The sequence below is a fragment of the Canis lupus genome, chromosome 2 (assembly GCF_011100685.1).
Source record: "Canis lupus familiaris isolate Mischka breed German Shepherd chromosome 2, alternate assembly UU_Cfam_GSD_1.0, whole genome shotgun sequence".
Taxonomy (NCBI): domain Eukaryota; kingdom Metazoa; phylum Chordata; class Mammalia; order Carnivora; family Canidae; genus Canis; species Canis lupus.
The window spans coordinates 58,147,383-58,204,759 of NC_049223.1; the positions used below are offsets into that span (position 1 = coordinate 58,147,383).

The following is a 57,377-nucleotide window of genomic DNA, read 5'->3' on the forward strand; positions in this document are numbered from 1 at the left end:
GTGCCTAGCCTGGGCCTGTCGGGTTGAGCACACCCAGGCCTGGAGTTTAGGTGGCTTGTCCTCTGCTAATGATATAGCAAAAATACTGCTGATAAAAATTATAACCATTTATTGAGCACTTACTACTTGCTAAGCCTCTTTATAAAATAGGCCCCACGACTGTCCCTATTTTAGAGATGGGAAAACTAAGGCACAGAGAGCTTGAGTGGCTTGTCCCAGTCACCAAGCTAGCAAGTGGCAGGGCCATTGGAACCCAGGCAGTCTGGCTCCAGAGCCTGCAGCCCTCACTGCCTGGCAAAGGGCTATTTGCATCAAGAAATGAACACGGGGCAGAGGATCTCCCTGGGAGAAAAGGGATCCAGCTCCAGTTCCCTCACTATGCCATCCAAAGTCAATGTCACCCATCTGGTGGCCTGGAGCGGGGCCCTGAGAGCCTACCCCAGCCCGCAGCTCCGGGGCCAGATATGCCCAAGCCCCCACGAGCCAGAGCGGGCAGCTGCATCAGGAAAAGAAAGGGCCGTGTGAACAGTGTGAGAATTCTTCCTTCAATCACGCAGCAGGAGCAGTCCTGGAAGCAGGGCCTCTCCATCTGGTTTGTCATGTCCGCAGACCGGCGACAATATTTCCAGGCAGGATTTGTGAGCCGAAGGCTTCTGAGCACGGCCCAACAGCTCTCCCTGGTGTGTGGCCTGAGAATGCAGCTGGCTTCGGGAGCCCGCTCCCTCTGGTCTGGCAGGCAGGTCAGGAGCCAGGGGATTCTCTACAGCTACAGCCTGAGCTCGGGTTTAGACTCCATACCTTCCCGACCAGGGGAAATTCAAACCTGCCCAGTTATCAAATGGCCAGGTCACGGGCCCGGCTGGCTCAGGTGGAGGGGAAAGGGGCTCCTTTCCTCCTGTCCCCAGGAAGCCCGATAGCCCAATGCTGGTCTACATGGTCCATGGGGGTCTTGGGACCACTGGGGGAGGCGCCTCTGGGAAGGCCTTCCTGATCTTTAAGAAGGATGGGCTTGGATTTGGAGGCCATCAAAATTTGGGGGGGCTAAAAGGAGAAAGGCCTCAGGCATAGGTGGGTGAGGTCTCTGACACTGGGTGGGACTCAAAGCTCTGGGCTGGAGCCCCAGGCCAGGATGTGTGTGGTCTGACCCTCCCCAGAAGGAAGGAGATGGGGCCCAGCAGGAACTTCCAGGGGAGATGAGCAGAAACCCCTACCCCGCCCCCCAACCTGACACCTCCAGCAGGCAGTTGGAGGTAACAGCATCCACGAAGACATTCTTTCTCCCTGGTCTCATTCAGTTTTCACAAAGCTCTCGGGTAAGGCAGGACCGGAGCTGTCAGCCCCATGTCCCCATGTGGAAACCAGTCAGTGAGGATGACAGGCCCAAGGTCGTACAGTAAGACAGAGTCCAGCCTTGCAGTATGGGCTCCTGACTCCCAGGCCAGCCTCTGCCCACAAGCCTAACCAGGGCTAACCGGGCCCAGGCACCAGGGCAATGTTTGCTGGCCCCCAGTGGGGTTGGACCTGTCCTGGAGCAGAACGCCAGTGGAGGCAGGGCAATGCCCTGACCTCTGGGCCTGGGGAAGCCATGGAGGCTGAAAAGTCTCCCTGGAGGCCAGGGAGGGCTCTGCCATCCAGCAGCCTTGCCTGCCACTTTTTCTGGTAGAGGCCAGAGTCCTGGGCTGCAGGTAGCCAGAGAGGCCACGGGTTCTGGGCAAGGAGCCCCAGACTACTTCATGGTCTGGGAGGAGCTGAACGCCTCCATCTCAGCCTCGGCCTCCGCCTCCGCGTGGTACCTCTGGGAGCAAAACCACAGGAAGAGGAAGAAACCTGGAAGGCAGAAAGGAGTCAGCAGGAAGCTGGAAGCAGCAATGTGGGGCCTCACCCAGAATTCAGGGACCACCTCAGTGTGGGGGAGTTGGGCTTCCCCAAAACCCAGGAGTAATGCTCAGAGTCCCCCACCACCACCACCACTGTGGAAGCTAGAAGGGGCAGAGGCTGGAGGACCAGAAGTAGGTAGGCCAGAGGGTGCTTTTGTGCAAATCAGGAGGAAGGACAGGAGAAGCCCCAAACCAGCTCAAGGCGATGGGCTTGAGGCAAGGGGCTCGATTTCAGCCCCTGACTTGCCCCCTGGAGCAGTCAACATGTGGGGGGCACCACCCCCGGGGCTTCCTCCACGTTGCCCACGGGCCTTACCGTAGAGTGAGTTGAAGGTGGTGAAGAGGAAGAGCTGGGGCAACAGGAAGACACCGAAGGAGAAGAAAGCCAGGGCCCAGGTGGTGCCCAGCAGCATGGTGAGGCCCAGCACGGTGACGCTGTCCCGGCAGGCGCGGGGGCTCTGCACCTCCTCCCGGGCCCGCAGCTGGTGCAGCAGCCGCAGCGCCCAGACCAGCACCACCAGGTTGAAAACAGACGTGAGGCCACCGTAGCCCATGACCAAGATGTTGTGCACCCAGGGGTCCCGCACCCAGCATCTGCAGGGGAAGGGGAAGCGCCAGGGTGGGCGTGATCCCAAGGCCGGGGCGGGGGCACCGGGGGAGGGGGCCGGTCTCTGGCCCCTGGATGGGGTTTTGTCTTCCTGTCCAGACCGCTGGTTCCTGTCTGACCACAGGTGCCGTGGAGCTCTGGGCCTGGCTTCCCGGCCCACCTGCCACATTGGCCCCCTGCCTGATGCCCCCTCTTCCAGGCACACAGGGCTCTCTCATGCCTCCATGCCTTTCCCCACCAGAAAGCTCTTCCTCCCCTCCCTTCTCCATCCTATTTCTATCCCCTTCCATGGCCAGCCCCGCTGCCAATTTGTATGATACTCTAGCAAATCACTGGCCCAGGGCCCTCTTTCCTGGAAACTTCTCCTCCCACCCACCACGAGGTCAAAACCATCTCACCACCATCTCTGTGCAACGGGCTCCCTGCTCCAGGACCCCTCCCCACCTAGACGAAGCAGATGTGCCCCACTCTGAGCCATAGCTGTGGCACCTCAGGGTGGCCTGGTGGAGGGCCACTCCCCCCATGGGGACAAGGAGGAGAGTGGGTAGCAGGGAGATGCTACCAAGGGCTGAGAAAAGAGCAGAGGCCTGGCAGGGGCCCCAGCCCTGCTCCTAGAGCCTCCCTGAGGTCTTCACACCCTTTGCTTCCGCAGGACACCTGTAAGACAGGTGGTGACTCTTTACCTAGTCAGACACCATGTCACAGGCTTTCTGCGGATGAGCCCATTCAGTCCTCATGATGACCCTATGAGGCAGGTGCATAGTCATCCCTGACCTCCAGAGGAGGAAACTGAGGCTCAGGCTTAGAAACACACACTAGTAAGAGGCAAAGGTGGGACCTGAAGCCCCCTGCTCTGAGCCCAGAACCTGTGCCCCTGTCATAGGCACCTGCTCTGGCCCCCGCTATGGGCTCCTCCTGTGGCAGCCACAAGGGGCCTTGAACATTATTTGGGGGATTTTTTCAAGGGTCCATAATCTCCTGTGTGGTCTGGATGGTTCCTTTCCACTGCTGCCTAACAGTCCAGCAGGGGTGGCTCTATCACAACTTATAAACCGGTGTCCTGCTGGTAGGCACTGGAGTCACTTTCAAGGGTATGGTTACTGTCGTCTGTGTTCAGGAGCATATATAGATGCAGTAAGGGGTTTTTGAATGCAGGAGAATAAAAGTCACGGTATCCAGGATGAGAGGGAGGGGGGAAGGAAGGGGGACTCAGAGAAGTGGGTTCTTAGAGTGGGGTATGCTGTGACAGCCTGGCGACAGTGTGCTTCCTGTGCCCACGTCAGTACTCTGGTCCCCAACACATATTAGATAAAACTAGATGGTTAAGGAGCCCTACCTAAGTCACACAGCCTCTGAGAAAGCAGCCTGACCCTCACAGAGAGGAATGAACCCCAACCCGCTTCCACTCCATGCCCAGAGCCCTCACTTCCCAGAAGCTGGGAGGGGTGGTGGGGGGCCAGGCTCTGGAGCCAGCTGGCCCGTGGCCAAGTCCCAGCTCTGCCATTGACCACCTGGGTTTCCTTGGGCGGGGTTCTTCAGCTGCCTGTGCCTCAGTTTCCCTAACTGTAAACAGAGGCTGACAATAGGCCCTACTCCTCGCTGTGATGTTTAAACAGTGTAACACACAAGGCCTGCCAGGGAGTCAGCCCTCAGCCAGTCTGGAGCTTGCCAGGGAAGAAAGAAGGCCGGAGGGCCAACCACTGAAGATGGGTCTACGGGGCTTGTTAAGCTACTCTCTATGTTGGCTGTGAAAAACTTCGTAACAAGAAAAAGGTAAATGTCTTAGGGCACAGGAAGGGGCAGCAGAGTCTGTCCCCAGGTCCCACCAGCACCCTCCCAACACAGACACCTGGGCCGAGCCCTGTCCCTGGGATGTCCCAGCCCCCACAGCACTCTCTCTGACTAGGAGGGTCTGAGGGCTGGCTGTGCCATCAGGCATGGGTAGGAGGAACAGGAGCCTAAGCAAGAGCAAGGTGGGGGCCAAGCTCACTGAGCAGGATCTGAGCTCTGCCAGGAGCCGGAGGCCCATGAGCAGGCACCAGAGTTCATGCCAGGGCTCCCTAGGGGTAGCCAGCTTTGAACAAGAGCCTGCCTCCGCAGGAGGCCTTGGGGATCCAGCAGAGGAGGTATAGCAAAGCCCATAGGAAGCCACCCCTCCCTGAGCCACAGCCCCCTCCTTGCCCCACAGCCAGTGCCCTGCCTATAGGACACCGTGTTCAGAGCCCCTGGGCCCTCCTTCCAGAGCCAGGGAGCCTGCCACAGCCCTGAGGGCACTCACATGGAAACGTTCCGGAAGGCTGTGTCATTTCCCTGGCTGTTGGAGAGTGGGATTGTGTGAGGTCCATACACTGAGTGCTGAGTGACAAGAAGGAGCAGCACCAGGAGGGCCGGGACCCCTGAGAGATGAGACAGAGGCTTGGGATCTGTCAGGTGACCCCAGAGAAGGGCTGGTCCTAGGTCCCCAGGGCCATTAAAACAGAATTCCACTGAGCAGGCAGGGAGGGGAAGGGATGGTTCTGAGCCCCAGCCCCTGCCATACAGTCCAACTTCAGAGCACTTAACCTGGAGGTCTTAGAGGAGGCTGCTTTCCAAGGTGGCGTTATGAGGGCTCTAGGGTGGGATGGTAGTGGCAGTAGCAGTGGGGAGATGGAGCTAATGGGACAGAGATTAGAGAAATTCATGAGGGAACCAAGATAATAAAGAGGGGCTAGGATGGTGATAGAGGTACCCATGAAGGTGGCGCAGAGATTGTGGTGAAGATGAGGATGGTGGTGATGATGGAGGTGGTGGTGATGGTGATGGTGGAGTTGGAGGTAGAAGTTGGAGGTAGTGGTGGCATTGATGATGGTGTTGGAGTTCCTGTGGAGATGACAGTAGAGGCGATGGTGGTGTTGGAGGTAGACGAGGTGATGGTGGAAGTGTTGGAAGTGATGGTGATGGAGGTGCTGGAGATGGAGGAGATGAGGTGTTGGAGGTAGAATGGGCGACAAAAATAGAGGTGCAGAAAGTAGAGGTGAGCACTGACAGGGATGACGAGCAGCTCTCATGGCAGTGGCCACTACGATGAGGAAGAGGAGAAAGAGAGGGCGAGAGTGGGTAGACGCCCTGTCTGGCTGGACACCTCAGACCGCAGGAGGGGAGGGAGGCTCTGCTCACCCCAGCCCACCGCGCAGAGCTTGAGCAAGTATCGGTGGATGTAGATGTTGTAGACACGCCCAAGGAGGAGGTAGAGGTTGAAGCCTTCAATGGCCATCCAGGTGAGGCAGCTGAGCAGCGCAAAGTGCATGATGGCAGCCAGTGCTTTGCACGCCGCCGTCTCGGACGTGGAGGGCAGAGCCAGCGAAGGACTCAGCAGGAAGGTCACATTGAGGAGCAGCACGGAGGCATGCAGGTTCATGTGGATACGTGTTATGGAGTCACCCTGCTGCCTGCGGGTGGAAGCATGGCCTTCCATGGCCTGGAGACATCACAAGCAGTGCCACCCCCCAGGGCTCATGGACACATAATAATGGGTACTACTGAGGCTGGGGTGGGGATGGAGATCGACCAGCAGCCACCACAGCACAGCTGCTCTCCTACCTCCCAGCCTCCACCCCCTGGAGAAACCCACCCCACTCTGGGGGATCAATTAGATAAGAAGGAGGGGTGCTGAGCAGCAGTGGGTAGGCAGGCCCAGCACGGGGGCAGGGGAATACCTGGCTTGGAAGTGCAGCAGCAGAGTGAGTAGTGAGGCCACCATGGAGATGCTGCAGCCCACCAGGGAGATGTACGTGAGAGGGGCCAGCAGCTCTTCAGGAATCGGAGCTGGAGAGAGTTGCTGCAGGAAGGAAAGGAGAGATGGGGGACAAAAGCATGGGAATGCCTTCCCCACGGTGACAGGGACCTGCTAAGACCTCAGCTCCAAACACCCCTGCCCCACACAAACCCCACCATGGTCTTGGCTTGAAAAGAAAAAAAAAGAAAAAAAAAAAGCCCAGCGGACACAGTGGCTTTTGCCCCCCTCAACTCCCATCTCTCCTTTCTCTATGAGAAGCTTCCCTCTCTCACTGTCTATGCACATGGGCGATCCCACCATGTGTGAACAGGTGTTGAACAGGTGTACCAGGCCTGACTTATCAGAGCCCTTCCTTCTCCTGCCCAGTAATTGGTCGAGGGGTGGGAATGTGACACACTCCCAAGCAGTGGGACTCCATCCCAAGACTAGCTGGCTGACTTGGGTAAGAGAAGCTCCCCTTCTATTGGCCTAAATAAGCTAGCAGGATATGAGCCTGGATTTGCTAGCAGCCATATTATTATCCTGTAGGGAAATCCTGTCTGAAGGCTAGGCCAGCACAAAGCAAGCACAGTTGGGAGATAGAGACAGAGCCCTGTCTTGGTGATATTGAGCATCTGGATCAAGCCATGCCTGAAGCCTAACATAGCTTCTTCAGCAACATGAGTTCATAAGTTTCTCTTTTCCTCTCCTTAAGCCCATTTGGGTTGTATTTTCTGTCCCCTACACCAGTCTTTGCTTTGGTTGCTCCTCTTGCCTAGACATGGGGCCCTTTCTAGCTTTGACTCCCCTCACCCAGACTGGATGCACACGTACCATGAGAACAGCAAAGTAGCTGAGGTGATTGCAGCGGCAGAGCACCTGGGAAGGTGAGGGCTGCTCTGTGCGACAGCCCTCAGAACTCCAGGCCCCCCAGTAATCCTTGCTGGCTCCTTCCTTCCAGAAGACACAGGTTGCTGTGTAGCCTTCCTAAGGAGAGAGGCTGGAGTTGGGTGCATCCAAGAGGTGTGGGGGAGGGCTGCGGGTCAGAGTCTGGAAATTGCACCCTTGTCAACATTTTACCAGGCACTGGCTGGGCTTTGGCATCAGACAGATCCAGATTCCAGCCTTGCCCATACTATGGACTCTCAGAGCAACCCGGGCAAGGGACCGAGCTTCTCTGAGCCTCAGCTTATTCATCTGCAAAGTGGAATCATCTATACCCAAGTCCCAAGGATGCTATTAAATTCCAGGCACCGAGGGATCTTGAATGTCCAGCTCTGGCTGGACAGTAGGTGCTCTATAATCAAGTGTCCCCTTTCCTCTCCTCCTCATGGGGAACAAAGATGGTGCAGACCCATATCCCCCAGGAGGGACACTCATCCATAGACAACCCTGATGCCAAGTCTTGCGGATGGAGGGATGGGAGGAATCACACAGGCAGCGCCATGGAAAACCACTGAGGCGGACACCTGGGTGGCTCAGTGGTTGAGCCTCTGCCTTTGGTTCAGGGTGTGATCCCGGGGTCCTGGGATCCAGTCTCACACTGGGCTCCCCACAGGGAGCCTGCTTCTCCCTCAGTCTGTGTCTCTGCCTCTCTCTGTGTGTCTCTTATGAATAAATAAAATCTTAAAAGAAAAAAGAAAACCACTGAGGAAGGGGCAGAGAAGTCCCAGGGAGGGAAGGGACACCCAGAGCACGGAGGTTAGAGGACACAAGCGGATTCCAGGGGAAGCAAACTGCAGGGGCAGAGGGCAGAGCAAAGAAAGAAAAGGATGATGGAGAAATTGAGAGTGGGGAGCAGTCCCGAGGAGGCTGATGGGAAGTCAGGGAAGAGCCTACGGGCTCTGGGCTTTTCAGAAATGCCAGGGCCAGAAGGGCAGAGGCATCAAAGCTTACACCCACCCAGCAGCCCTTCTCCCTTTCTCCAGGATCAGCTTCTGCACCTCCCTTGAGGACCCATGCCTCCCCCCATGCCAGGTCAGATGAATCCAGCCCAGTGCCTGAGCCATGTGACTCAGGCCTGGCCAATCCACACGTTCCATCAACTTGGTTCAGGGATGGACACATGACCCAGTCAGACATTTAGGACTCTATTCTGAGCCCCTGGTTTGCACTGATGAGGAAGAGCCTGCTGGGAAGAGGGGAGGGAAGTCCAGCACGTAAGCTGCCATCTGGCCAGAGCAGAGAGCCAAGGCAGAAAACCACTGCTGAGAGATAACAAGAGGTCGAGCCAGGATGGCATTGTATCAGCCCCTGGATCCAGTCATGCCTGAAGCCAGACAGCTCTGGGCATTTCATTTACATGAGCCGCTCAATTCCTTTTTGTGCTTAAGCTGGCTTGACTTGGCTTCATATCACTTGCAATTCCTGGAGTCCTGCCTGGGGGCCCCCCCGGGTGGCTCAGTTGGTTAAGCTCCTGACTCCCCATCTCAGCTCAGGTCTCCATCTCAGGGTCCTGAGCTCAAGTCCCACGTTGGGCTCCACACTGGGTGTGGCACCTACTTAAAATGAAAAAGCAAATCCTGCCTAAGTAAAACCTTCTCTCTCTGACTTCTTTGACAGGAGTTTTCAAACTGTGATAGGTTCGAAATTGTTCATTTTCAAAATGCTTCCACAGATTTGGGTTTAGTCAAGCCAATGTTCAACAGGAGCGAGCCACAAGGGGCAGGGGTGAGGTGGAAACGGGGGTGCCCCCCACAAGTACCAGGCTCCGGTTGTGCCAAAAGCTGATGTTGACCGGGTCCCTGAGGTTGTTCACATGTCCACGCCCCAGCTGGGCCCCCAGGACGTAGTTATTGAGCAGAGATGAGTTGGTGTTCTGGAAGGACAGCAAGAGAAGGGCTGACTGCAGGGGACACAGGGAGACCCCGGCTGAGGGCTAAGAGCCCCCTTCACCAGCCCCTCCCCCGGACGAGAGCAAGCAGGCGTGCCTCACATGTCCAGCGTGGGCCAGCCTCCCAGCCTTCACACATGCTGCCCCCTCCATCCCTCACCTCTCTGCCAAGTGCTGAGTACATTCTAGCTCAGCCTAACCAACCACTGTCCTAACTCACTTTCAGAGCCAAAGTTAAAAGGCACCTTTGTCTACCTCCCACTCAGTTACAGCACACACATAGGTTTCTTCTAAGTGGGCCTTCCCACGATTTTCCTAAAACTGAGAAGGGGCCATGGACGGTCCCACCTGGTGCTGGTCCCTGCCCAGAGGCTAGCCAAGGGCACAGATGCCCACAGCGCCCCCAGGAAGGGGCCCCGCAAGACACTGACCTGGAAAAAGTGGTCTGTGAAGAAGTAGATGCAGATGAGCCGCAGCTCCCTGGGGCGGGTCCTACAGGCGTCCTGGGTCAGCTCCGCGGGGAACTGCATGGCGTGGGGGACCCAGGCCTGTGGAGGGCAGGGACAGGCTGAGCCCGGTGTCCTCTGCCTCCAGAGCCGGCCCCAGAGCTTTCACTGCCCCTCTGTCCTTGTGAAGCCTTCCCGGCCTTATCCCAGGCGGGTCATTCCTCCAAGCCTCCACCTGCAGAGCTCTCTCCTCGAAGGCTGCACCTCCTCTCAAACTGGCCGAGATCCAGCCCTCCCTCCAGGCTGCCCCTGCCTTGAATTATTCCCACCCAACTGGGGCCCCTGGGGATGGAGCTTCTCGGCCTTCAGCACCCAGGCATTCCAAGGACGCTGGATCTCCTGGCCTCTCCTACAGCTGCCTCCCCACCCACAGACCTGCAAAAGCAGGAAGAGGACACTGCCCTTGAAGGGCCACAGGGTACCCCCTTTATCCATCATTTGCATGAGGAACATTAGCCCCATTTTACAGAGGAGGCAACTTACCAGGCTATGAGGGCAGACCAGATTAGTTTCAGGGAAGGAGGACGGGGAGTCCAGACCTTAAGGCCTTGGACGATTTTTTGTGGGGGGAGAGGCACTGGCTGGGCCCCATCCCCTGACCACCTCTGACCTGGGGGACCCGCTTCATGGTAGTGCTGTTCAGCGAGAGGCCGGCAAAGTTGCAGCCCAGCTTGAAGATCAGCGCCTGGATGTTGGGCGTCTGCAAGGTCAGGTTGCTGCCCCCAAAGCTGGCGTTCAACAGGCTGCACTCCAGGTCCCGGATGAGGCTGAGGGCGAGAGAGTTGACCAGGGTTTGTGGTAGGGCTTGGGGCAGGAGGGGCCCCAGGTGGCCGAGAAGGGCGCCCCCCCCAACCAGCATGGGCCACTCCCGTCTCCAGACCTTTGCACACAGTGTCCCTGGCACATCTCACCTCTCCATCTGCCTCATTCGCATCTCCTCATTACCTCACATTCTGGTCCAGGCTTGTTGGCACCTCCTTCGGGAAGCCTTTTTTGGGTGTTCTCTGCCAGCTGAGTGAAATGCCCCATAGTCCCTGTGCTTCCCTGGCCACTCATTCAGAGCTGTGAGGCCATCAGATCACAGAGCCACCCTGGAGGACCCAATCTGAGCCTTGGAGCTCCTTTCCAGAACTATGTAGAGACCCAGAATCCCACATCCAGTTGCATGGCATCCATAGTTAAAGGGCCCTCAACCAGGCAGCAGATTTGATGAGGGCAGGGCTACGTTTATCCTGCATCTCTAGAGCCTGGTGCCAGGCACACCGTAGGTACTCAATAAATGCAGGTTGAATAGATGGATTAATGCTCTACCCTGGACAACCCTGAACTGTACAACCCTGGACCACTGATTCAAGGCACAAGCTGGGTATGGGAGGCACAGCTGACTCTAGGCAGACAAGGAGGACCGCCCAACTCACCCAGGAAGAGAAATTGAGCTGCGGCTCCTGACCATCCTCTCCAGCTTCTTCATCCAGTGCAGGGGTTCTTGGGATGCCTCTGCAGGGAGCAGGTCAGACTTCCACTTTGGCCTCCATCCCTGGGCCTCCCACCCCAGCCTTGGCCTTGCTACTGCCCCTGAATGCCTCAGGGCCCCCTTTCAAGCTCCCTTGGTTTGAGGCATCCCCCTTTCACATCACAGCCAGGGGCCCGGGCAAGGATGGCTCCCCAGCTCAGTGGCACCTTCTTACCCATGGTCTCACTCTGAGCAGTCATGAAGCATAAACAGAGGAAAAAGACCCCCCAGGGATCCATGTCCTGGACCTCGTCTCTTCCAAGAACCAGCTCCCACCCTAGAAAAGATGCATGCCTTTGTCATCTTTGACAATGATCTCTAACTTCTAGGTGTCTGGCATGTCCCAAGGGTAGGACATCTAGCATCTTTTTTTAATTTAAGATTTTATTTATTTACTCATGAGAGACACAAAGAGACAGAGGCAGAAGGAGAAGGAGGTTCCCTGTGGGGAGCCTGATGTGGGACTCAATCCCAGGACCCCGGGATCACGCCCTGAGCTGAAGGCAGACGCTCAACCACTGAGCCACCCGGTGTCCCTGACAGCTAGGGTCTTAATTGATCCTTGTTACTTCTGCATTTCACAGATGGGGAAACTGAGCTTCAGAGCACAAGTGGTCTTGCTCTGCCTGAGGCTCCCTGAGCCAGGTCTCTGTGACTCCAGAATCCCTGACCCTTTGTCCAGAAATGACTGTCATTAGCAGCTCTGCCTGAGTCACCCCCTCTCTCCCAAAATGGCCTCTCTGGGGGCTTCTCCACAGCCCTGACTCTACCCAGCAGGGGAACCTGCTTGGGAGCAAGCACCATGGAACCCTGTGCAGTTCTGTCATTAATTCACCATGTGACTTTGAGCAAGGGTCTGTCCCTCCCAGCCTTCATTTTCTGTGGTTTTGAAATAAATAAATAAACTTTTGCTTTAAACATAGCAAAATTATGTCAACATCCTGAAACTCCACTAAAATGAGAATGGGTAAATAAAATGGACACAAAGCCACAAAGACAGAACAAAGGGAAAGAAGACAACAGCAAGCAGGAGGCTCCAAAGCAGGTGGCCACATGGTAATAAACTTAGCAGACTATAAAAAGTTGAGCCCAAGTGCCTACATGGTGGGGAGAGATATGGTGTGAGGGGAGGAGGGAAAGGGATGGGGAGAAGCCTCACAACCCCAGAGAACACTTGAGAACTAGAAGCATCGAGAACCTCTGAAAGCAGGGCAAGGAGTGAAACCCCAAAATGAGGGATGGATGGTTGTGAGTCTTTTTTTTTTTTTTAAGAGAGAGAGAGCACGCGTGCACATGTGTAAGTTAGGGGCAGGAGGCAGGGGCAGAGGGAAACGGAGAGAGAGAATCCCAAGCAGTCTCCACGCTCAATGAAGAGTTCAACTCAGGACTCGATCCCACGACCTTGAGATCATGAGCTGAGCTGAAATCAAGAGTACAACGTTTAACCAACCAAACTACCCAGGCGCCCTGGTCATGAGTCTTTAAAATGACCAGCTGAGGCCCCAGATCCCCTCCGCCACCTGGAGACCACTGTCACCACCCTTCCACCCTCCACCCCACCCCAACATAAAGGTCATTCCCTGGAGACAGTGCCTGATAGAGAATCCGAGGGGAAGGATGGGATGCCATCCAGGCTTAGAAAAATGAAGCCATACCCCTTCCCCACTTCCACCTCCAGTCAGCTTCCCAAAGCCTATGGCAGCCAGGGGATGATGCTCTATGGCAGCAGAAAATTCTTCTCTAAAGAACTGGCTGTTCCAAGAAAGGTATCCTCTAGGGCAGTCCCGGTGGTGCAGCGGTTTGGCGCGCCTGCAGCCTGGGGTGTGATCCTGGAGACCTGGGATCTAGTTCTGCATCGGGCTCCCTGCATGGAGCCTGCTTCTCTCTCTCTGTCTCTATGAATGAATGAATGAATGAATGAATGAATGAATGAATAAATAAATAAATAAATAAATAAAAGAAAGGTAGCCTCTAGCTATGGATGTTTTGGTATTCCTTAATGAAATGGCCAGGACTAAACTTAGGTTAAAGCTTTACCAGTCATCATCCCTGATAAGCAGTTGTGCCTTAGCGCTACTCCCCCCAGTTGTTGGCTGGACAGCAGGACCAGGCTATATCCTGTCCAGAAGGCAGTGGAAAAAAAGAAGCTTCCAGGATGGAGGCCTCATCAAATAATAGGAGAAGGAGGAGACGCTGCAGATTAATTGGGTGAAGTGGGGATGCCTGGATGGCTCAGTGGTTGAGCATCTGCCTTTGGCTCAGGGCGTGATCCCGAGGTTCTAGGATCAAGTCCTGCATTGGGCTCCCTGCATGGAGCCTGCTTCTCCCTCTGCCTGTGTCTCTGCCTATTCTCACAAATAAATGAATAAACTCTTTAAAAAAAAAATGGGTGAAGTGTACACAAAATCTTCGTGTACTGTTTTTTTAAACCTTCTGTGAATTTATCATTGTTTTCAAAAGTAAAAGTTCAAAGTACAGTCCAATAGATTACCATTTCACTATGAAAAATTACAACACAGATAGTAACATAAAAGGGAGCAAAGTATATCCATTGCACAGAAAGCACAAGTTGAACATAACACACAGAATATAATCACATGTACGGAAATTTATGCTGATATACGTGTTGAAGGCTAGGAGGGTATCTGGAAGAATGGTTGCCAAAATGTTGATAAGGTTATGTGGAGAAGGATTACTTTCTTTTTTAGGTTTTCCATATAGTTCGAAATTTTTTTAAAGATTTTATTTATTTATTTGAGAAAGAGAGAGCACAAGCAGGGGGAGCAACAGAGGGGGAGAGAGAAGCAGGATCCCCACTGTGCAGGGAGCTCGATGTGGGGCTTGATCCCAGGACCCTGTGATCATGACCTGAGCTGAAGACAGACATTTAATTGCTTAATCAGCTGAGTCATCTAGGCACCCCACAGTTTGAATTTTCTACAACAAACACGTATTACATTCACAAGGTAATTGAAAACAGTTTTTTTTTGAAAACAAGTTTTTAATGCTTAGAATTTTTTTAATGTTCCAAATGACTAGCATTATGGAAAAAAATAGTGGTGGCATATTTTTTATGAAAAAAAAAAAACATGTTGCAAAGCAATGTAATCCAATCCTCGCAATAGTCACATTTCTTATATATGCAAGATCTGAAATATGAGGTCACTTCTGGGTGGTGAGATTCTGGGCCTACTTGTTTTAGGTGCCTTATTTCCTAATATTACCCCATATATTATAGTTATATGCTTCTCAATTTTTCTTTACTCTTCTCATAGTGGTTTTTGTTTCTTAAGTAGACTCCAGGCCCAGCATGGAGCCCAGCACAGGACTTGAATTCACAGCCCTGAAATCAAGACCGAGCTAGGATCAAGAATCAGATGCTTGACCAACTGAGCCACCCAGGGGCCCCTACTCTTCAGATAGTTTAAAATTTTACATCTTTCAAATCTAAACAATAAATAAGTCCACAAAGGCATAAAAATCGCAAAGTATCCCTCCCTCCTGTGTCACCCAACCACTCCCTTCCCAGCTAGTCACCCCAGGTAACTACAGCTATTAGTGTTTTGTGAATTTTCCCAAGTATCAAAGAAGTAAAGCATATATGACTTTCCTCATCTTATTTTATTTTTTAATTATTTAAAAAGATTATTTATTTATTTATTCATGAGAGAGGCAAAGACACAGGCAGAGGGAGAAGCAGGCTCCCTGCAGAAAGCTGATGTGAGACTCCATCCCAGGACCCCAAGACCATGCCCTGAGCCAAAGGCAGATACCCAACCACTGAGCCTCCCAGGCATTCCTCTCCTCATTTTATTAAAAAAAAAAAAAAAAAAAAAAAAAAAGTAGCACCCTCTCTACTGTTCTGCAATTCGTTTTTTCGCTTGAAAATACATCTTGGAGAGCTTTTCTTTTTCTTTGTAAGATTTTATTTTTTTATTCATGAGAGACACAGAGAAAGGCAGAGACACAGGCAGAGGGAGAAGCAGGCTCCATGCAGGGAGCCCGACCTGGGACTCAGTCCCGGGTCTCCAGGATCACGCCCTGGACTGAAGGCGGCGCTAAACTGCTGAGCCACCTGGGCTGCCCTTGGAGAGCTTTTCGTAGCAGTACCTGGAGCTTCCCCTTTTTCTTTTACAACTGCATAGTCTACGATTGGAGGGATAAGCCTTAACTTATTCAGCAGGTGCCTCAGAACTGTTGGTGGTGTGGGCTCTGGTCTTTGGTTCTTTATAACAGTACAGCTGTTCTGATGTTATTTCCCAAGTGTGCAAGTTCACGGTCTGCCCTTTTTTTTTCAATGCCTGATTCTTCCTTATCTTCTCGAAATTCTTTCCATAATAGGGAAATCAGCTCATTGTCTATTATGTGAATTGCAAATCTGTTTCCTAGTTTATCTTTTGCCTTTTAACATTACATATGGTCCTTTTGCCATGTAGAAGTCTTTTTTTATATGCATAATTTTTGTGTAACCAGAATTATCAGTATTTTTCTCTTTTGGCTTCTGGATTTTGAGTCATAGCCTTAAAAAGGCGTTCCAATTATGAAGGATTTCTCCTAAGTTTCTCGTAGTACTTTTGAGGTTTCATTGTTCACATTTGGGACCCCTTGTCCATTTGCATCGACCTGGAGTACAGCATGAGATGGGGATGCGATTTTTTTTCTGGGTGGTCCCAACCATTTGTCTTAACACTATTTATTAATATATGTGTTTATTTGAAAAGAGAATAGAAGGGCGCCTGGGTGGCTCAGTTGGTTAAGCATTCAACTCTTGGTTTTGGCCCAGGTCATGATCTCAGGATTGTGGGATTGAGCCAGGCTCCATGCTCAGTGGGGAGTCTGAGATTCTCTCTCTCTCTCTCTCTCAAACATGTAAATAAATCTTTAAACAAAAAAAAAAAAAAAAAAAAGAGGGCAGCCCCGGTGGCTCAGCGGTTTAGCGCTGCCTTCAGGCCAGGGCGCAATCCTGGAGTCCCAGGATCAAGTCACATGTCGGGCTCCCTGCATGGAGCCTGCTTCTCCCTCTGCCTGTGTCTCTGCCTCTGTGTGTGTGTGTGTGTGTCTCATGAATAAATAAATAAAATATTTTAGAAAGAAAGAGAGAGAGAGAGAGAGGGAAAAGGGAATAGAGATTTTGGTTGGAATCATGGAGTGCTGGGTTCTTACTCATTTGGCCACTTAGTTATTTATTAAGCTGTGTTACCTTGAGCAGTCCTCCCCCTCACTGTGTGAATAGGGAAACTGAGGCCCAGACAATAATGTGGATTTGACCTCCAGGGTCTGGACCGTAAGGCCAGGACCCCAGGGCCTTGGCTACCCTGCTCTGTGTTTACAGAGAGAAGACAGGTCTAACCCCACCACCAGCTGAAGTAATCAAGGCCAAAGCAGAAGTGACACCTCCTCCAAGTACCCCAAATAGCTACGGTTTCCACTCCCTTTCCCAGGGGCAAACCACAATCCTCACTTCTGCTTGAGACTTCCAGCACCCCTCTCCCTAGCCCTTCCGAGAGGCCACCGTGTATTGTCACCCCACATCCTCATCTCTCTCACCATCCACATTACAATTCATTATCTGGGGCTCCCTGGGAAACAGAATCCCTTACTTGATGTCCAAGATGGTTCCAGTTGATTGTGGGGAACCTGGGAACCACACAAGAGTTTGCCTGGGCTTACAGCAAGCCAGTCATCAAGCCGGAGATCAAACCCAGAGCTCCAGACTCCAAGGCAAGTGCCCTCCCCATGCAGGGCACTGCTGCCTCCCAAAGATAGTTGGGCAGCTGAGTCGCTCTACAGATGAAGAAAACTCTTATCTAGGCCAAAACAGATGAGGAAACACGCAGAGCCTTTGGTAGATGCAAATTTGATAACCAGTTCCAGTATTCATTGCCTGGGCTGTGACACTGGGCAATAAGTCCACTTCTCTGTGCTTCATTCAGGGTTTCTCATCCATTAAATGAGACCAAGGAGACCTATTTCCCAGGGAGAGAGACTCAGAGACATTTCCACAATCCTCACTGCAAATTCAGGGCTCTGACCCAAAGCCCCAGCCAGAGATATATCTAAGCATAAGACTTGGGACCCCCTGCCTTCCTCCCTGAGGCTGACCCTGCACCCCATCCCCCTGCTGCCCACGCATCTCCAACAGTACCAGGCCTGCTGAGTTGGTCACACTCCTGAACATGGCCCCATTGCCCCTTCCAAGCAGCTACTCCTGTCAACCACAGGCTGGAGCCCCCACCGCTGGCCTCACCCTGGCCTGGGTGAGGAATGGATCCCTGGTCTCTGCAGGAAAGCCCTGGAAAGTACCGTTCTCACCCCTATTTTACAGGCAGGGGAAGGGAGGCCCAATAGGGAGTCTGTGACCAAGCCAGCACCAGAGCCTAAGACAAACCATCCCAGGCTCCAGTCCAGGTCATTCTGAGAGCAATGGCACCTGCTCGCATCTGCCCAGTACAAACTTCAGCAGGCCCTCCCCCACGTCATCTGAGGTACAGGTTACCAGACTAACCCCATTTCACAGATAAAGACACTGACATCCAGAAAAGTCTAATAACTTGCCCTAGGCCAGCGTGGGGAGCTAGGATTTATACCCAGGGCCTAACCACTACTTATTTTAAATTGCTCTTTAAAAAATAAATAATTGGAAGGGCATCTGGGTGGCTCGGTAGGTTAAGCATCTGCCTTCAGCTGAAGTCATGAGGAGGTTTCCTGCTCAGCAGGGAGTCTGCTTCTTCCTGTCCTTCTCCCTCTCCCTCCACACTTCTCCCCCTGCTCATGTTCTCTCTCTCTCAAATACATAAGTAAAATCCTTTAAAGATAGATAGATAGATAGATAGATAGATAGATAGATAGATAGATAGATAGATAGACAGTCTTCCATATTCCCAGAGATTTGAAGTTGCCACCAGAGAGTGAAGGGGATAAGGGTGGTCCCCAGCTTGCTGCTCCCAGGATGTCACTGATCCTGGACCCACCAGGGCAGTGACATGCCTGATGCCTGCTGGGGAACTGGCAGAGAGGTGGAGGAGGGGGGAAGAGAGCCAGCTGACCTGTGGAGCCGCTGCCGTCCTGCTGCTGTACTGCTGCCACCGGTCTGTCTACGTGAAGAAAAGGAAGTTGGATGTGTGTGCCGGGGCCACCTCTCTGTGTCGCTCAGCCCCAGCCCTCCGCCCTCTCCTGCTCTCTGCTCTCTTCACCCCGCAGCTGCACGCCACAACACGCTCTCACTTCACTTCTTCTTTCCCCGTCAGCAGCCTTTTTGCTTCCTCTGAACTGGCAGCTGGGCCCAGGGCCCCTCTTGCTCTCATCCCACCCCACCCCCGCCCTATGCCTTCAGCACTTTCTGAGGATGGCTACACCTTGTAGAGGTAGCTGGCCTCAGTGGGGAGGGGAGGGAGGGCTGGCCCACAAGTCACCCCACAAGGTTTCAGAACTCATCTCTGCTGTCCACCGCTTCGGCTTCAGTTTCCCCACCTTCAGAAAAGAGAAGATGATCCTGGCCTGACCTGACAATCAATGGGGCTGACGTTGGTCACAACCTCAGGCCAGGGCTGGGTCCAACTGCCTGGGCTCAAATACCAGGCCTGTCATCTACCGGCCAGGGGACTTTGGGCAAGTGACTAAAACTCTCTGAACCTCAGCTTCCCCTCTAAAATGGAGATAAGGCGGACTCAGTTGGTGAAGCATCTGCCTTGGCTCAAGGCGTGATCCCGGGGTCCTGGGATCGAGTCCCACATCGGGCTCCCTGCAGGGAGCCTGCTTCTCTCTCTGCCTGTGTCTCTGCCTCTCTCTCTGGGTCTCTCATGAACAAATAAAATCTTTAAATAAACAAACAAACTAGATCTTTGAAAATAAATAAATCAATCAAATGGAGATGAGACAGTACCACCTCAGCGTAGTGTGACGCTTATGAGAGGTCACGCTGCAAAGTCACCGGAAGCGCTCCATAAAGGCTGCCCGTTTCACAGATGGGGAGTTTGAGGCCTGCAGAAGACAAGAGCCTAGCCCAGAGTTACCCGCGCAGAGCCCTCTGTAGAAAGGCCTCACTGCAGGCGCCTGGGTGGCTCAGTTGGTTAAGCATCTGCCTTCATCTCAGGTCATCATCCCAGCGTCCTGGAATCAACCCCATGTCAGGCTCCCTGCTCAGCGGGGAGCCTGCTCCTCCCTCCCATTGTGCTCTCTCTCTCAAATAAATAAATAAGAATCTTTGAAAAATAAAAAAGAAAGAAAGGCCTTCCTCCCTGGGAACAGAGCTCAGATGTGATGTGGACAGACTGTGGCTGGAAGGCTGGTCAGCCTGTCCTGCTCCAGCCACTTCTTCTGCAGAACCCCAAGGGGAAAGAGACATGTCGTGTGCTTCAGTGGGAAGCAGGGTGCCCTCTCTCACCCAGCCAGACTCCCTGGGAAAATTCCAACCTAGGAACGTACTTTCCTACCCCCAGGGTGAGAGGGGGAGACAGCAAAGTGGAGAAAGCAGGCAGCCCCCAACAGTCTCTCTTTCTCCCCACCTTGCAGCCCTGTGGGCACCGACCCACAACCCACAGGTAGCTCCAGCCTCTGTGGGAAGGGGGAAGAGAGCTGCACCTCGGAGGGCAGTGGGATTTTGGGGAAGCACAGGCCCATGTCCCCAGGCCTCCCACTGTAGCTGCAGTGCAATGGCTTTGCAGGGACACCTACCCCTCGGCTACACTCCAGCTGGATGACTTGGGCAAGCCTTTGCCTCTCTCTGCACTTAGGTTTTTTGGGGCCATGACCCAGATCATGACCTCCAAGCCCTTCCTTCTGAGGCCTCCTAGCTACCTCTAGATTTACAACACCAGCAGGCTTCCTCCTCTTGCTGTTTGCTAACCCAGGCAACTGCTCTCGGGGCCCAGGAGGAGGCCCCGCTCCCCCCAAAGCCCCTCTGTTTTCCACCTGGGATCTGTGCCAGCCTCACTATGCCCTGCCTCAGGTGGAATGCTGGTTTTAATCTACCCTGCTCTCCAGACCCTGGAAGTCACCGCCAAGACACTCCCCAGCTCAAAAGCCAGCAGTGGCTTCCTATTGCCTTCATGGTCTAGCCCCATCCAGCTTCTATGTCCACCCTGTTCTGGATGAGTTTGCCGTGTTCACACCCATCTTCCTGCTCTGTCCCAGCCACAACATACACATGTACTGGGCAGGACCCCAACTCTTCATCCTTCAAAGGCTCAGGGGCAGCTCTGGTCGTGCTTCCCCTTGGAAGGCTGCTCTACCTCCAACTCCCCTATAAAACATTCCAGATGCTTCAGCTTTAGAAGCACGCCAGTCCCTGTTCAGCGCCCCCAGGCAGGGAGGGAGGCAGCAAGCCACCTCCTGCTCCCCACTCTGGGATAGCCACACACCATCTCTAGTGAAGTGTCTCTCCCCATGGGGCTACTCACCCTGTGATCTGCAAGAGGACGATAAGTGGGACCCCCCAAACAGAACATACATAAATTTAGTCTCACCATGAAAAAAGTCATTTACTTTTCAGTGTTTTTCAATCCTGGCTGCATCCAGGAGAAGCCTTCGTTTAGGGCTAAATTTTCTCTAACTCTTCTCTACCATTGCCCCATATCCTTATTTTTTCATTCTTTGACCTTTTATTGGACACAGAAAACTAGATATCTGACTTTTAATGATTTTTATTGTGGCAAAATATACACAAAATCTACCATTTTAACAATTTTTTAAGTGTGCAATTCCATGGCATTAAGTACATCCACATTGCTATGCAGCCGTCACCACCATCCACTATCCAGAACGTTTCCACCTTCCCAAATTGGAACTCTATCCCCACTCAGTAGCAACCTTGCACACACCTTCCTGACAGCCCCTGGCCACCACCACTCTACTCTGTCTCTATGTTTTTTTTAAAAAAGATTTTATCTATTTATTCATGAGAGACACAGAGAGAGGGGCAGAGACACAGGCAGAGGGAGAAGCAGGCTCCACGCATGGAGCCCAACACGGGACTCAATCCCAGGACTCCAGGATCACACCCTGGGCTGAAGGCAGACGCTAAACTGCTGAGCCACCCAGGCACCCATGGGACATGTGGTTTTAGGAATAGTGGTGAAAATGGCAAGATTGAGTCAGATCTAGGCTCTCAGATCTTCTGGCTTTGTGACCCCAAGCCTGTCACTTGATTTTCACTTTTCTCACTATAAGATGGTGGGGTAGGGGTGACTTAAAGCTTAGATCATTCATATGAACTGCCAAGCCTATGGTCAGTATACCTCTTGGTTCCATGACCTCTTGGGATTTCACCATCTGCTGCAAGGGACAATCCTAGGACTACTTCCTTTGTTAAGAAAGAGGGCCTAACTGTGACATTCTACTTGGAGCTTAGGTTCACCACTGACTTGGCATCCTCAACCTTCTCCATCCCTACTGCTGCCTCCATCCAGAAAGAGCACCTGGGAAGGAACCAGGGGCTGGCTCTTGGCCCATTGCTGTCCTTAGCAACCAAAAGCCCCCCTGAGCATTTCCTCAGCTTTCCAACTGGGAGTCCTATCCTCTGACTACTCAATATCTGACTCTCACAGGCCCAAGGTTGCAGAGAAAGCAAAGACCAGCTTTGCAACACTTAGAGTAGTTCCCTCTCTGACATACCCTCACCCAAATCTGTCTCCCTCAAATAATATCAGCGGGTAACCATCCAAACATGAAGCAAATGAACTGACAGGCGAAACTGCAAATCTTGCAAAAAGTGTGGGGTTTCATGAAGTTGATGTGACACTATACCAATGAAGCCCTAGCTGACCACAAAGGAAGAGACACGACCAGTCCTTCAAAGAGAGTTGCTTGACTACCAAAGGATTCAGAGTGATCCTTGCCTGTGAAACTCTCCACTATACTTGCAAAAGTAACCCTCTTTCTGTAACAGAGCGGATTCTTCATTCTGATGTCTGCATGGTTGGGATCACAATCTAAACAGTGTTAATCATGAGTTAAAGCTAATTTTTCTTCACCACTTTCAGTTTCCTTTTCAAGGCAAAGTCCCAGTACGCTCTGGTTCCCCCTCACTATCTCTGTGAAGTCTGGGTTGTATTTTTAGAAGGATTCACCGCAGGGGCGCCTGGCTGGCTCAGCTGGTGGAGCAGGAGACTCTTCATCTCACAGTGCGTGTGCAGCCTACTTTAAAAGAAAAGAAAAAAAGGGGGGTGGGGGCGGGGGTGGGGAGGAATCTTTGCAGTCGCCTTCCAGGTACAGGATATGGTGTGGAAAGGTGTCCGACCCCATCTCCTGCCCAAACCGCAGCCACCTCATTCCCAAAGCAGAGGAAGCCCGCCCAGGGCGCCCTGGAGCGCCTTCCCGTACCGCCGGCACGGAGCTCAGCGGCACCTCGGGGAAAACCTCCGCCCCGCGGGCCAAGGGCCCACCAGCCTTCCCCACACGCGGGAGGTTACTTCGATGAGCCGTTTTGCGGCACGAAGGGGAAACTGAGGCCCGGTGAAGGGCAGAGACTTGCTGCTCCGCGGCTCCCCGGAGGAATGCAGGTAACAGTGAACGCTCGGCCGGCGCGCCCCGCGCCCCGCACCCCGCGCCCCGCAGGACGGCGGCGCCCACCCCTGCAGCAGGGCGCCTGGGGCGGCGCCGGCGCTCGGAAACCCGAGGCGGGAGGCCGGACCCCTCGAGGCCCCCAGACCCGGCCTCCAGGCGGGGCCGGGCCTCCGTCGGGTCCCGCTCGCTCTCCAGCGGGGCCCGCCGCCCCGCCCCGCCCCGCCCCGCCCCGGCCCGAGCCCGGCCGCTGCCCCCACCGCGGCAACTCGGCGGGCCCAGGTCACACGGCGCCGCCGCTCGCCCGGGCCCCCCGCCCCGGTCCCCGCCCCGCCGTCTCCCCCTCCCTCCCCTCCCCTCCCTCCCCTCCCCCCCGGGAGGGAGGAGGAGACTCGGCGGCCCTCCCTCGGCCCTCCCGGCGGCGGCCGCAGCCAGCCCCGTGCCCGCTCCGCCCAGCCGCGGCGGGTCGGACGTCCGGAGCCCGCGGGTGCCCGGCCGAGGTGAGCGGGGGCGGCAGGGCCGGGGGCGGCGGGCCGCGGCGCCCGGGGACTCCCCCAGCCCGCGAACCTTCCGCGGGAGGGAAGGGGTTAAGGCGGGGCGTGCTGGAGGAGAGGGGCGCAGCGTCCGCAGCAACCCCCAAACTCCGGGCAGAACTTCCTGGCCCCCTCCCGGGCTCCCGCCACCTCCCGGCCCCGGACGTCGGGTGCGGAGGGGCCGCGGGGCCGCGGGGGGAGGGCAGAGCCGCCTTCGGAATGCTGCGGGCCGGGCCGGGCCGGGCCGGGCCGGGAGGGGGCGCGGGCGGGGGCGGAATTGGGAACTCTCCCGGGACCCAACGTGGTCACCATGGCGAGTGTGGGACGGACGGGCGCCCGAGCCAATCGGAGCGCGGCGCCCCCGCCTCGGCCCGCGGCGGCCGCCAATGGGGGCCCTGCGGCGGGGTGGGCGGGACCGCGCCGCGCGGGGCCGGGAGCCCCCTCTGCCCCCGCCAGCCGCTAGAGGGAGCGGGGCGGCCGTGCCCGGCCCCGGCGGGTGGGGAGGCGGCGAGGAAGGGAGGGCCGGACGCGACTCTCGGCGTGGGAGGGCCGAAAGCGAATTTCTGGAAGGAGCCTGGGCCGCTACGAGCGGCGGGCCCGTGCGAGGAGAATGCAGCGGGCTGGAGCTGCCTCGGCGTTCCGACGGCGCCCGTGGAGGAGAGCTGCAGGCGCATCTCCCCGGGCTCCTGTTTCCGTATCTTAAGTGTGGGCTGTACAGACAGACAGGGCGGTCGGGTTGGTTCTAGTGGGTTCGGGTTGGCACAGGGTCTGCCCACTTGCTGGACGGAGCTTTTAGGGAGCTCGTTAGCGCCTCGCCCCCATGGTACAGGCAAGGAAACAGGCCCAGAAGGCGCAGGCAGAAAGGCGCAGACATCCCACAGCGTATCAGTGGCGGAGCCGGGGCGGGGGGCATGTGCGCTCTACCTGGGCGAAGAGTCCAAGGAGTCGCTGAGAGGCGGCCGCTGGCCCGCAGGCAGGCCGGCCCCCGCGCGCCGCCCTCAGTCTCTCCCCGACCAGCTGTGCCTGGCCGCTCGGCCTGAGGCCTGAGGCCCCCATCCGCAGACATCAGGCCCCTCAGGTAGACATAACCCTGGCGGGGAGGCAGCCGATCCCAGCACTCCAGCCCCACCTTGCTGCTGGTCCTCTGTGTGGAGGTGGACAAGTACCTGCTCCTCTGGGCGTTGGCCCATTGGAAAGAAAGGGGTTCTAAATGTGACCTAGGACATCTCTGTGGCTCCTAAGCCTGAGATGGAGATACCTGGGACAGGCCAGAGGTGCCTACCCCGAGGCTCACTCGGGTCTATCCTGCAGGCCCTCCTTACCTCCCTCCCTTCTCTCAGTCCTCTACTGGTGATCCAGTGGCTGGAGCCCAGGCAGCAGGTCCGAGGGACAGGTGCCCGCAGTCTGTGGGCTGACCAGCCTTGAACCCTGCACTTATCCAATCAGGCTGTCCTCTGCGGTTTCCTGCTGGGCTCTGCTCCCTTCCCACAGCCAGGCCTGTGGCCATGGGCAGCTCCAGAGCGCCACCTGAAATGTTCTGGAAGGACAGAGTGGGGCTCTGAGCTTGAGGGCAGAGGTGGGCCACTGGGCAATGCCCAAACCCCTCAGCTGGCCCCTGTCCAGGCTTCAGCATTGCTCACTTCTTTCGCTGGATATTGAGACTCATCTAAACATGCCAAGGACAAAACACAAAGTCGTCCTCCTGTGGGCCACTTAGGTAAGAGGCCTAATCCCTGACCTGGCCATGTAATGACTTCTGACTTTGACCTTGGCCACAGTTTCAGATACCTGCCTGGTTTGAAACCTGGCCCCAAAATGACTCCTTATCCTTAGGATAGTTCAACCCTCTTTCTCCACAAGGGGACCCCTAACAGTCCATCAGCCTAGAAAGCATTTATGCGCATCTGCTGTATGCTGGGCCCCATAATGACAGCCAGAGAGACCAAGATTTCCTCGTGCCATTACTGAAGAACAGGGAGGTGGCAGTGCTTTGGGAACACTAACATATTCTGTGTGAGGCCAGAGAAGGCTTCCCAGAGGAGGGTCTTGAAGGATTTGTAAGAGTTTGCTGATGGAGAAAGGAGGGGAGACCATCTACACAGTTCCACAAGCAGCAGGAGCCTCTCACTGGTCACTTTTCTGTGGACAAGGTGGATGAGGGCCTGGCCTGAAGCAAGTACGATATCAAAACATTTTAGTTCCTGCCCTAGAGTGAGCCCACAGCTGCCTGGGGCAATGAAGACAGCTATGGGGCTGGGGTCCAGGAGCTCTGAGTCCCACTAGGAGGGACTATCCCACTAAGGGGATGCAGGGTCACAGTTTTAGCTCTCTGCTGGCCCCACCAGCCAACTTTAAGCAAATCCTGTATCCAAGGGATCCCTGGGTGGCTCAGCAGTTTAGCGCCTGCCTTTGGATTGGGTCATGATCCTGGGGTCCCAGGATCGAGTCCCACATTGGGGTCCCTGCATGGAGCCTGCTTCTCCCTCTGCCTGTGTCTCTCCCTGTCTTTCTCTCTCTCTGTATCCTTCATGAATAAATAAATAAAATCTTTAAAAAAAAAAATCCTGTATCCAAGAAGCTGTGGGTGGCACAAGTCTGGGTTGGGGAAGCGTGCCCTGCAAAAGAAGAGGGCATCTGGCCAGATGTGGCTGTGACAGTTTGTAGGGCTGTGCTCCCCAGGGAGCACTTGGGGCCGAGGAGATCAAGGCATTTCCTGGAAGTGGTGGAACTGAGCCTGAAGGAGGGGTGAGGTTTTTTAGAGTCAGGTAGGGGGAACAGCCTGAGCAGAAACCCTGAGGATTAGCGCAGGAATAGACCCGTCTGGCTGGTAGGAGGCAGAAGGGAGGGTGGGCTGGGGCAGGCTCTCTGGGGCCTGTAGTGGCTGGTCCCTCCCCGACCTGCTCTTTGGGGGGGGGGGGGGGGGTGAAACCCTTGGGGAATCAGGAGGCCACCCCACACATAGAAAACACACACCCTATGGGAGGAAGTCACTGAGCTTGGTGGGGAGGGGACGGGCAGGACAGGGCAGCCAGAGCCTGTCTCTGTCACTGTGAGCTGAGCTTCTGTGTTACATGACTCTCACTGAGTGTGGCCGTTACTAGGGCTATGTGTGTGTGTGTGTGTGTGTGTGTGTGTGTGTGTGTCCATGTCCCTGAGGCTGTGTTATGTGAGTGGGGTGGGAGCAGGGGTGAGGGGAGGCGTTGCTAGGCAGGGTCTGGCTGCCCTGAGTCCACACAGAGTGCAGGATTCCCAGTGTGCTGGGGGAGCGTGCTTCTAGAGAAAACCAACCTTGGACATCCACCGCTTCCCACACGTGTGCACACACAGCCTCCAGGGGACCCTGGGCTTGCAAGAGGAAAGGCAGGAGGACTGTTGAGAGCTCCTCTTTCCCCCTTGTTCCCCTTCCTCCTCCCTCAGCCCCCAGGAGGGACTGGGCCAGGCTGCTGGGAAGGACAACAGGAGCTGAGTCTGGAGCCCACCCCTGCCTTTAGCATGGGCGCCTGGAAGCCATTAGGGGCCTGGGTGGCGCCGGCCCTGCCCCTGCATGACAGGCTGGAGATTCCTGGAAGGAGCCCGCCCCCATCCCGCTGAGCACCATGCCAGGCCTGGAGGCTTCCAGAGGCAGAGAGGATATGGCATCGGGCCCCCTCCCTGCCACCCTCTCAGTTTAGGGGCAGCCAGGAGGGCCCAGCGGACAGAGCCTGGAGGACCCTCCCACCAGTCCCCATGACCAGCGCAGCTGTGGTGGTCGCCAGGCTAGCACTGGGATTTCCTGGCTCCTCCCCTCCCCCTCAGGCTCTCACATTGTTTTTCTTTTCCAAGACCTTCTCGTGGAGCTGGGCCAGGAAAATGGGGAGAGGAGTGTGAGTGCCTGTATGTGTGTCTGTGTGTGGCCAAGTTCATCTCAGGGATGAGTATCTGCAGTCTCTCTGTGTGTATCCATCTGTCTGTTGGCATGTGTCTGTCGTCGGGCACATCTGTGACTCTGTATCTCCAGGTGAGCACCTCTGTGCATCCATATAGCTGTATGTGCATATAGGTCCATCTCCGAGGATATGTGTGTCTCCTCATGTCTTCGTATCTGTGTGTATGTGTGTGGGATTACCTGTGTGTCTGCAGGGTGTGCAGAGATGTCTGAATGCAGATGGCATCTGAGCCTGCCACCTCACTGCACAGACGGGGAGACTGAGTCAGAAGGCATGCAGCCTGCCAGCAAGTTAGTGGCATACAGGGAGCTAGAACCTAGATCTGTGTGGCCGTGTCTGGGTCTGTAACTTTGTCTGTGCAGGTGTTAGTGGCATTGAGACATACACGTTTGTATGTATGAAAACTATGGGTGGTGACAAAGTATCACCAAATACTCAAGTGTCCCCCACTTGGACTAGTAAAATGCAAATTCCCAGCCCCATGCCTACTGACCAGGAGTCTTAGTGGGGGAGAGGGGGAGGGAGGGCCCAGGAACTGCATTTTAAGCAAGTGTCAAAGTGAATCTGAAGGATCCCTTCCTTAATCAAGCCCACTGGTCTACCTCACCCCCACCCCCATTCTACAGGTAAAGAAACTGAGGCCCAAAAGGGGGCAGTGGCTTACATGAGGTTGGTGACAGAGCTGCGCCTAGAACTGATGCCTGGTGGAGGCAGACAGTTAACAAACAGCAAACAGACTAGAGAAATACAGTAGGATCACTGGGCAGCACCAAGATGCTAACAGTCGTGGACTTAAACTGATGCCAGGTCCACGTGGTGGTGAAAGCTGCCATGCCTGCTCAGATAGGTGAAGGCAAGACAGGCAGAGCAGTGGAGTGCCCTGGACTGGCATTGTCCAGAGGGAACAGGACAGAAGAGGGTCCTGGGTCACTGAAGGCATTGGCCGGGAAAGATTAGGGTCATGGAGTGGGAACTGGGCAAGGGGACAGGGGCTGGGGTGGGCGGCTCGGACAGTGAACAAATGGTGGGATCAGGTGGCCGTAGCTCCTCTTGGGATTGAAGAGTTTTTGGAGTTGGACTCCTAGAGGGAGTGAACGTGGACTTGATGCCAGAGAGGGGTCACAACTGTTGCCAACAACAAAGGGTGTGGCCTCTGACATGGTCAGGTTTGCATTTTTAAAAACTCACTCTGGCTGCTGCTGTTTAGAACAGATTTGAAAAAGGCACAGCTTGCCAGGGGACAGGGCAGGGAGGCGGTGGCTGGGGTCGCCCAGGTGGGAGGTGGTGTGGTGGCCTGGACAGCTTAGTGGCAGCATGGCTGGAAGGTGGATAGCTCCTTGTGATGTGTGGCAGACAGACCCACAAGACTTGGAGGTGGCAGGGTGGAGAGGGAAAGCAGATTCCAGAACATCCTCCAGAGCATGAAAGAGGGAAAAAGGGCTCTTCTCCCAGGGGGGGGCATCCAGAAGGAGGAGCTGGTTGTGGAGGGAATAGAGAAGAGTTCCAGTTTGACCAGTCTGAGTCTGAGTTATCTGAGGGGCAGCCAAATAGAGATGAGGGGTAAGGGGGTGGTGTCTGGAGGGCAGCCTGGCTGGAAAGAGAGATTTGGGGTTGTTAGGACACGGTGCCGTGGCTCAGGAGAGGGCAGCGAGAGAAAAGGGGGCCCAAGACTAGATGACACCAGCACTCAACAGTGAGCCCAGATTGCCACAGGAAGGCTGGTGGGAACAGCTGGAGAGTAGGAGAAAGACCAGAGAGCATGGCAGCCCAGGGAAGAGACTGATGCAGGGAAGCAGGAGGGACTGACGGTGCCCACAGCCAGAGAGGGCACCCTGGCGGGGGCTGAGACTTGCCCCATGGGCAGCATGGCTGGACGCCAGCCTGCTGGGGCCTGGAGAGAGAGCAAGGGAGACCAAAAGGGTAGATGGGCCTCGAAGAGAAGGAGAGAGGAAGCAGGGAGGGAGAAGATTGTGCCAGAAGGGACTCAGGCAGGGGTGAGGCCCCCTGAAGAGGGCATCCATGTCAGGGATGGGAGACACTTTGACCCAAAGAGGGAGAGCCCTTCCATCTTCTTAGGGGCAGAGAGGAGGAGGCCATGGGCCTGGGGGCAGGGCCCGGAGGGCGTGCCAATCTGATAGCTTCCCATTTCACTGTGAACTGTAACATTAGGTCACCTGCTGAGAGTGAGGGGTTAGAGGTGAGAGGAGGGTGGAAAGGGGACAGAGATAGTAAGCGAGGCATGCTGGAGCAGCCGGCGCTGAGGCACTTTGCTGTGGTGCTGGGAGCCCTACCAGCGACGCACTGCAGAGGAAGAGCTGGTCGTTGGGGCAGAGTCTTGGGATTGGGGGTGAGGATTTGTGGGACAGGCTCAGCTCAATAGGGAAGGGAGAGTGTGACATCCCAAGGGGCTGCTGGTGGTGGTGATCCACGCAAGACCACAGTGGAGGGAGAGAGGGACAGAGAGGAGGAGGACCTGTGACTCACTTTCCTTTAAAGTGATGTGGCTGATGAATAGCAGAGCCCAGCGATGGGACCCCTCACCACACTGCACACCCACTGGTCCCCACCCCTGCCATCTAGACACCCATCAGAACACCAGAGCATGCGTTGCTTTCACCATACTCTTACCAGTGTTTGCATTTGGGCTCCTAGATACCGCATCTGGAATCACATGTGGGCTTGAACCTTTCCGAGCCTCCTCTTTCCTCTGGCGTAAATGGCAGTCTCTTCCTTGAGTCTATTGAGAGGAATAAATGAGATAGTCCACATAAGGCCGTGGGCGTGGCACCTGGCCTGTAGTTGGCCCTCTACAAATGTCATCGTCATTGTCATCATATGCTGGGACAGAAACAGTGGCCAAGAGCCAGCCCTGCACTCAGCAAACCCACAGCCTGGGGTGAGGATGGGGAGCAGGCAGGGAAACAGATAAATGGTAGGTGAGGTTGGTCACACTACTAATGGAGGCACAGGCGTGGCTGGCCACCTGGCTTCAGGTGGTCCCGGAGGACTTCCAGGAGGAGTGGTATCTCATAAATTTTAAGGATGAGAAGAGTTAGCTCAGCGCAGAAAGAGGCAGGGAGGGGACTCCTGGGAGTAATGTCGGTGTGCAAGCATGCTGCACTTGGGGTGGAGATGGGGGGGCCATTCGCTCGGTGAAATGCGACTTAGAAGTCAAGGACAGCAGCAGATCAGGGTTTTGATGGGCTGCCTTGGCCGCAGGATGAAGGGACTGGAGGGGGTGTCTGGAAGCCGGGGAGGAAGCGGCCACAGCCCTTGCCCACCACCACGCCTCCCTGGGGCCTTCCCTGGAGCAAACCGCGCCCTGCCCGTATGGACAGATGGGGGCCACGACCTGCTAACGGTTGCGTTCTCCGACAGGTCCGAGGAGGAGGCGTCCCGCCCCGGGCGGCGGCCGGGAGAGCGGCGGGGACCGGTGGCCGTCGTCATGCACACCCGGCCGCCCCCGCGCCGCCGCTGAGCCCGCCCCGAGGTGGACCCCGGGGCCCGCCCGGCCGGCCGCACCATGAGCCACGGGCCCAGCCCCCGGCTGGCCGAGTCTCCGCAGCTGTCCAAGGGCAGCCTGCTGACCATCCTGGGCAGCCCGTCGCCCGAGCGCGGGGGCCCCGCCGACTCGCTGCCGCCCACGCCGCCCAGCGGCACGCCCTCGCCGGGGCCGCCGCCCGCGCTGCCGCTGCCGCTGCCGCTGCCGCCGCCGCCCGCGCTGCTGGCCGACGGGGACTGGGAGAGCCGCGAGGAGCTGCGGCTGCGGGAGCTGGAGGAGGCGCGCGCGCGGGCGGCGCAGATGGAGAAGACCATGCGCTGGTGGTCCGACTGCACGGCCAACTGGCGCGAGAAGTGGAGCAAGGTGCGCGCCGAGCGCAACCGCGCCCGCGAGGAGGTGCGCCAGCTGCGCCAGCGCCTCGACGCGCTCACCAAGGAGCTGGCGGGCGCGCGGCGCGAGCGCCAGGAGGCGCAGGGCGAGTGCGAGGCGCGGGGCCGCGAGCTGGCGCGGCTGCGGGGCGCCCGGGGGGCCGCCGACAGGACGCCCGACGGGCCGGAGCCCGAGCCCGAGCCTGAGCGGGAGCAGGAGCCGGTGCGCGACGTCGGGGCCGAAGCGCCCGCCGGCAGCCAGGTGCGCGGCGCGGGTGGGGCTGGCGAGGAGGCGGGCTCGTGGCAGGGCCTGGGCGCTGGGGGCCCGAGGGCGGAGGGCGGGGCCGCGAGGGGGACCCGGAGGGCTCGGTCGCCCGGGAGGCTTCACTCTCCTGCATCGCCTCCGCTGCGCCGCCGGGACTCAGGGCGCCAGTCTTCTGGCGGCGGTGGAGAGGGTGGAGAGGCCTGGGACCTGGTGTTCTCCACTCCTGCGCCTAAGCAGCCAACAGAACCCTAGAATCGCCCCTTCGGGACAGCAGCCGATGGGAGCACCTGCCTGGTAGGCATCCGTTAGCCGCAGAACTGAGTCCATTCCTTCTTTCAACTTGAATGGGTGGGGAGGTGGTTAGGAGTCAACATTTACAACCGCATCAGTCAAAGCCTGAGAGGTGGAGGTTGTTAGGGTACTAGAAGCACAGAGAAGGTCCCTGAACCAGGCTCTGGGGAGGGGGCTTCACACAAGCTTTCCTAGAAGAGGTCCCATTCAAGCTGATGGGAACGAATTAGCTGGAAATACGCAAGCTGGCTTTCTAGGCATGCAAAAGCCCAGAGCCGGGGAATGACAGCTCCCATCATCCTGTGGGCACCTACAGAGAGCACTACGCTGGCATGTGCAGGATCTAATTAATCCAATCACAATCCCAAGAGGTGTTTGCTTTGTGGATGAGCACACTGAGGCACAGAGAGATTAAGTACTAAGGTCTCCCACCTGGTGACTGGAGTGCTGGGTAGTTGAACCCAGGTGACCTCCAAATCAGGATGGCTGGAGCAGGAATGGTGGGTGTGAGGGCAGCGGCCCCTGACTGAGCAGGCCTTCTAAGAGCAGAGTCCAGGCTCAGGTTCCTCCCAGCTCCATCCTCAGGCAGTCCAGCTCCTCCAGCTGAGATTCTTGGCTACCCCTTCCCCTTCTCTCCCCTCCCCTGCCCAGCCCCTGCCACCCCTGCAGGCTAGAGTGGGCACTGCTGCCTCCTGGTGGCTGATGCCTCCAGTACTCCCAGGCCTGCCTGGTGTCTGGAGGTGGCATTTGTTGCTCTTCTTTGGGACAGATGATGACAGCCCCTGTCAGCTAGCCTCACGGTGCTATTCCTGTCCTGTCCTTGCTGTGGTTGAAAGTTGCATTCCAGGAGCTAGCAGGTGCAGTGGCAGAGGCCTTGGGGTTTTGGTCTGATTCTTTTTCTCCAGCCCAGCCACTTCTGTGTTCTGTGACCCAGAACCAGTCCCTTCTCTCCCTGTTTCCCCATTTGTGAAATAGGGCTTTGAACCAGGTGGCATTTGAGGCCACCACCCAGACTGTGTCTGAGATACATTAGTAGAACCTCTCTTCACAGGTAGTTCTCAGGGCCACTGTCCCCATCCACACAGGGAAACAGGGCCAGACAGGGAAGGAGCTGGCATAGACTCATCTAGAAAGGTCATGGGGGAAGCCAGGCTGGAGGAACAGAGGCCATGGATGTTTCAGATTTGTGGTCAGAGGCAGGCCTGGGGTGCAGCAGGGGCAAGGCTGGATGGGCAAAGGGGAATAAGAAGCCGGGGGGATGGGGGAAAGGGTGGTGCTTGGCACTGAGTCAATAGTCTTTTTTTTTTTTTTTTTTTTTTTGAGTCAATAGTCTTTCACTACTTCCTGTCTAGGAGCTGGTTCTGCTCACAGGGGTTGCTTTCCTGTGCATCTTTTATGTCACCTACTTTCCAGTACCTTAGCGTTTGCTCCTAAAGAATGGAATCTTAGAGCCAGAATTCCTTTTGAGGAAATCTAGTTCCTATCCATTGTAGGAGTCCCTGTTTCTGCATCCATTCACATCAGGTCCCACCATATGTTTGCATACTTCCAGTGACAGGGACCTTACCACCTTTCCTGGGAAATCTCCTAAGATAACAGGGAACTTTGGTGGCTGACTCTGTATGCAGTTCCAGGAGGTGAAAGGGAGAGGCCCAGTAGAGGGGATGGAGAGGCAGGCTCCAAAAGAGGAAATTGGGGCCCACAAGGGCTGTGTGACTTGCCCAAGGTCAGGACCTAGGAAAGTTCATGAAGTCGGCAATGGGGGGTGAGGGCTCAGCAGCCACCGGTCCATCCTCCACCTTGGTCTCTACAGGAGCTGGAGCTAGTGGAGAGCCTGCTGAAGAACAGACCAGAGGAGCCTGATGGCTGCTGGGAGGCACGAAGCATGGGGGCCGGGGTCCCACGGAGCAGCTCAGGCCGCCAGGAGCGCAGCCGGCTACCCTGGGAAGACACAGCCACCATTGAGGAGGATACATCCAAGTTGACTGCCCTGCGGCTGCGGTTGGATGAGTCCCAGAAGGTGTTGCTCAAGGAGCGAGAGTGAGTTCCAGGAGGGAAACAGGGCCTGGGAGGGGGGGTGGGGGGAGGCACACCAAGGCACCATCAGGATCACAGGATGAAAGTCCATGTCATGGAACATGAGACTTGCTGAAGGTGAAGGGCACTATTTAGGCTTGGAATTTTGGAGCAATGTACTGTAACTGGAGCACCCAGTGCAAGTTTTGTGTTGTTAATTTAAATAATATGTATCGTGCATTTGTTCTGGGTCAGACCTGGAATTAGCAGTGAGGATATGGCTATAATTGAACCCAAGCCCTCCCCACCCCCCGCCTCATGGAGCTTCTGTCCTAGTGGGGAGACAGTGTCATGGGCAAAGGTAAAAGCAGGGAAGGGAGGGTCAAGGAGGCTGAAGGGTTGCAGATGGGAATTCAGGTTTGGACTAGTTGAATTAGAGATGACAGGGAGGCAGCTGGGTACATGAATGAGTCTGGACTTCATGAGGGAGATCTGGGCTGGAGGTAAAAACACAGGAGTCAGCAGTGAATAGGTGATTTCAAAAGCTGTGAGCTGGGTGAGGGAGGTCAGAGGATGTGGCCCTGGAGTCAGCCAGAGTTTAGAGATCAGAGAAAGAGCCAAGCGGCAGAGGAAACAGGAGAAGGGAGTCTGGGAAGGGTCAGGGAAACCAGGCGCACTGTGTTCATGGAGGAGGGAGTGAGCAACTGATCAAGGAAGAAGAGGGCTAAGCACTGACCAGCAGATTTAGAATATGGAGGTCACCAGTGACCTTGATCAAGGGACAGGCCTGATTATAATGAACATTTTGTAACACCCCCTTTTCTGTCTAGAAATTAAAGGCATGGATAGTATGAAGACAGAGATCGGGAGACGCCTGTCTGGCTCAGGCAGTGGAGCAAGCAACTCTTGATATGGGGTTGTGAGCTCAAGCCCCATGTTGGGCAGAGAGCCTACTTAAAAAAAAAAAAAAGGCAAAGATCAGGGGGATGCTTCTGTAAGTCAAAGAACACCAGAGATGGCCCGCAGACTCCCAGAAACGAGAGGACAGGCTCCCTCTCATGGGCCTTAGACAGAACCAGCCCTGCAGACTGACCGCTTGAGCTTAGACTTCTAGCCACCAGGACTGCAAGACCATAAATTTCTGTTTAAGCAAGACGGGCAAAAAGCAATCTGTTTCACTAACCCGAAAGATAAAGCATAAATGAAGGGTGTTTGTTTGTTTGTTTTTTAATTTTTTTTAAATTTATTTATGATAGTCACACACAGAGAGAGAGAAAGAGGCAGAGACATAGGCAGAGGGAGAAGCAGGCTCCATGCACCAGGAGCCCGACGTGGGAGTCGATCCCAGGTCTCCAGGATCGTGCCCTGGGCCAAAGGCAGGCGCCAAACCGCTGCACCACCCAGGTCCCATGAAGGGTGTTTGTAACCAAATATATATAATGTGATGTGGACATGCTCAGGCCCAGCTCCACTAGAGGAAATAACGAAGTGTAGTTGTTCTTTGAACAATGTTGGGGTCAGGGGCACTGACAACCCCCCTCGTGCAGTTGAAAATCTGACTCCCTAAAATTTGATCCCCCCAAAACTTTACTAATAGCCAATTGTTGGCCAGAAGCCTTACTGGTAATATAAATAGTCGATCAACATGTATCGTGTGTATTCTATGTATTATGTGCTGTATTCTTACAAGAAAGGAAGCTAGAGGAAAGAAAACATTTAGAAAAAGAAAAATACGATGCCGTACTGTATTTATCAAAACGACCCACGTGTATATGGACCCATGTGGTTGAAACCCACGGTGTCCAAGAGACAGATGTAGTCAGAATCTGGTGCCTTTCCAAAGAAGGGTGGTGACGATAACCCTCCCAGCAGGTACTCCCAGCATAGTGCGCCCTCAGAGTCAGGCGTTGTGTGTATGGGCTCACCTCCCAGGACAGCCACAAAAACTACAGGTGTAGATTGTGGGGTCGGCCACTCAGATACACCAGTGCCGTCATGGTGGTGACAAGATTTCCTGAGAGTAACGGCCTTTCTGAACAAAGTTCTGAACAAAGCAAAGCCCAACATTCCCTCAGTTTACACACCGATTCTGTTCCTGGGGAAACGCTCTGTTAGTACAAAAGATACTTTCTGTTTATATGTAAATCAGAGTGAAGGTCTAGGCTCAGATGATTTTCACCCCCAGGGATGTCCAACAGGACATGCACATGTTACATGGGGATGCAAGATAATTCCGGGGTGGGTGGGATGGCCCTTGGCATTCAGTGCAGGACAGAGGCAACCCTCATCCCCGCCCACTGAGTGACCCAGTCATGCCTGATTACCAGAAATGCCTCCTAGAGGGTGGCATTGTCTCCTCTGAGAAGCCCATGTGAGAGGCGTGAAATGTCCGGTTCCCCGAGAGGGAGGGCTGTCAGGAGGCAAGCATGCTGAAGAGTAAGAATAAATATAGCTGTTAGTTGAGCACCTACTGTGTGCCAGGGGCCAGGTCTCATGCTCTTTACCCACAGCATCTCATTCATGCACAGATCAGAGTGCAGAGTGGGGATCATAGGAGACCATCCCCCCAACCCAGTGATAATGACCAGAGGTGACCCCTCCATCCAAGACCCACTGGACCATGTTTTCCAGCTTTTCTGACCCCAGGACTGTGCCTTACAGGCAACCACAGTACATACAAGAACAGAGGTCATATTTGGCTGTTGAGCCTGAGACTCTTACGCAGGGATGACCAATGCCCTGGAGTCCCGGTGACCTGCCCACTTGTGAGTTGGGCATCCGCAATTGTACAGGGGGTCAGAGGTGGACAGCTCCAGAAGGAATGCAAAATTGGCATGCCTGCCATAGTATGGGGTGCCAGGGCCTTGAATGCTGAGGCAAAGACTTCAGACACAGACTGTACTGGTGTAGGCTGCACAGGAGGACTCTCAGCAGAGAGCCTCAGTGGGCCCTCCCCATGTCTGTCTCTCCTCTTCCTCTCTCCAGGGATAAACTGACACTGAGCAGGAACATTGAGAAGCTGGAAGGGGAGCTAAGCCAGTGGAAGATCAAGTACGAGGAGCTGAACAAGACCAAGCAGGAAATGCTCAAGCAGGTGAGTCTCAGAAACAGTGGTCTTCCTAGAGGAAGCAGCACCGCACTGTTGAATTTCAGCAGTGGGAGAAAGAAGGGAGTTTGGTCATTCCCTGTCAAACGCTGGCCATGAGCCACATGCTATCCTGAGTGCTCGAGCAGGCTGTGTCCCTGTTTTCAGAAGCTTACCTTGGGGAGGGAGGGGCTGTGGAGTGGGGCATGGAGATCCCAACAGTAACTGGGCAGGTAAATTCATAAAATATGAAGGAGTCAGACAGGATAAGGGAGCTGGGATGGCAGGTCAAGAATGCCATGTCTAAAAAAATAAGAAAATAAAATAAAATGACAAAGCAGTAAGTAAATAAATAAAAAATGAAAATTAAGGGGGAAAAAAAAAAAAAGAATGGCCTCTCCCAGAAGGTGACATTTAAGGCAAGACCTAAAGAAGCCACCCTTGTGAGGGATGAGGTCACCAGGGAACCAGACCTCACTGGACTTCCTCAACCAGGCTGAAGGGGACAAGTCTGGATGGAGGATTCACCGAGTCTAGTGTGTGCTCCCTGTCACTCCTGCCTCGGGGCAGTCAAGGACGCTGGACCCTGAGGTCCCCATTTTGTAAATGACAAAACTGAGGCGCCAGCTGGCAGCTGGCAGAGGGCCTGCAGTATGGGGACTCGGCCAGCGGGGCCCCCTGGGTGGCTGCCCCTGCCTCCCGTGCAGGCCCCCGTGGCCACCAGGGGGCGCGGCCACCTGGGGAAAGTCTGCAGGACCCGGGACATTTCCAGAAGGTGCGCGGAGATGCCAGCCCTCAGAGCCTGGAACTGCCCTGGAAGCAACTGACACTGTCTCATGGTAGACTCTCTTAGGGAAGACCCTAAAACGCTCGCCCTCCTCAAGTGACATCTTGGGGAGCAGGGGGGCAGAAATCTGCCTTTTGAGTCTTTTCAAATGATGAACCATTTGCAGAAAAGTGAATAAAGCATGAGTGCTCAGTTTAGCAGATAATTCTAAAGATTCTCCTTTGTAACTGGCTTCTTTTCCTCAGTGTCGTGGATTTGGGGCTCGTCCCCATCATCACACAGAGTGATAGTTTGTTGGTTTTCTTCATGCACGGCACATGCGCAGTGCAGGGCCTACACCATGTGGCCACCACTGCAGGCAATCCTGATGTGGCCAAGCCCGCACCCACACGCAGACCCTGTTCGGATCCACCAGGCGCATTCAGCCAGTTCACAGGGCCACCCAGTGCCAAGGCCACATAGGGATACAAAGGTGGACACACAAGCTCTCTGTCCTCCCGAGCTCACATCCTGGTGGGGAATGGGACGGACAAGAAAGGAGGCACCACTTGTAGTCAGGGAGGGTGAAAGAGGCCTCCCTGAGGAGGGGGCATCTAGGCCAAGGCCCAAGAACTGTGAAAAGTCAACCCTGTAAAAAAAATAATTAAAAAATAAAATAATAAAATAAAATAATAAAATAAAATAAAAATAATCCTGGAAAGAGTACACCAGGTAGAGAAAACCGTATATGCAAAGGCCCAGGGGTAGACAGGAACTCGGTGTGTTTGTGGACTCGAGGCTGGAGCACAGTGAACTAAGGGGAGAAAGGAGAGATGGGCAAGAGTCCAGCCATATTTGTGAGAGCATAGAAAGGAGTCGAGCCTTATCCTAAGGAACCCAGGGATGGGAATACAATTGGATTTATCTTTTTAAAGAGCTCATTCTGGGCTGCTGTTGTGGAAGATGGGGTGACAGGAGCCACGAGTGGACTCTGGGAGGCAGATGGTCATGAGGTAGGAGGAAGTGGCACAAGCAGGCAGATTTAGGCTCTGTCCTGGATACCCAGGGGTGCGTCTGGATTTCACATCAGGCTCCTTGCTGAGCGCTCCTGCCCCAGCACCCATGACCCTGGAGCCGGTTCCAGGGGTGTACCCAGGTGCTTGTCACAGAACCGGGCTATGCTGTGTCCTGCAGCTCAGCATCCTGAAGGAGGCCCACCAGGACGAGCTGGGTCGCATGTCCGAAGACCTGGAGGACGAGCTAGGTGCACGGTCCAGCATGGACAGGAAGATGGCTGAGCTGAGGGGTGAGGTGAGGCCACCGGCAGGACCCGGATGGGCTTGGGGCTGGTGTGGGGAGGTAGGGGGGTGGGGGGCCGGGGCCTTGCCTCCATCAGCCAACCATCCAGAAGAGGGCAAGAACCAGGTCTGTGTGCTGAGGTGAGGGCCAGCCACACCCAGAAGGTGCTCCGGTCTGTGGGCGGGCTGCAGGGGACAGTGGGCCTCTCTCCCACACAGGGACCAGGGGACCAGAAGCACCCCCACATCCTGCACACCATGAAACCAGCCCAGGTTAATTATAGCTGCTGCAGCTGGATCTGCTTCCTGGAGCCAAAAATGGCTCCAGGAGGACGAGGAGGAGGGGGAGCGGGGGGGCAGGGGGGAGGCAGCTCAGGCCCTCCTGTGCCCCCTTCCCCCTGGAGCCCTGACCCTGTCCTGCCCTGCGGTAGATGGAGCGGCTGCAGGCAGAGAACGCCGCTGAGTGGGGTCGCCGTGAGCGGCTGGAGACTGAGAAGCTAGGCCTGGAACGGGAGAACAAGAAGCTGCGGGCACAGGTGGGGGACCTGGAGGAGGCACTGGCCCGACGGCGGAGGCAGACGGCCAGCGCACTGGACTGTGACCTGCGGGCCAGCCAGGCCGCACTTTTTGAGAAGAACAAGGTGGGGGAGTGGGTGGTACGGCTGGGGCCGGGCGGGGGGCTGGGGCAGCCCCCACTGCAGCCAGGGCCAAGCACCCACTGTGTCCAGCTCCAGCCCACGGGCCGGCTGAGGTAGAGGTGGTGCCGGCCCTGGACCCCGGTGGGCCCCGTGCCCGTGCTCGATGTTCACTCTGGCACGGAACCCACCGCATCGGCCGCACGTCTGCAGAGCCCCTGCTGTGTGTAGGCCTCATTCTGGGCGTGGGAGGCACACAGAGAACCGACAGGTACCCCCTGACACCGTCCTCCCCGCAGGAGCTAGCAGACCTGAAGCACGTGCACGCCAAGCTGAAGAAGCAGTTTCAGGAGAAGGTGGCCGAGTTGGCACACGCCAACCGGCGAGTGGAGCAGCACGAGGCAGAAGTGAAGAAGCTGCGGCTACGGGTGGAGGAGCTCAAGAAGGAGCTGGCCCAGGCCGAGGACGAGGTGAGCACCCACTGGGGCCCGAGGGTGGCCTCATGCCTCAGCTGCGGTAGGTGCGGGGCTGCAGGGGCCGTCCGTGTCACTGTGAGCTGGGACCCCAGTGCCCAGAGGGGCCCAGGGGAGGGTGGGGGGTGGGGGCGGGGGCAGAGATGGCAGCGTCTGGTGGGTGGTAGATAGTGTGCAAAGAAAAACAGACAGGCAGGGTGGATGAGTAGCTGGATAGATTAGTGGAGGGGTGAGTGGGTGGACATGTCGGTGGTCTGTGTAGCACCTAGATGTGGAAATGGAACAAGAAAGTAACTCCACGGATGGATGAACAGATGGCTGAGAAAATAGAGGGCTGGTAGATGAGGAAGGGAGGGGGAGGGGGATGGATGAAATATAACAATAGATGTCTGATAAGTGACTGGATGGGTGATGGATGGGTAGGTGATTGGATGGGTAGATGGGTGGATAGGGGGGTGACTGGAAGGGTGAATGGATGGGTAGGTAACTGGATGGGTGGATGGGTGGATAGATAGGTCTGTTGGGTAGGTAACTGGATGGATGAGTGGGTGACTAGATGGGTGGATGGGTAGATAGGTGTGTGGATGGGTGAGTGGATGAGTGGGTGGTTGGGTAGGGGGATGGGGAGATAGTGGTTGGATGGATGGGTGGATAGGTGGATGGATAGGTGGGTGACTGGATGAATGACCAATGAGTATATGGATTCATGAGTATATAGATGCACGGAAAAGATAGATGACTGTGGACAGTGGAAAGATGGCTAGATAACTAGGTTGGAACAGCACATTGAAGGGTGAATGGACAGAAGGGTGGACAGATGGGATGATAGGTGTGTCTAGGAGAGTAGAAGCAGATAGAATGGGGTGAATGGTTGGCCAAGTAGAATAAGCAGTGGCAAGGGGTAGGTAGGTGTCTCCGTGGGCAGATGTTAGTCCACAGATGAATGGTCAGACAAAAAGACCCATAGGGAGAGAGCGGTAGGCGGGCTGATGGCCGAATCAGTAGCTCAGGGTCTCGGAAAATATGTAGATTTGGAAGGCAAGGGTGGCAGGGATGGCAAGGAGCAAAGGGAAGCTTCCTTGGAGGAGGTGGGCCTTAGGTCTGGGCCTCAAGGGACAGACAGGGATTGCTCTTAGGAAAGGCAGAGGAATGGCAGGAGTGGCTGGTCCTGGGCAGACGACAGGCCAGGCTGACCCAAGGTGACCTTTGCGCCCTTGGCCCTGCTCCCCCTCCAGCTGGACGAGGCCCACAACCAGGCACGTAAGCTGCAGCGGTCGCTGGACGAGCAGACAGAGCAGAGCGAGAACCTCCAAGTGCAGCTGGAGCATCTGCAGTCCAGGTGGGCGCACAGCCCTGATTGCAGCAGCGGGGATGGGGGCAGGGGCGGAGGGGGGTGGCGTGGCTGCGGGGGCAGGATTCCCAGCCAGGACACAGAAACAGGGCAGGAGACTTCCTCCCGGGTCAAGGTTGACTAGAGGGGAAGGTGGGGAAGGAAGAGACCCAGAACGCCTGGGGCCAGAATCCTGTCCCCTCCAGGCAGGAAGGGCCAGGGCCAGGAAATCAAGGCAGGAAAGTGCAGGAAGTGAGAGCAGCTGAGAGCCCTGCAACCACCTCCTACGTGTGACCTGTGTGACCTGTGACCGGCTAGCAAGCAGGTGGGTGGGTGGTGAGAGGGAAGGAAGGGGAGGCTGGAAAGGTCAGGTCCAAAGGATCTGGGGAGTCAGGGGCAGCAAGAACAAGCAGCCCTCAGGGTCCCCGGGCTGCAGTGAACCCCAAGCCGGCTGGAATCAGAGGGATAGGAGCACAGGGAAGCAGGGAGGAGCCCCAGCCCTCATGGTAGGCCCAACCCATCAGCCAAAGCCTTGGTGAGGAACCAAGGAACGACCAAGGCGTCTCTGGGGGACCCACCCAGCACACTCTTCCTCCCTCCCCTGACCACCCATCCCAATACTCTGTGAGTCGCCCCCTCTCCCTGTACTCTCCCTAGGCCCATAAGGTGACAGAGAGCCAAGTCCAAGGCCCTCCTAAATCCACAAGCACTCCCCACCAGCCAGGGGCGTCAGGACCACTGTGCTGTCTCCCTGTGCCAGGCCCTTACTCGCATCCTCTGATTCCACGGGACAGAGCGACGCAGGCTCTGCAGCCAGACTGCCTGGGTGGGTGGGAATCTACACTTACTAGCTTGGAAATGGTCTGTGTGGTCTTGGGCCACTTGCTTAACCTCTCTGTGTCAGTTTAACTGAGCTTATAAAAGTGCCTGGCACATTGTATGTGCAGAGGACCTGTCAGCTGCTGCTGTTGCTACTCCCCTCGCATCCAGGGGAGGCTGCTGGGGGCTCTGGTTGGGGGGAGGAGTTGTACTTCTGTTTGGGTCCCACGTTGTACAAGAATCACGCTCCTATGACAGAAGGGAAGTAGAAGATTTTTTTTCTAGAAAGCTGACAGATAAGGAAACTAAGGCCTAAGAGGGTGTTTCCCCGGCCACACAGCTGGCAGGTGGTCCAGCCAGACAGCCCCTCCCCAACCCCACCCCCCAGCCATCACTGCCCCCATTTACAGAGCACATACTGTATGCTGCCATGTGCTGAGAGTGGCTAGGAATACAGACCTGACAGCTGTGTGACGTGGCCAGCCTAGCCTCAGTTTCCCCATCTGCCTGGGGTGATGTCCATAAAATGTTGCATGGGGGCCCAGGCTGCCCACTCTGCGCCCCCACCCAGTCATACCCCCTCAGAGGCCCCGAGCCCCGGGCTTTACCAGGCTTTACCACAGCGTTGGCCACGTTGTTCCGAAGGAGGCAGGCAGGCTGTATGTACCCAGCCTCTCCAGCGCTTCCAACGGGGAGGGCAGGGCTGCCCAGGACCGCTGCCTCGTTTTATTTTCCAACTTTTTGTGCTTTAATGTTCCGGGGACAGCTCACTAAATCACAGCCCGTAATGGAGGCCCCCGCCTGGCCCCCTCCCTGCCGTGTTAATAATTCATGCCTTCCAGTAAGATGGAGCCAAGGCGGCCACTCCGCTGGGGGATGGGCATTTCCTCCACCAGCCCTCATAAACTTTGGCTTTAGGAATTCAGTGTGGGGAAGAACTAGGGTGGAGCACTTTTTCACTGTCATTGGGGATCTAGGGGACTCAGACCCACCACCCCCAAACTCTCTCCCATCGTGGCATAGGTTCGAATCCTAGCAGTACGACCCTTAGTGTCTGCTTTGACTCTGGCCCGGGCCCACTGCAGAGCCCAGCCTCTCTCCCTGCGGTCTAGGGGACTAGGCAAATTACCTGACTGCTCTGTGCCTCAGTTTCCTCGTCTGTAAAACGAGGGTGACAGTAGCACCTCCCTCACCTCAGCGGCTTCCAGGAGGATGCTGTGACATGGGATACTGGAGGGAGAAGGTCCCAGCTGGTGCCTGGCAGCAGGGAAGTGCTAGGGAAGGCTCAGTCACTTGCAGTGTTCCCCCCACCCCCTGTGACAGACTGCCCCCAACCCTCCTGTCCTCCCTCCTGCCTCCTGGCTCCACAGGCTCCGCAGGCAGCAGCAGAACGCACCCCTCTTTGGGAAGATCCGAAGTGCTCGCTTCGGCACCGAGGAGGCTGGGGATGGAGCCAGTGACCTGGATGAAGACGAGGACCTGCAGATCCAAGTGGCCTAGAGCTGCCACTCTAGGACCAGCCTGTGACCACAGGCCCCTTGGTGTCCGGGCTGACCGGCCGCTCCAGCCGAGGCAGCTGCCAGTGCTCCCTGCCATGGCTGTCTTCCTCCTCTCCCAGGGTGGGCGCCAATGATCCTGCTCTGGCAACACCCCGTGGAAGGGAAGCCGTGGCCTGTGTTTTATACATGTACATATGTGTGCGGGGTCCTTGGACCCATTTGGTCTTATAAACACGGGACCACTCCAAGGCCTGGTCTCAGCACCCTGTTCCACCAAGGACCTTCATGCAGGGGTGAGGGGGATGTCAAAGGGGGCCATTGCGGCCTTGACCCAGGCTCCCTCTCTGAACCTTGGGGTCAGGGAGACCTGTTTACAGTACAATGTGATAAACCCAGTCTTTTGTAATAAATGGAGTTTGGGTTCTTGGGGCAGAGTCCTGAGAGTGTGGCAGGTGTGGGTAGGTGATGTAGGGGCGGCCTGAGCTTGCATCTAGCACCCAACCTGAGCTCAGGAACGTCAGGTGACTTAATAAATGAACGAATGTGAGAAACAATGAATGGATGAACACTTGAGCTGCTCAGTGTGAGTGTAAGGAAAAGGTATGGTGTATGTCTAATCTGGAGGAGAGGAGGCAACGATCCTGCACCGGATGGATTCAGATCTCTGCTTCTGCCCCTCACTGGCTGTGCACCCATGGCGAAGTGACTTGACCTCTATCAGCCTCCATTTCCCCATCTACAAATTAGGCGCCTCATACAGCTCTCATGAGAATAGGATGAGTTCATCTGGAACTCAGGGAAGGTTAGTTGTTACTGAAATACTTGAAGGTATGCCCCAGAGAGGAGGGATTTGCCAGCTGGGCTCTGCCACAGGGATGAAGTTTAGGCGACCAAAGTAGGTATAAGCAACAATAAATAAAAAGTTCTTTTATCTTTTCCCCAGCCCTGTTCTAGGTAATGAAATTGCAGGTAGTTTTAATTTTTGATGCTTAATTTCTAAACCCTCTTTAACCAGCAGATTTATATTAAATCCGGGGGAAACTGTTAATCAGAACACAATCGCACACATCATTGAATCTGCCAGGTGAGATGGCATGGAGACACCTGCCTTTAATGAGATGCTTTAGAGGAATCCTCGGCAGCAGGCCGGCCTGCTTTCGGCAGAAAGAGGCTGTGTCAGCATTATTTTAGTGGGCAGAAGGGGTGAGTTGCCTGTGCTCAAGTGGTGAGCAAGGAGCATCTGAGGCGCTGAGCAGGGGCCTGGCACCAAAAAGGAGTCCAATTCAATTAGAAAAGGGGCTCTTTGCCTGCAGAGGGGAGCTACCTGCAGTGGGTTTCTTTCTTGTGACCATCTGAGGGGCCCCTAAGGATACAGTGCTGAGACCCAGATGGTGCCAGAGCCCAGCTAGTGATATATATGGGCACCAATCATTTCCCGTGTTGCCACACCCGACCAAGTGATGCTGGTGAAGTGGGGTTTGCTATCCTGGCAGAGAGACCCCAGGTTCCCTCCTGGGCTCTGAGGGGAAAGGAGGGAGTAGGCGAGACCCCGCTGTGGGGAGCCACCCGCTATGGGTCTTTCCTCACAAGCCAGGGCCCCCGACCTAAAGGCTGTGGGAAGAGGACCATTCCTGCCAGTCGTCTTTCTGTTTTCTCTCCCAAACAGGAAGTGGGCCCCAGAAGAGGCTGAAATACTGCCCTTTGACCCCCAGGAGCCAGGCCCTCACTGACGACAGCCCTGGGAGCCACCTCCCCAGGCCGCAGGCGGACCTGCCATTCCCAGACACAGAGCAGATCCGCAGGCACAGCGGGCTCCCCCAGACTCCCTGGCACCTCTGCCGAGAGTGTTGAGCAGGGGCCCCATTCCCGGCCCTGTCTGCGGGCGGGGCCGCTCCTGAGAATGTCAGCCAGGGGAGGGTCTGGCTTCCCACTTCATTGTCCAAGGGAAAACCAAAGTCTCCGGAGGGGAGAGACAGCCACAGACCACAGGGCTGGAAGATTCTCCAGGCTCTTTCGTCCCGTTGTTCTTGGTGGCAGCATCTGCCAACAGAAGCGTCAGCTTTGGCCCCCGTGATGCTTTAAAAACTGTATTAAATGCGTGGCTAATATTAGTAATGGGGAGTTTCGCAGAATAATGCAGGTTTCCTTCTTGTGAGGCATCAGCTCGTCAGACCACACTGGGTTCACCGTCCCGCGTGGCCGTGGCCGCTGGGTGGAGAGGCGGGCGCTGCCCGCACGCAGCCTTGCTCGGCACGCACCTCAACTGTGTTACTGCCTGGCCCCCCAGGCCGTGTGAGGGTTCTTCCTCTGGCCTGATCCGGTCGGCCAGGCAAGGGAGCTGTGACTGGAGAAGGGGAGACGCTGGCCCAAAGTCAGTGCGAGTTCTAGCGGGCCCAGTACGTGTGTCAGGCGTGGGCCCAGAACTCCCCGCAGGGGTGACTGTGGAACACGAAGCCACACGATGTGTTTCACACCCGTCGAGGCCAGTGCTACCACATCTTCCCACTTTTGACCAAGGATGCAAAGCCTCAGAGGGATCAAGTACCATCCCAAGGCCACACAGCTCATTGGTGGGGATGCTGGCACTCCAGGTCAGATGGCTCTGAGGCCTGAGCTCCTGCTTGTGGCCTCTACCCCAACCCCTCCAAGGCAAGGCCCTATGTGGTACAGCCCCTGCCCTCCCCTGCAGCCCCACCACCCTCCATGTCCCCGAAGACCCTGCAGCTCCAACTACACTGAACTTCCTACTGCCACCAGAATTGCCCCTCTCTCATCAAAGCACCCCAGCCCCTCAGAGATCAGCCTACTTGGCTCATTGGAGTGGTAGTGGGCTGTGCATTTGCTTCTCCCATCCCACCAGCTGCTCCTGGAGGCCAGAGAATCCTGCCAGCAGCCAGCAAGGTAGCCTGGGCTTAGTGGGCATCTTTGAAAGAGGGAAGGAGGAGGGCAGAGAACAGGAGGGAAGGGGAGGGAAGGAGAGAAGATGGATGGCATGGTAGAAGGCTGAAGCCAGAACCACCACCCTCCCCCCCCAACTCCAACCCCACTGCAGGGCCTGCGGGACCAGTCCTGGATGGGTCTTTCTGCAGCTCAGATAAGAAGTCTCCCAGGGCAGATGGTCGAATACCCAAATCAGCAGCAGCCCAGGGGCAGTGGTGCCAGGGCCTCTCTTCCCAGGCCTGGAGTGCCCAGACAGGCTAGGGAACTGGCTGGGCCAGACTGCCCCACCCAGCCCCTCCTCCCCCTGCAGGGGCAGGCTGGGGGCCCTGGAGTCAGCCCTCTGAAGGCTTGGCCTCCCCTCGCTCTACAGCAGAGGTCACGCTGCCAACCTGACCCTCCAGGGTAGCCCTGCAGGGTGGCCTGCATGGAAATCTGTGACCTCCCTTCCCTGTACCACAGACTTCCAGATAAGACTGGTATCTAGCCCCGCTCTTTGGGATGGGGTGGGGGTGCTGTGTCTTCTGGCAAGCTCCTGTCCCTCTCTGGGCTTTCATTTCCCAGTCTGTAAAATGAGGACAATAGCAACTGAGTCGTCCAAACCCACATCCAATAATAAGACTTTATTGTTATTTTTCTGGCTTTGCCTATGTTCTGCATTCCCTCCCCAGAACCCAGTGTCCTGTCTGCCTGGGGCCTGCCAGCCATCCTGAGCACTCTTCTGGGGCAGTGGGTGAAACATTGGAGGCAGAGACAGCACCCACCAAATAGCTGCAGCTCTCGCCCTACCCCCACCCCACCACCACCCAGATCCTCTCCCTACTAATTGCAGGGTTGCAAGATGCCAGCTGCCTCCCAGGCCCCAGGCAGACTCCTCCTAGGGGAGTGGGGCTCCCTGGAAAGCCTCCCAGTTTTCCTCCAACCCCACAGATCCAGCTGCACTGGGAGTTGTCTCCATGGTGCTCTGACTCCCCACTTCCGCAGGAGGTAGAGCCTAAAAAGATGTAAACATGAAGCCTTCCTCCATGGTTTTCCCACTTCTCAGGCTTCCTGAAGTCAGAGAGGAGCATCCTAGCCTTCCCTTCCCCCACTCAAGAACTAGCCTTGGCTCCCCCTTGCTGGACAAACACAGTCTCACTCCACATCCTGGCCCTGGGGGTGCTCTCTACATGCCCTTAAGCATGTTCCCCAAGTCACCTTGGTCTCAGGTCCCTGTTACTCTACAATAAAGTCCAGACAGACCCCTCACTGTGGGTTTGGGAAAGAGCCATTGGCTTCTCCAGCACTGTCTCTGCACCTGCACTAGTGGCCTGGTTGGACAGGGTGACAGCTCTGTGGCCCTCTGCTCACACCTGGCCCTCCAGTTCCGAGGGCAGGGGTCCCGCCTCTGGGGATTTGGATCTCCCCAGGAGAGGAGGGTGAGGATCATCCAGAGTTGATGCTCCTCATCCAGGGAATCATTTAATTTTTGTCTTTACAACAACCTGGGAGGTGAGCAATGGTTTGATGGAGAAAAACGAGGCCCAGAGAGAGAAGAGACCAGCCAGTGGATGACAGGGCTGGGATCTGAACCGGGGCAATTCCACAGGTGTTCTCATCTATAGCCTGCAGCACATGTCTGGGATCTGAGCAGGTTCAGAGCAGGCGGGAGGTAGGGAGGAAGGAGCTGGTGATGCAGAGAACCACTGACATCAAGCCCTCTTCGCTTCAGATACTCTGCAGGGCCCTCTCTCTCCCACACCCCACTTTAGCCTCTCACTTAGGCAGCTCAGAGTTGGGAATCTTATTACCCGGCTGAGTAAACTGAGGTCCAGAGAGCCAAGCAGCCTATCCAAGGGCCGCCACCTGGGACTTGGGACACCCCATGCCCCTTAATAGCACCATGATCCTTCACTCCTTTGACCTTCTCCATTATTATAATAACTCAAGACAGTGTGGCCAAACATGTGGATTCACCTGTACCCCTAATGGGCAAGAGGCTTCCTGAGCCTTGGTTTCCATATGTGTACCATGGGGTGCCGGGGGGATTTGAAAGCATGTTTGCCAAGCTCCCAGCATGGGGTTCAGCTCCCAGCAGTACAGTTCGCTTTTGTCCGAGGACCCCATCACGTCTGTGTGGAAGCGCCACGCCCTTGTCTATAGGGCGTGGGGATCTTTGTCTGGGATCTGCCTCTGCCTGCATGCGCCGCCCACTCAGCCACACTCAGCTCTCCCTGCCCTCGGTCCAATCTCAGAAACCTCCACCTGACAGCTGCCCAGTTGCCCAGGTATCTTGATTCCAGGATGGAATGAGGCTCGGGGGCATAGGGTAGCACTGGGTAGCACTATGAAAGCAAAGGCACCTTTGTTCCTGGACCACTTCCTCCCCCCCACCACCCCCCAAGCCCACCCTACTGCTGACAAACCGGAATTCTGTGCGTAACAAAATCCCTTGAGATGTGGCTGGTGGGAATCCCTTATCAGATGAAGTTTATCCCATCCCCCAGACTCTGCAAGGGCTAAGGTGAGGAAGCTGCTGAGCTAAGGAGGACGGGGTCAGAGAGAAGAAAGGTGCCCCACCAGGCAGCCTGCCTCTTACTTCTCTTGATGCTCATGACAGCCTGGTGAGGTGTCACAATTACTCTACCACCTTCACGGGTGAGGACCCTGAGGTCCAGCCCCCCAGAAGTTTTCCCAGGTGTCATAGCCACTGAGAAGCAGGACTTGAACGGGGGCCACCGCTGTCCAGAGCAGATGCTGGGACCTCGGCACCAGTGGCTCCTGGTGTACTCTGTGTGGACCACGTGGCCCTCCCCAGCCTCCGGGGGGCCTGGAAGGTCTGGATGGCATCTCTTTTCATCTCCCACCACGTCCTCCTTACTCACAGCGTCCCAGTCCACTGGCTTCCTTTTTACTCTTTCGGTCCCCCAAGCCCATTCCCACCTCAGGGCTCCAGGCATGCTGTTCCTTCTGCCCCAAAACATCTTTCCCTTCTTCACATCTTTCCCTGGCTCCTCTAGCTGCACAGATATTCCCTCTCCTGTGCCCATTAACCTCCATCTCAGTCCCTTGACATTGATTTTTCCAGATGGCTTCTCCTTTTGCAATTGCTGATTTATTCACCTGGCTGGTGCTGACTTTCTACTGCTCCCTTCTAGCCCGTGAATTCTCTGCGGGCTAGAATTTGGGGTACTTTTTAGTCACTTTCGTAGCTAGCACCTACACCTGCCACATAGCAGGAGCTCACTGAGTGTTCAGCGAATGAATGAATGAGTAGACGGACGGGTGAGCAAATGAATGAATGACCCTCCATGCTCCCTCTCAGGCACCTGCTCTAGGTGCCCTGAGGCCAGTCCCGAAGGCTCAGGTTGGTCAAAGGCAGCAAGAGATGAAGTTATAAACCAGGGTAGGCAAATGGAGTGTGCAAAGTTTTTTGAGAGGAAACTCAGAGACGTGGTTCTATTAAAAATTGATATTTCAATGAGATAATCCCTCTCCTAGGCTTTTAATTGATTGTCTAAAAAGCCTTCCTCTGTTGTTATGCTTCTTTATTTGCAGGGACCATTAATTTTTTTATGGGCGATCAAACTCAGATAGAGTGGAAGGGCTACCGCATGGCCGATCCCAAAACAGTAACCAAGGCGCCAGGGCCAACATCTGGGGGTCGACCAGGACAGGTGAGATGGCCACAGGGCTGGCCTCGGTTCTGGATGCTGGGAAGAGGGAAGCCCCTGCATGTCCTGAACACACACATGCACCCCCCGACCCCAAGATGCACCTGCGTGAAGGGAAGAGGAGCAGGTGGGGGCTTCAGAGGGTATAGGGCAACCTCTGTGAGGCAGAGCCCACTGAGGGAGTGGGGATGCCTGGTACCCCCTTGCCACTGGTGGCCAGTCCCCCACTACTCCAGACCTCTGCTCCCCACCTGGTCCTTGCAGGGTGGGGTTAGAGGTGGACAGGGAAGAGCAGGAGGATGGGTCAGAACCTCTAGGTTCTATCATTTCTTCCCAGAGGGGGTGACACCAGCACCGGTCTCCAGGGGAAGCTTCCAAGCACAGAGCCAGGAAGGGCCACTGTTGCTGTTGCTCACACCTTTGTTAACCTCAGCATTCCTTTCCTGGCTCTGTGGGCAGCCCTCAGATCTGCACCCCCCCAGAGTGACCTTGGCCACCTTCCCTCTCCTTCCTCTGGTGTGGCTCTCAAACTGCCTCTGTGCTCTGCTGCAAAACCTGTGGCCACGGAGGTGTTCTGTGTGCACCTGCCTACCAGGTCTGTGGCCACATGTGCTTCTCTCCCCACCCCCCGCCCCATCCTTCCACACTGTCAGCCTGACAGGTGGCCCCAGAGGGTCCCAGCTACAGTGACAACGGGCCAGGGCTGGGCTGGCTGGCCCCTGGTTCTTTCTTAACTGATGCGCCCATGAGCTGGTCTCCCTCACCATGCTGCTCCAGGCTCCTGACATCTCTTTTCTAGAAGGGAGGGACTGGCCAAGCAGGGCCGGCTTCATGTGCCTGTGGCCATTGCACTCACCCCGGAGCCCTGTCCTTGGAAGGACCTCGTGCTTGCTTGTTTTTGTTTTTGTTTAATTTTACTTATTTGCGAGAGAGAGAGAATGAGCAGGGGAAGGGCAGAGGGTGAGGAAGAAGCAGATTCCCCACTAGCAGAGAGCCAGATCCCAGGATCCTGGGATCATGACCTGAGCCGAAGGCAGACACTTAACCAACTGAGCCACCCAAGCGCCCCTCCTATGCCTGGTTTGAAGCTCTGTTGTTGCCTTCTTAAAATTAACAATTCTAAAGGGAGTTCCACATTTTCACTTTGCATTAGGCTCCACCAACTATGAAGCCAGTTTTGCTGCCAAGGGACAGACCTGCTTCAGGAAATGGCCAGAGGGTGGGTCTCCAGGGCAGACCAAGCACGCCTGCCGTTAGCCATCACCATTCCCCCAGAGGACTAGCCGTATCCCAATATCTTGTCCCCCACTTCCCCACGTCTCCCTCAGCTCAGAAACCCTCCTGGCTCTCACCACCTCGCTGTAGGGCCCCACCAGAGAACCAGCTCCTTCGTGGAGAATGACTTCTCTAGGCATCTCCATGTCTCAGACTTGGAGTGGGGGCTCAGAGGAAGACAAGGGGGTCCTCAAATCCATATGTTTCCCCCAGGCAGGTACGACTCCTACAAGGTTGCAGTATGGATGCCTCAGAGTAGATGACGCAAAAGTTCACATAAGCCATCCATGGAATTCATATGGGCTTTCTTCAGGCAAGGGATACAACTGCTTTGGCCTTGTGGGCACTAGAAAAGTGCACCTATGTCCCCAGGTGACAAAGGCTCTGCTCCCACAAGGCAAACTGGCACAATGTAGCAAAGACAGCCAGAGACTTTTAGAACCGTCTTGTAAGGAAGTCTGTAAGCTCGCAGAACATATGAGTGTGGCTGTGAATGTTTAGCCACACAAGTGTGCATGATGGCATTGTTTACAAAACCAAACATGGAGAGAGCTTAATGGCCAGCCGTGGGGGGGAGGGGGCAGTCAAATAAATGACAGTGCCTTTCTCCGGTGGATGCCAGACAGTCAGCAGAATCGACCTTGTCAAAGATGGAGTGAGTGCAAAATCAGATCTGAATGTAGCACACAACGTGGGCTTAGTTTTTTCTCTATACACGTGGAAGCATCGATACCATGGTGTTAGTCTCTGGGTTTTTCTTCTTTCTTATCCCTGACTCACCTGGCTCCCAGTGGCTAGTCACCAAGGGGGCAGAGATGCCTGACTTTCTGGGGATCTCTCAGATCTGTCCCCTGCCACCACCCCTCTCACCACCCAAGCCACACCACCTCTGTCCTGCAAGACTTGCCTTCACTTCCTGTCTTGTTCCCCCCAATTCCATTCAGGCCCCTCCATCTATTCTCTCAGGGCAGCCAGAAGGACTTTTTCAAAATGCAAGGTTGGATCCTGTCTCTTTTCCTCTTTAAAAACCCTTGATGAATTCCCCATTTCTATTAAGATGAACACCACACCCTTGAACCGGCCTTCAAGACTCTTTGTGGCCAGCCCCATGTGCACTGTACTTCCCCTCCTCCCTCTACATTGCAAGCACTCTGGCCTCTTCCCGCAGTCATATACAGAGCAGAATCTCTTCTGCCACAGGGCCTTTGCACATGAGTTTCCCCCAACCCAGAACATGCCTCCCTCTTCCCCTCTTCACCTAGTTAATTCACTCCTTTGTTTTCATCACTTCTTCTGGACACCTTCCCAGACAGCTCAGCTCTCCCCTGACCTCTTCTTGCCCCAGATAACCCCTCCCTCACCCTCTCTGCCCTTCCCACAGCTGCAGCTGCAACTGAGTTCTTAGGTGGATATCTGTCACTTTCACTAGCCCGTGAACTCCTCGAGGACGAGGTGGTTCTTGTTGTGCCCAGTGCCTGGCACAGAGTAAGTAAGTCCTCACATGTTTGTTGAATGAGTCAATGAACCAGTGAGGGAGGGAAGCCTGGCCCAAGCACCCTGCCCCCCTCCATTGCTGGCTAGCTTGGGGAGGGGGGCGGTGTCCAGAGAACAGCTTGGCAGACCTACCATTAGCATATCACACCAGTGCTCAGGAAGACAGCCAGGAGAGAACCTCCGGGGAGCCAGGGCGGTGCTCCTGGGCCTGGAACTTGCCTCCTTCCTGAGAGCTGCTGCTCTCTGCATCCCTCGGAAATTGCCCCTGGCCCGGCCTCCTCTAGAGGAAGCAGAGGGAGCTAGGGGGCCCCATCTCCTTCCTCTCCACCCCTTCCCAGTCAGTCCCCTTTGATGTGAAGGTTCCTGGGGAGGCTGGTTTGTGTCACTGTGGAGCCTGGTGGGGAGAGGGAGACAGTCTGGGGCCTCCGTCTTAAATGGTAAACTGGCCCCGGGCTCTGTGATCCTGTGGGGGCAGAGGGGGGGGTTCCCACAAAACACCAGCCTCCCACCAACAACATTTGAAAATAATCCATCAATCTGATGACCACGGTGGGTTTGCCCAGGGCTCTGGGGACTCCTTAAGACTCCAGATTTCATCTACTCTTATGCTGGTTCTGTCAAGCCCACCTGTTTCCCAAGAGCAAGCCTCAGATGCCAGGGGTGGCGAGGATGGGGAGGAACTTGCAGGTGGCCCCCTACGGGATCAGCATGGGCAAGGATTCCTCCCATCCTTCTAGGTAATGTCGAAACCCCAAGAAACAGAGACCGCATGGTCTCCAATTCAAGTTCTGACATGACCACATCATCTTGAACAGATTCTTCTATTTACTGGGCCTCAATTTTTCTACCTGTGAAATGGGGATTGCAATATATACTCTGGATTGCTGCTGTGAGGTTTATTTTTTTTTTAAGATTTTATTTATTTATTCATGACAGACAGAGAGAGAGAGAGGCAGAGACACAGGCAGAGGGAGAAGCAGGCTCCATGTGGGGAGCCCGACATGGGACTTGATCCTAGGACTCCAGGATCACACCCTGGGCTGAAGGCAGGTGCTTAACCGCTGAGCCACCAGGGATCCCTGCTGTGAGGTTTAATAGGCTGGTATGGTATTTCCCGAGTGTGGACTCACCACCCCCACGGTAAATCAGGTGATGTGGGTCACACTCCACAAAACAACCTGAACCAGCACAGGTCACACACCAAGAAAGCAACTGCCTGTTCATGTTTATTTCCACCCTCTGCCGGCTGCCAGGGAAAGCCTCAGACAAGTGGTATGTGGCTTTAGTACCTACTCGCTCAGGTCCTTTTTAACAAGAGCTTTTAACAAGGCAGGCAATGCTAGCCAGCACACATTTAATGCATTTGCTTTATTTTTTAGGTATTTTATTTATAGAGATTGTTCTCCAGGCAAATAGTAAAACATGAGCCAATCTAAAGAAAAAGTATTGAGCAAATAATATAGTGCAAGAGATGCTTGAATCGGGCAAAGATCGCACAGGTGCACGAGTGGCTTGTGCTGGGAAAGTCTATTGTAGCAGGAGGGGAAAGACTTTAAACGGTCAAGTGATGTACAAACATGGAGCAAGGCTGAGGGACTGAAACGGTCAATGCTGGAGAAGGGCTTTGCAGTTCCTGGGAGAAAATCTCAGGCCTGAGGGGCTAAGGTCAGAGTGTAAGATTAATGGTTTAAAAATAGTAACACGTGATAACAGCCCTCCCTCCATTCTGTGCACCAGGCACCAGGCAGATACTTCCACAGATAGTATTTTATGTAACCTTCATTGTTCCCAGGTCTGGAAGAGGAAATTGAGGTTCCAGATGGTGAAGGGTCTTGCAGAAGAGCTGGGATAGACCCCCAGAGGCCTCCCTGCCTCTGTCCTCAGGAATTTCAAGTGCCTGTGAATCCTGCCTCCTTCCTGCCCTCTCAGTCAGGTCCTGAGGCCTGGGTTGTCCTCAGCACCCAGCTGGTGATCAGAATTCGGGGGATAAGCCTTACCAGAGCACAGTACCCACACCTCCACCCCCAAACAGCCTGATCAGAGGGTAGGGAGTGATCACATTCCTTAACTCCAACTAATAGACTTGGTACTTTAACAGATTTTTTTTTCTTTAAGATTTTTTATTATTAGGAACACCTGGGTGGCTCAGTGGTTGAGCGTCTGCCTTTGGCTCTGGTCGAGATCCTGGAGACTTGGGATCAAGTCCCACATCGGGCTCCCTGCATGGAGCCTGCTTCTCCCTCTGCCTGTGTCTCTGCCTCTCTCTCTCTGTCTCTCATGAATAAATAAATAAAATCTTTTTAAAAAATTTATTATCAATTTATTTGAGAGAGAACATGCACATGTGTGTGCAGTGCAAAGAGCAGGAGAGGGACAAGCAGACTCCATGCTGAGTCTGATGTGGTGTTTGATCCCAGGACCCTGAGATCATAACCTGAGCCAAAATCAAGAGTCAGACCTCTAACTGACTGAGCCACCCAGGCGCCCCTTAGAATTTACCATCCCCACTTTACAGATGACAAGACTGAGGCACAGAGGAGTTAGGTAAGTTGCCCAGATGGTGAAACCATGGCTGGAACTAGGTGGTTGGTTCCACATGTCTAAGCCACTGGCCTCCTCTGCCTGGAGCCCTCCTGTCCTCAGCTGGCCAGTGGGGTTTGCAAGCCCTCCCCCTCCATCACCAAAGGGCACAGAGCAGAGGCACAGAACAGAGTTCACACGGCCAACCCCTTGTCCCTTACCCACTGCCTCAGTGTCCCCAGGTAGTTCATCCTAACTAGAGGGTCCAACTGCCAGGCTTTGTTGTTCCCTGCCAGCCCGGGAGGACCAGGGGAGCTAGAGAAGAGGAAGGCCCTGACTATGGCCAGTGTTGCCGTCACAACTCCTGGGCTTCGCCATTCACAGCCGGGGAGAACACCCAGAGCCCCTCCTCTACCGTTCTCCGTTGTAGCTGCTCCAGTTCATTCCTTCCCAGACACATTGGGCCATGAGCACCTGAAAGCCCTGATGATGCTCAGGCAAGAAGCAAAGCTGGTTTGCCAACCTAGAAAGAGTGTTGGCTGCAGAATGAAGACGTCAGAAAATAAAATCAGTCTGCCTGGTGGGGCTGAGTGGCCGCTTAGCTCAGCAGGCGTGGGGCTGAAGGCACTAATAAAGCAAACACAGCCAGAGACCATGATGCTGCCCGGCCCTGCCCACCCCCATGCCGCCCCAGGCCCCCAGCTTCAATGCCAGACCAAACGCGGCTGGAGACCCCGGCCGGAGCTGGAGAGCTGCGCCCATTTGGCACCAACCTCACTTGACCTCCCCTGGTCAGCACTGGAGGACGAAGCACAGCATTCACTCATGAATTTGATTTTAAACATGAGATTCTGAAAGCGGAAAGGATTTGCTAGTGGCCTCACAGCTGGAGGCCTCCAGGCTCCATGTAAGGCTTTCCCCAGTGACCCACAGCACCCCAGCCTCCCTTCCCTGAACCTATACCCAAGGGTTAAACCAACACATCCAGGATGCAACTTCTGAACTCAGATTTGGAAACTGGATCAGTTCTCAAATAGTTGATTTTGGGTAGCGTGTGGATGAAGCAGTTACATATTTTGAGATGCAATGTGTGTGTATGTGTAAAATCTGTTATATGTTGTGATACGTATGTGTTGTTTTTTAAGATTTTACTTATTTATTCATGAGAGACACACACACAGAGAGGCAGAGACACAGGCAGAGGGAGAAGCAGGCTCTATGCAGGAAGCCTGATCTAGGATTCGACCCCAGGACCCCAGGATCACGACCTGAGTCGAAGACAGATGCTCAACCACTGAGCCACCTGGGCGCCCCACATGTGTATATTTGTAATCACATAATATGTACTCTCTTTTTTTGCCTTATTTCAATTTTTCTTGGCCTAATCATTTTACTTAAACATTTTTAAAGTAGGCTCCACATCCCGTGTGGAGTCCAATGCAGGGCTGGAACTCACAACCCTGAGATCATGACCCAAGCTGAGATCAAGAGTTGAACACTTAACAGACAGAGCCACCCAGTCACCCCTTGGCATAATTATTTTGAGATTCATCTATGTCATTGCCACTATCTGCAGTTTGTTCTTTTTATTACTGTTGTATTTTGCCATATGTGTGGATCTATAAAATTAGCAAAAATGCAAACTAATATCTAGTGACAGGACGCAAACTGATGATTGCCTGGGGACTGATGGGGGTAAAGAAGGGCAGGGAAGGAATGAAAGGAAAGGAAGAAACTGGAATGATGAATATGTTCACTATCTTGGTTGCACTGATCAGTATACTTTTGTCAAAATGCCTCACACTGTACATTTTAAATATGTGCAGTTTGTTGTATGTCAGTTACACTTCAATAAAGCTTTAATGTATATATAGTACTATATGTGTGTGTGTGTATATATATATATATAAATTGGCACTCATCCAATCTATGACTTGATGAATAGTATTACTTAGTTCAAGGGCAGAGCAGGGGTGGTGTTTATGGGTTTTTTCTCCCTTAAGTGAGTTGGCACTTCTGCTTCTGGAAAGATAAAGTAGTCCCATTTTTCTCTATTCTTCCCACTAATTACAATTAAAAAGCCTGCAGCTTATATGTAAAACA

General features: G+C 55.0%; 2 protein-coding genes across 5 annotated transcripts; one reads left to right on the forward strand and one right to left on the reverse strand.

The window, feature by feature from the left end:
* Window positions 1-1,280: 1,280 nt before the first annotated feature.
* On the reverse strand, window positions 1,281-18,277 carry ADGRG5 (adhesion G protein-coupled receptor G5). Of its 4 annotated transcripts, XM_038530955.1 has the most exons (13): window positions 18,137-18,277; window positions 11,266-11,367; window positions 10,996-11,074; window positions 10,188-10,344; window positions 9,503-9,619; window positions 8,943-9,056; window positions 7,073-7,225; window positions 6,180-6,301; window positions 5,641-5,912; window positions 5,213-5,542; window positions 4,763-4,880; window positions 2,194-2,471; window positions 1,281-1,827 (listed from the first exon to the last, which is right to left on the reverse strand). In XM_038530955.1, exons 2-13 carry the CDS (start codon window positions 11,327-11,329, stop codon window positions 1,727-1,729), a joined length of 1,905 nt encoding a protein of 634 aa, XP_038386883.1. In that variant the 5' UTR covers window positions 11,330-11,367; window positions 18,137-18,277; the 3' UTR covers window positions 1,281-1,726. The 4 variants fall into 4 exon arrangements, with proteins under 4 accessions (XP_038386883.1, XP_038386885.1, XP_038386886.1 ...); XM_038530957.1 differs by lacking the exon at window positions 5,213-5,542; XM_038530958.1 differs by lacking the exons at window positions 4,763-4,880; window positions 5,213-5,542.
* A 3,857-nt stretch (window positions 18,278-22,134) lies between these two features.
* On the forward strand, window positions 22,135-44,337 carry CCDC102A (coiled-coil domain containing 102A). The gene is made up of 9 exons (XM_038530959.1): window positions 22,135-22,588; window positions 30,427-31,180; window positions 33,288-33,514; window positions 36,476-36,584; window positions 38,536-38,652; window positions 39,071-39,280; window positions 39,574-39,744; window positions 40,983-41,086; window positions 43,267-44,337. The coding sequence occupies exons 2-9, from the start codon at window positions 30,572-30,574 to the stop codon at window positions 43,394-43,396; spliced, it is 1,677 nt and encodes a 558-aa protein (XP_038386887.1). The 5' UTR covers window positions 22,135-22,588; window positions 30,427-30,571; the 3' UTR covers window positions 43,397-44,337.
* Window positions 44,338-57,377: the final 13,040 nt, after the last annotated feature.

Bases quoted from the DNA above. Each gene is read 5' to 3' on its own strand.
- CCDC102A (XM_038530959.1), top strand. From the start codon at position 30,572: ATGAGCCACGGGCCCAGCCCCCGGCTGGCCGAGTCTCCGCAGCTGTCC. The intron at 33,515-36,475 runs GTGAGTTCCAGG...TCCTCTCTCCAG, and splicing joins GTGTTGCTCAAGGAGCGAGA to GGATAAACTGACACTGAGCA. The intron at 36,585-38,535 runs GTGAGTCTCAGA...TGTGTCCTGCAG, and splicing joins AGCAGGAAATGCTCAAGCAG to CTCAGCATCCTGAAGGAGGC.
- ADGRG5 (XM_038530955.1), bottom strand. From the start codon at position 11,329: ATGGATCCCTGGGGGGTCTTTTTCCTCTGTTTATGCTTCATGACTGCT. The intron at 9,620-10,187 runs GTCAGAGGTGGT...TGCCCTCCACAG, and splicing joins CCATGAAGCGGGTCCCCCAG to GCCTGGGTCCCCCACGCCAT. The intron at 4,881-5,212 runs GTACCTCTATCA...CTCATCTCTCAG, and splicing joins TCTCTGCGCCACCTTCATGG to GGGTCCCGGCCCTCCTGGTG.